The sequence below is a fragment of the Sceloporus undulatus genome, chromosome 3 (assembly GCF_019175285.1).
Source record: "Sceloporus undulatus isolate JIND9_A2432 ecotype Alabama chromosome 3, SceUnd_v1.1, whole genome shotgun sequence".
Classification (NCBI taxonomy): domain Eukaryota; kingdom Metazoa; phylum Chordata; class Lepidosauria; order Squamata; family Phrynosomatidae; genus Sceloporus; species Sceloporus undulatus.
The window spans coordinates 164,970,440-165,031,387 of NC_056524.1; the positions used below are offsets into that span (position 1 = coordinate 164,970,440).

At 39.7% G+C, this 60,948-nt stretch overlaps 2 long non-coding RNA genes across 2 annotated transcripts in view; both read left to right on the forward strand.

Annotated features, from left to right (window-relative positions):
* LOC121925733 overlaps positions 1-4,763 on the forward strand; it is a 79,455-nt gene extending 74,692 nt beyond the window's left edge. Inside the window, exon 6 of the long non-coding RNA XR_006102943.1 lies at positions 3,352-4,763. This is a non-coding gene — a long non-coding RNA (uncharacterized LOC121925733). The remainder of the gene's footprint in view (positions 1-3,351) is intronic.
* A 13,298-nt stretch (positions 4,764-18,061) lies between these two features.
* Positions 18,062-36,666, forward strand: LOC121925734. The gene is made up of 3 exons (XR_006102944.1): positions 18,062-18,181; positions 34,517-34,782; positions 35,925-36,666. It is a non-coding gene; the product is annotated as an uncharacterized LOC121925734 (long non-coding RNA).
* Positions 36,667-60,948: the final 24,282 nt, after the last annotated feature.

Sequence of the window (60,948 nt, forward strand, 5' to 3'; positions counted from 1 at the left end):
CCACATATAGCTGGACTGCAACCCCTATTACTCCCAGCAAGCATAGTAAATATCAGGGGGTGGTCAGTATGAGGTTCCCTCTCTTCTGATCTGGGCTTGAGCTGCAAGTGGCTTATGGGAAAGGATGATGGGAGTTGTAGTCCAATGACATCTGGAGGGCCAAAAGTTATCTGATCCTATTCTAGGATTTTCCCAATAAGTCTTGCTTCATCATGCACATTTATGTTATATATTCAGACTGGTTAAACAGTTATTTTCCTTTCCAAGGCAACTTTCCCAATTGTAGATATAAGAGATGAAGAAGGAGACTTCTACAGATAATCCTTGGCACTTCAGCAAACCACAACTCCCAGGATTCTTTGTATGGGGAGCCACATGTGTTAAACTGCATAAAGTAAAATAAGTTTAATACATACATGGGCTGGTTTTCATATCCTTAACATGTTAATATGTCTGTTGTATTATGTCTGTCAAATTGCCAACATCAGCAAATATAATGTTACTCCCTTCCCTTTTCACATGGGAGATAACTACATAAAAATACTGTAATTGAATATACAGATTTCTATGACAGAGGCCAAGATTTTTAGTATAAAACCTCCTTCTTGGATGTGTTTAAGATGAAATCGTTATCAACAATAACAACAAACCCCAAGAGTTCATTTTAAGAGCATTTATTGCAGCTACTTTTTATGTCTAGACTCTAGAGCATTCTTGTTTTATTATTATGAATTGTTCTTAGGGGTTGAGTATTTATGAGAGATTGTTAGGGACTGATTGCTAATGATTCATTTTTGTAACAGACTTGATTTGTTCTTCAATATCATTGTATTTAGTGAATCCATTTCGGGTGCAATAATTGCAGTTTTTGAAAAGTGCACTTTTTAAAACAACAACTTCTACCATCCTTTGTGAGTTACTGCTGAACATGGGTATACAGCTGTTTTGACATGACATATAATGGTCAATATCCTGTTGATTAGTTTCAACCAAAGTAGACCCACTGAATGAATTGTTGATGGTACTTCAAAACATAGGTAAATCTCACTGATTCAATAGGTCTATTCTAGTTGCAACTAGCAACAGGATTTAGGTCAATAGGTATGAGACGAATTGAAAACACACACCCTTATTTGCTAAAAAGGAAGAGTTTTATGGTTTTGATATGAATAACGACCAGATGGGCCCATTTACTCTGTGTGTGTGTGTGTGTGTGTGTGTGTGCGTGCATGTGTTGTGTGCCTTCAAGTCATTTCTGACTTCTGGCTACCAAAAGGCAAACTATCATGGGGTTTTCTTGGCAAGATTTGTTCATAAGAGGTTTGCCATTGCCTTCCCCTGAGATTGAGAGCATTGACTTGCCCAAGGTCACCCAGTGGGTTTCATGGCCAAGCGGGAATCCAGCCATATCAGACAAGGGGAATTGGAATTGGAAGCAATCCAAACGCAATCATGGCGTTTAATGTTATTGCGTGATAGACTACCACACGCAATTTTGGGGGATGGCAAGCTATTTTCGGGCAACAGGAAGTCAGTTCAAACGCAATTCAAATTCACGTAAATTTTCTGAACTAGCGTATTCACGTGAATGCGTTCTGGCCCCACTTTCTTTTCATTCGAAATTAAGAGAAATTCCTCCCCTGTGATAAACTCCATAGTCTCCAGATTCATGATCCAATTATTCACTGTATTTATTCACTAAATAAATGGTTTCATTAAACAATAATAAGGGTCTGACAGAACAAGTCTATTTTCTAGAATTAAAGTAACTAAGTTGTAACTATATTGCACTATACAGTGGTACCCCGGGATACGAATGCGCCGCCTTACGAAATTTCCGGGTTACGAAAAAAATCCATTTAAAAAAACTGTTCCGGGTTACGAAGGTTCTTTCGGGTTACGAAAAATTTTTTGGTGCTTTTCGGCGCTATTTCACACGAAATCGCGGCTTTTCCCCATTAGCGCCTATGGGTTTTTCGGCTTGCGAAGTATTTCGGGTTACGAAAGCGGCAGCGGAACGAATTAATTTCGTAACCCGGGGTACCCCTGTAGTTGTGATAAGACTGTAAATTTAGTGACTTTTGTAGTTAAGGGAATTCAGCCTCATAAATAAGACTAACACATTCCTCCTGTTCACTCTCATACTGCTGAAAGGAACACATTCAGATTCCTTTAAAACTGTAACCTAAAAGTAAGACTTCTAGCCATCTTTAAGAAATGAACTACTTTAGAAATATTATAACTATAATGATAAGTACATGGGAAGGGGGACTGCTGTGGCAAGAGCATTTGCAGCTAATTACTTTTTAAAGTTATGTTCTAAGCTCTGAGAGAGCTTCTAAAATCAAAAAGTACCTCTACTAGCCCTTATTATTATTTGAATCCATTTATTTAGTGAATAAATACAGTGAATAATTTAGGACAAGACAACTTTTGTTTTCTCTTATTGGTAGACAAACATGCCATTCAAAAAGTAAAAACTGCAGAGCATTATCATTTTGCATTTATCCCCCCCCCCCCCCCCCCCCCCCCCAGTTTTAGAAATATGAAGTTACCATTTCAAAGTGAATGTGACACTGGTGACACAATCTATTAGGTCTATGATTTCATTGACTTGAGTGTGGGATGCAGGACTGGCTTGTTCATTATTGTAAGTTGAGGGTAGGTCTCTGTCACATTTCAGCCTTCTCACAGGGAAGAGACTGACCTTGGCTAGGAGTAATCCATCCTAAGATGAGCTGGTTCTTTGTACACTGCTGCCGTGGATTCCTTTGGGGAAAGACAGGATTTATAATGTAATGAATAAGTCAATAAATTTAATTCTTGGAACTGCCAGAACTTGAGAACAGGGCCAGGTCTAGCAGCACAATGCTTTGAGCATGGGAACGTCTCTCATATATTTGCAGCATGAAACATTCAGGTGCGAGAGGTACGTGGTGATGGCATTTCCCCCCTTAGCTTCAGCCACCCACAAAGAGCAACATTTAGATGAAGAATAAACTTCAAAGGGAAAAAGCTGTGATGCTGCTCCAGCCCAGCTAACTGCCTGCCACAGTACTTCAGAAGCAGAAAGGCTGCTTTCATGTTTTATTTTTTTTTCACTTGAAAACCACCAAACTGGGAACAAGTCCCAATTTAGCTTTGTAAAGCGAAAATAAGGCTTCAGAGGGCCATTTGCCTCTGAAACACTGTCTAACACAGCTGGGGACCAGCAGGAAGCCCACAGTGAGAGAAAAAAATCCCATACCTTTCAGGGAATTTAAGTACAATTTGTTGCTAAATTTGACAGGCAAAGAAAAAGGTGTTTCTTTTTTTTAAAAAAACTTAACATCCTTCATTTAATTTCTGTAGTACAGACAACCACGCAGAAGGCTTTCTTGATGGAATCCAAAATCCAAAACGGAGTGATACCTTCATTGGCCAACCAAAATACAGATAATACATCATACAAGTTTTCGAAGCTTAACATCTTCATGAGGCAAAGATGTTAAAAATCAGAGGCAGTCTGCATCTCAAGGGAAGTTTCTTTTCTTTTGGTAATGGAGCTGACATGTTATTATCTGTCTTTTATTGTCCTTTGTTCATGGTCCTCAAATGGTGCCCAACCTTTGTTTCTTCAGATGATTTTAACATCAGCTCCCATAATTCCCGAGTGTTGGCCAAGTTGCCAGGGGCTTCTGGGAGCTGCAGTCCAAAACAGCCCAGGACAAAGGTTGGGAACTGCTCCAGACTGTTTTAACTGACAACAGAAGTAACATCTGGGACAAAACGTAGACTGTGACTTTAACATTGGCTTAAAACAAACAGGCCAAAACCATTGCCTTTGGGCCACTTGAGGGCATGGCATTTAGACATCACATGCCCTGGATGCAGCCTGAAGCTGGGCCGAGGCTGTACCAACAACAAAGAACCAGAACAAAACAGAGCAGATGTAATGTGCTTCTGCCAACAGCCTGGTTCGAGACCATGGTTTGAGACCACTGCACTGAGTGCAGGCCCATGCAGTCACTGCGGTCTTGGCACAATCAGTGCCAAAGCAGCCTTACGCTGCTCCTTTGGGCCAGTCTGTGTGACCCCAAAGTCACTTATCTCTTCTTGTATGCTTTTTAACATCTTTGTCTGATCTTGAGCATGTTTGGAGGTTCTGGCAGGAGGGCGCAGCTACTGTATACCCCCGACTGAAGAATGGTACACTCCTTCTTCTGGGATGGTCGTCCTCTTCCACCAAGCACGCACCTTCAGGAGGGATGCACATGGAGTGGTGAGGGAGGAAAGAGACACCTGCCTAGCCAGCAAGATCAGTCAAATCAACCCTGGTGATCAATGGGGTGACAGATGTCACAGCCCGATCGCCCTCACATCCAGACAAGCAAAATAACAGAAATATAATAATACCTTTGAGGTAACATATGTAAATTTCCTATGTAAATCAAATTAATGAGGAAAGAAGTCATATTATATCAACCTTTGGTTCCGTTTGGAAAGGATTGATCCAATAGAACAAATAATTTCAGGGAAATTTACTTTGTATTTCAAGATCAGGATAACATGACTCATGGCCTATGCTCTATGTAAGCATTTGTCGGTGTTTCTGTGCTGTTGATCTATATTTGTCATGTTAATTTCTGTTTTTTAATTAATAAATTTTATTAAAAATATCTGGACTTAAAAAAAAATATTTGACTGTTGAAGAAGCCAGTGAAGCTTTCAAAGGTTGCATCATGTATTTTTGGCATTTTGGATGGTCAATACAATTGCTGTTCTTTTGTGGATTTTGTATTGTGTTATATTTTGCTGCATGGCCAGCAGAGCTACCCTTGAATACAGTTGGCCCTCCATATCCATGGATTCTTTATCCACAGATTCAAGCATCCACAGCTTGTAGTTATTTTTAAAAATGTATAAATTCCAAAAAGAAAACCTTGATTTTGCTATTTTATATAAGGGACACCATTTTACTATGCCATTGTATTTAATTTAATGTATTTAACCGAGATAAGCATACACAGATTTTAGTATCCACGTGAGATCCTGGAACCAAACCCCAGCAGATACCAAGGGCCCACTATATATTTCTTTATGAAACAACACAATAGCTTCAGTATGAAAAGCAAAAATATTCTCTTCACATAAATAAAGACTTCAAGGCTCTACTGCAATAATCCTTAGGGCATGTGCCAGTCCTAAATTGGAGTATATGTTTCCCATTTGTAATGTAACTATCATGCTGAGGATGTCAGAGCAGAAATTCTGTAGAGAAATTGGTACTAATGTTCCCAATGCCTGAATGAGGAAGATGGCTGGTAATTTAGATACTTTCCAGGAAAAGAAACCAAGTAAAGAATTCATTATTAGTGACAATCATTTGGGAAAAAAATCAGGTAGGAACAGTTGTGGAGAGAGAGAGAGAGAGAGCGAGGGTGGGGAGACACCATCATATAGTGGTTTGGGCTAGGACTAGCACTCTGTGAGATTAGGACTGTGGGAGGCCAGGGTTCAAATCCTCACTAACCTATGGAAATCTACTGGCTGACCTTGTAAATCAATGCGATGGAACCTTGGCCAAGTCACAGTCTCTCAGCTTCAGAGGAAGTCTACTATGTGCCTTCAGGTCATTTCAGACTTATAGCAACCCAAAGGTGAACTGATTATAGGTTTTTCTGGACCAGAGAGTGTGTGAATTGCCCAAGATCACCAAGTGGGTTTTCATGTCCAAGTGGGAAATTCAAACCCAACCACTACACCATGCTAGCTTTCTAATGGCAAATACTTCTCTAATGGCAAATACTTATCTGAAAAAATCTTGCCATGAAAACTTGATACATACGTTTGCCTTAAGGTTGTCGTAAGTTGGAAGCAACTTGAAGGTGCACAAGAAAAAGTTGCAAGGAAGGGCGAGAATGAGGAAGAATAAGACTTAGTAAAAATGCCTGCCTCTCATTGAGGAAGAAAACTACCTAGGTTGCATCCACATTGCAGAAACAATCCAGTTTAACACTACTTTAATTTTTACGAATGCCTACAGAAGTATTTTTTTTCTCTAGGTCCTCCAGTATGACTCTATGGTCAACCTCTTGCAGAATCATGCTAGAAAATCTAAATATTCCCAGAGAGAGCATGTTAATTAAATCAGTGAATAATCAAATCTGTAAAGTCAAAACCGCAACTGTGGAGAGTCAGCTGTACAAACACTTCCCTAGTAACATAGCAGCCATAATCAGCCTCCACTGATTGTAAATTAATAGGACTTAATGCTGGGCCATTTGCAGTGCATGAATGGTGGATAGGTAGACTGGACCTATCCACCTGTCATAAGACCCCAGGACCCTGAATCTGGCACTATTCACAGCTTCATGTTGCTGCTGAGGTTCAATTTAAACTTTTTAAAAATAACAGCTTATTATAAATTTAACTATAATAGGCTAATTATGCTTCAAACCTCTTTGCTTTGACACCTATATAGGACAAGAGTGTTGGGCAATATATGTGTGGCCACAGTATTCTGCAGATGGAGAAGCACCTTTACCAAAAGTGTAAAGGTATGTGTATTAATGGGTGATGGATGCAAATCAGTGTGTAGTGATACAAGTGTATGCAAGGGTCTCCATTTTCACTTGTGTCATGTGGAAATATAGAAATAAATGCTTGACATCAATCAGTCCACAGCAGAATTCTAAGCTTAGGTAATATTTTCACCGAGAATTGCTTAACATGCAGTGTCTACACACTGCACTCTCAAGGCCTCTACACTGGTACCCCGGGATACGAATGCGCCGCGTTACGAAATTTCCGGGTTACGAAAAAAATCCATTAAAAAAAACTGTTCCGGGTTACGAAGGTTATTTCGGGTTACGAAAAAAATTTTGGTGCTTTTCGGCGCTTTTTCGCACCAAATCGCGGCTTTCGCTATTAGCGCCTATGGGGCTTCGGCTTGCGAATGCTTTTCGGGTTACGAATGGCGCCGCGGAACGAATTAATTTCGTAACCCGGGGGAGCCCTGTAATTCAGAGGAGTACGCTAAGGGCCTTTTCACACTGTAAAGTTATATGGCTATGATTCTACTTTGGCTGCCATGACAAAATTCTACAGAATCCTAGGGGTTTGTAGTTTAGAAAAGGGTGTTTAGAATTCCCAGCAAGAGAACTCTTAGTGCCTCACCAAACTACAAGCTCCAGGGTTTTATTAGATGCAGCCATGGAATTATAGTGGTGTAATTTTGTAGCATGAAAGTGCTTCTGGTCTCCAATATAGTAATATCATCATTGCAGTAACAATTGTGTGAGAAAGAAGGACTGTGTAGTGTGAAATGGCCTCAGAAATTTCCAGCAGAGAAGGATTTCCTCAGCTACAGATCCCAGGATTCTATGGGATGGAACCATTGAAATTAAAGTGGTATCAAACTGTTATAACCATGTAATGTGGATACACTCTGATTTTAAAAAGGTGCTCTCTCACAGTAAAAAACAAGAAAAACCCTGAACTCACCCAAAACAAAATAGTGCTTAAGACAGCTTCCTTTGTTCCTGGAACAAACATGTCACCTGGGAAGAAGCTCCCCAGAACTGCAGAGGACTGTCTTGCCGCTGTGGTGGCTTTTTACCAGGGGGGAGGGGTCAGTGAGAGAGGGGTGTTTTTATGTATTCTTAATTGTTTTATTGATATTTGCTGTGAACCGCCCTGATCTATGGAAGGGCGGTATAAAAATAATAAATTTATTTATTATTTATTATTATTGTTGAAAACTAAATACTAATACTAATACTAATACTAATAATAATAATAATAATAATAATACATCAACCTGGAAGAGAAGAGGAGGAGGAGGAGGATTTAAAAATCAAATAAAAAGCTTTAGTAAAAAAGGGGGCAATAAATCCAAGACTGCTGGATTTGACCCTGGAAGAATTAAGAATTAATTCTTTATTCTGATCTCCAAAAATCTGTCTGGAGAGCAGCCAAGTTGATGCTTTCAGTCGCCACAAACTAAAGAAGCTCCAACTTTGCAGTGTCCTCTGTGCTGAAATTGTCTAGAGGGCAAGGATGGCCCAAAACATTTAATGGCTTAAAGTGGAGCAGCGTTTGCCTTCTTTTGTACCCCATGTCAGGGCCTACCATATCCAAGGCCAGGCCAGCTACTTTTGGCACCTGAGGCAGTAAATCACACAAACACCTCTCCCCAATTTCCTAGCTTCACTTAGCTATAATAAACTAAATAGCTAGTAAGTTGTTGCCCTTTCAGTGGCACCCAAACCTTCCTGCCTAAGGCAGTTGTCTCAATGTCTGGAAGGAGGTCCAGCCCTGCTAGAGACCCATGGGCACTCAGAACTGCCAAATACCAACTCTGTGTCAAGATAATCCAAGTGATTTGCTCTGAATACCTTCACATTTTACTAGTTTTTATTTTTAGAGATTCTTTTTATGCAAGTGGCTTAAAGTGCAGTGGACGGAACTGATAGTCCATTAACACATACCTATCCAGTTTAGCAATTTCATTAACGCCTTACTCTTGGGGTTGGTTTTTCTCCTTTCCAATGCGTATTTTCTCTTGAAAAGCAAACGCTTGTGTATTTGTTGCTTTTCCATGATTTATTCTGTGCTATGAAATCTGAGATCACCCCCCTCAGCTCAGGCAACACAATTGATGATCATGGTTGTGGCTGGGTAATTTGCTGAACAATCCTATGCAGATTTATTAAGAAGTAAGTCCTCCTGAAAAATGAGCAGGCCAGGGTTTGAATCCCCACTCTGCCATAAAAATTCATCGAGTGACCTTCAGCATGTCACCGTCTCTCAGCCTCAGAGAAAGGCAAAAGCAAACTCTGTGAACAAATCTTGCCAAGAAAACCCCATGATAACATTGCCTTAGGATTGTCATATGTTGGGAACAACTTGGAGGCACACAATAAAGTCCTACTGTGTTTAGTGTGTAAGTGTGCATAGTGACTGTTGCCCTTTGTCATTCAGTTGCCTATTTTGCTGCTCCGAAAGCTATGTTTTGTCTTGCCTCCATTAAAAATTTCCTCTGAGGTGGACATGGTATAGTTAGCAAGAGTGTTGGATCAAGATCAGGAAGGCCTCAGCCTAAGTCTAATTGTTAGTTCCAGCTCACGTATAGTCAGTCAATCAAACACTGAATGAACACTGATGTGAATCCATTGATTCAATGGGTCTGTTTTAGCTGTAACAGCCAACTAGACTTAGGAGTTTATCACACGGGAGGCATTTCTCTTAATTTTGAATGAAAAGAAAGTGGGGCAAGAACGCATTCACGTGAATTTGCTAGTTAAGCGAATTTACATGATTTGAATTGCGTTCAAACTGGCTTTCCATTGCCCGAAAATAGCTTGCCATTGCCCCAAATTGTGTGTGATCACCTCTCATGCAATGTGAAAACCCATGACTGAGTTCGGACTGACTTCCCATTGCTGAAAATTGCATGTGGTAATCTATCACGCAATAACGTTAAACCCCATGATTGCATTCGGATTGACATTGGATTATACTTCCAATTTCCCTTGTCTGATAACGTCCTTAGGCACTGGGTTCAAGTCCCCATCCATGCATAAAGTGCATAGCATGATCATGGATCAGTGATTACTTCTCATAGGGCTATTGTGAGGGGAAAAACAGGGAGGAGGCTTGAACTCCTTGAAGGAAAGACAGCACCTAAACATAGCAATTAAATAGGTCTCACCCTACAGTCCAGGGGTAGGCAACCTGCAGCCCGCAGGCTGGATGCGGCCCGGCGAGGCCTTGGGACCGACCCCAGCCGGTCCTGCCGCCCGATTGCCGCCGGGGCCTTTGGCCTCTCGCGCCCGGGGCAAGGGGGGAATTGTCTATAGACGCCTCAGAAACATGCATTTATATTAACATTTTTAAAAAATCAGCAATTTTTTTTGCGTGTCCTCCACTTTTTTAAAAAAAGTGTCCACCATTTGAAAATGTTGTCCTACATTTGTCCCGGTTTATTTATTTATTTAATTTTTTTAAAAGAAAAATATTTAATTATTTATTTTTTGGCTTCGGCCCCCCAATTGTCTGAGGGACAGCAACCCAGCCCCCGGCTTAAAAAGGTTGCCTACCCCTGCTACAGTCAGTCCCATTGGGTGTAAAAGAGTGAAAAGCCTCTCCAGATTTCATTCAGGAGTGTTATACTTTCCCCAGCTCTGATTTACATGGGACATGCTGCCCAGGTTAGAGGTGTGTATCTGCACAAGGAAGGGGTGGGCTAAGACACTGACTGAGGCATTATTACTGAATCCAATTAATTCCATTGTAGGTATCGTTGCTGTGTTATCTATCACCCTTGACAATTTTGATGGACGCATTAGATCAGTCCTGTTGTATCAAAGCTTTGAGCACTAATGAACTCTGTCTCAGTTGGTAATAGTCCACTCCCCTCTCCACAAAGGATGATAAAGCACCAGTGCTAACTCAAACAGAGTTCAGTATAGTTTACATTGTCAATGGCTTTCTGCCAGCCAGCATAATACAGCAGTGCTGCAGTTATTAACCTAGAAATCTTTCCTTCAGAGTCTAAAATATCATCCAATCAGGAGACGCAGGGGAATGCCACGCGGTGTTATAAATGGCAAAGCTGCTTTCCAACTTAAAGGATAGCAGGGGGAAGCATTGCTTCAGCTTTGATATTTACCAGTGTGGAAGGGAACATGTTCCTGCACACGTAGCTTGCCCTTAAGCAAGTGATTTTTCCTCCAGATTAGACACTCCTTATCTTGTGTTTGTGTAGTTGGAGAAAAGCTTGCCATTGTTTGCATTCAAGTCCAAAGGATGTGAAATTCTCCCCCCACACTAAAAAAAAAAAAAAGCTCAGAGTTTTAGGATAATGAAAGGATTTTCAAGATTATAAAACAACATGTTTTTCTTCTGTCTCTCTTTTTCTTTCTCTTTTCCATTCGTGGATATTAATCTGTGAAACAAATGTGCACCATTCAGTTGCTGGCATTTAGAAGTAATAGCTGGCTGCTGTAAAGAATTGTGCAAACAGGCCATAGAAGGCAAAGGATTAATTTTGGATTAAAGTATATTTTTAACAATGCCAGAACATATAGCATTTTGAGATGGGGAAAGACGATCATGGCACCAGCATTTTGCTGCATCTTGGGCATATTTATAGATCTACATGTCTTCCTCTTATCAGTGGCAAACAAATACAAAGTACTTCCTTTTTCTTCTTCTATTATTGTTATTATTATTATTATTATTATTAAAACATTTATTACACACTAATAGGACTTCTAATGATATTCTATTCAGATTATAAATCAGAACTATACCTTCTTACCTTAAACTGTTGTTTCCTTATATTTGCAAGTAAACGAATTCGATTTCCTAAAAATTGTCAATATATGAAATCTAAGCATGGAGGTCTTGCTACCAACCTGGAATACTATTTTGCAGCATTTCAGTTAATCCAAGCTATCCAGCTCATTAAGAGATCTACCTCTACACTTTGGGTAGAACTAGAAATAAGCATAGGAAAACCTCAATCGGTCAGCTTTTCCCCCCCTAACATCTCAGCCAGAACTGTAAACAACATAGAAAACCCCTTTTTTCAGACATTACTTGCAGTTTGGAGGAAATGGTGCCATCTGATGGCTCTCAGCCCTTCCGTAATTAGACCATTCTTACTACACCCTTCCTTTTTTAGCTCAGATAAACTCACACAATTTAAAGGATGGGAAGATAAGGGCATTTATACCATACAGGACTTATTTCAGAATTCTAGACCTAAAAATACAGAAAATATTTTAAATGTGTTGTTGCCTCTTAGACCCTCTTGGCTCCAAATTCAACAAATTACCCCATTTGTGTCCCAGCTAGTATGGTCAGGAGAAACCCCTAGATCGTTGACCATACTTGAACAAATGTGTACAACCGCAGGCCCACCAGTGAAGGGAGGTTCAGCTGCATTGTATAACTGGATGATTGAAAACTCCTATGGGAGGGGTACTTTTTATAAAACAAGGTGGGAGTTGGATATACAGTCGGTTATTTCAGATGCAGAATGGCATCATATATGGTCATGTCCTCCTTATAAGTCTAAGTCACCTGCCCTACAGGAAAACACATTGAAAGTGGTATACAGTTGGTACCTGACCCCTGTCCAGCTAGCACGAACGACAAGGAAGACATCTTCTTTGTGCTGGAGGGGTTGTGGGGCAAGAGGTACATACCTTCACATGTGGTTGGAGTGCCCAATTGTCCAACAATTCTGGACACAGATTGTTCAATTGATGTCAGACATCACTAAGCAAAAGGTTCAACCCACCCCAGAATTGCTCCTCTTGTCAATATTTCAACTTGACAATAAATTTCTCCATCATAAAGAATTTATATCCTTTTCAGTTGCTATAGCTAGATTAATCATTGCCAGAAACTGGAAAACAGGTCATCTGTCCATGGATCAATGGTGGATGAAATTCTGGGAAGGATGGTTAATGGAGAAGCTTGCAGATGATGCCAGGAGAACCTCTGAGGCAAGGAACTGCAACCAGTTCAAGGAAAAGTGGTTACCTCTTATAGAATATGTTAACTCCAATTCTCATGCTCATGTTCCACCACAGCACCACAGGAGATTTTGGTTTGCAGTTTTGAATGAGACCTCAGTTCTGTAAATCTGTATTTTAGCTCATGTTTTTAAAGTAGAATGGTGATGTAATTGTGTTTTATCTTTTGTAAACAATAAAATATTTAAAAAAAAACTGTTGTTATTGTTGTGAGTCTTTAAGTTGTTTCTGACTTATGGCAATCCTAAGGCAAACCTGTCACGGGGTTTTCTTGGTAAGATTTATTAGAAGGTATTTGCCTTTGTATTCCTCTGAGGTTGAGAGAGTATGACTTTCCCAAGGTCACCCAGTGGGTTTCTATGGGTGCACAGGGATTTAAACCCTTTTCTCAAGACTCATAGTTCATCGCTCAAACCACAGCACCATGCTGGCTTGAGCTTGCTTTACTCCTTGTACAAGAGCACAAAATACCAACAACATTCCATATAGTGATGCTTGTAGCTATAGAATAGCCATATATCTATAGATATAAATATGGGTGTACAAATATAGATACAGACAAAAATATAGGGTAAGTCATCATGATAGTAATGGACAATCTGTTTTCCATAAATTTTTTTTCAAATACAAGTTGATTCATTCTATATCATTTCAACAAAGTTAGTGTGTGTTGCCTTAAAGCCTACAAGGAAAAAAAAGGGTGCATTTAATACATAATTTTATGCACACAAAAACTGTACACATTTCAACTTTCCTTAACATCTTAGGTGGGGTGGGTTTCCAAGTACTTTCTGCTAATAGATAGATAGATAGATAGATATAGTCTTCCTGAATACAGGTATTTTGCTATGCATTAAAAAATCCACCAGATAGCAATAACAATAGCAAGCACATCGCTATACCATTTATCAGTGCACTTAAGCACTCCCTACGTGGTTTACAATGTGTAAGCTATTTTCTCCCAACAAGCTGGGTACTCTTTTTAGCAACCTTGCAAGGATGCCAGACTGAGTCAACTATGGAGCCCCTGGCTGGTATCAAACTCACAACCTGACAACTGTGAGTGAGTGGCTGCAGCACCAGAATTTAACCACTGCACCACTGGGGTTCCCTTAACAACATTATAAAACTGGAGAAGTAAAAAACAATCAGAGTTTGAGTTTCTGTCTTTCAGGCCCTTGTTAAAAACACTTAGCCTCAGCATCACAGAAGAACTTTGATAAAACCCACACCCAATAAAATCAGCAAAAGAATGGAAGAATGTTAAAATCACATAATTCAGTTTTTACAGCAACGTAATTTTAATTGACATCTTTTTATTTATTTATTATTTATTTTGCTATTGATTTCGATTTGACTGAGTTCCAAGTCTTTTACATTTCCTTTGAATGAGCTGCTGTGGAATGTGAGATGTGGAATGTGAAAAGCATGAGCCAGGGGAAGCTAGACATAGTAAAAATGGAAATGGAACACATGAATTTAGCAATACTGGGGGTGAGTGAATTAAAATGGACAGGAATGGACAACTTTTTTTTCAGACAACTACACAGTTTTCTATTCAGGGAATGAAAAGACATGAAGAAATGGTGTGGCTTTCATACTAAGAAAAGATGTCGCAAAAGCGGTCAGATAATACAATGCAAAATCAGACTGAATCATTTCAATAGGGCTCCATGGAAAACCTATGAATATCACTATAATTCAAGAATATGCACCAACCACAGAAGCACAACAGGAAGAAATCAAGATTCTATGAAGGAGTACAGGAAGAAATCGATAACACACCAACACAGGATATCAAGCTGATTACTGGAGATTGGAACGCCAAAGTTGGAAGCAAAGAAGAATAAAAAACAGTAGGCAGATTTGAATTAGGTAAAAGAAATGAAGCAGGTGAGCTTAGATTATTGTGAAGCCAACAACCTATTCATTGCTAACACATTTCTCATACAGCCAGAAAGAAGGCTGTACACATGGACATCACCAGATGGTCAATACAAAAACCAAATAGATTATATAACTGGAAGTAAGAGATGGCAAAGCTCCATATTGGTAGCCAAGACTAGACCAGGTACTGACTGTGGTACAGATCATGAATTACTCATATCAAAAATAAAAGTAAAACTCAATAAGAAAGCAAAACCAGTAATCATATGATCTAAACCCTATGATGGGGTCGCCATAAGTTGGAAATGACTTGAAGGCATGCAACAACAACAACAACAACAACAAATGCAGCCTTGCTTGAAAATGTACCCCACTGAACACAATGGGACTTATTTATGACTAAACATATGCATTGAGTTAAGCTACATGGCTTCTAAACGTATATAGGAGCAGAGAGGCTTTTGAAAACTTTTCTGTATTAGTCCCAATCAAGCATTATAACATTACCAGCTCAAGATCTGAAAAATAAAGAGCATTGGAATTTGAGTGTTTGAAACAGCTATTGTGGAATAGAATGGTAATATTCACTGTATCTTTTTTAAAGGTCAGTCATTCTCAAAAAAGCATCTTTCCATAAAATACGGCCTGTCTCATAACCTTAGGTCAATAAATATCAAGCCAGATAGGAGAGTGCCACCTGCTGACTTGCTAGCACAATCTTCCTTTTGAAATCCTGACTAGCCTGATTTAAGCTTCTAAGGCTCAGCCACATGCCATGCTGCAAGATCTGTAATTTTCATACTTCACCCCTTCAGCAAGTGGAAAAAATAGTTGGGGATGAGTGTTTTTGATTTTTATTAAATGATATGTTCGAAAAGGTATAGGAAAGCCATTTACTAAGCTAGATGACTCTCATACTACAGCTTCTAAGACTTTGCTTTAGAGACAAAATCCAAATACCAACACTGAGATAAGATTAACTTCAGATATATGTCGAATATAGCCTGGCCCTACATTAAATAACATTTAGCCAGTCTTGTAAAAGCCCTACACATACGTTTTCAACAGCTGACCACAAAACAGAAACTGACAGAAAAGCATTGCCTGCTATATTGTTTCATGTCAGGTTAACGTTAAGGAGCAGGAGCATTAAATAATTGTTGGCCCTAAATATCATACTAGAAAATAAGCTGATCAAAAATGTTATATTCTTCTAAACAGGTTTGGATCATAGATTTCACTTCACACACACACACACACACACACACACACACACACCCCTTGCATGCAAGGACAAATCATTTCAAAAGTCTTGTTCCTCCTGGCCAAGTTTATGAGAGGCTTCCCCCCCTCTCTCTTTATATATCTATATATTGATAGCTATATTGTATTTCTGGATGCTTCTTGGAAAAAACTGCTTGCACAAAGACTTACTTTGCATACAGAAATCAATGTGCATAACTGTGTGACTCCCCATTTGTACTACAAATCAGTGTGCTCAGTACTACCCAGATCTCCAATTATAATTTGGGGCCAGATGTATGTTGTTGCCACAGTTTGTTTTGCATTTGAGGGAAGCCTTTGGCAGTCTCCATCGCCACTCAGCAAGGCCCAGGAATGGCCTCATGAATTCCTCATAGTACTCCTGAGTAACCATTCTTCCAGCGCATTATGGGACTTTTATTTGTTATATCCATCTCTTTTTTCAACTGGAAAGGGGAATCAAAGGCAGGCATTGGGCCCTGTTGGCACTGGGGCAGCTGCCTGAGGATGCTGAGCAGAGCTTAAAATTCAACTGTAGACCACACTGGTTGAGTGATTTCAGGAACTGCAGTCCAAAAAATAACTTTCTTCAAGCTCTGGTGCTGGGCCCAATGCCAGATCTCATTATGGCGCACAGTGGAGTCAGCATGGCATAGTGGTTTGAAGGTGGACTAAGACTGAAGATCAGGGTTCAAATTCTGATTTTGCCATATAAACCCATTGGGTGACCTTAGGCAAGTCACACTCTTTCAGCCACAGAGGATGGCAATGGCAAACCCCCTCTGAAGAAACTTGTCATGAAAACCCCATGATAGGGTCACCTTAGGTCACAATAAGTCCGAAACAACTTGAGGGTACACAACAAAATAGCTGGATGGAAACTTTAGACTGAAGTCTTCAAACTGCTTAATCCTGAGCAGCTTCCCTGAAGCGCACACATGTAAAAAAACCCACCAACAATAAAAAACACCTAAGTGTTTAACTATATATAGGTGCTCTGTAGTAAAAAAATATTTCTACACTGCTGGTTAAAAATTCCTGGTATCAACTAGTGTCATTTAATCTTTCCACAGCTTAATATATTTCAGGCTGCTGTCTTCTGCACACATTGCTCCCCTTTTATTGCTTTCAGTGTCGTTTGGAGTTCCTTGCATGTTTTCTTTTGCTACTAAGGTCAGTTTCCACTGTAACTGATGTATGTGTTTATTTAGCTCCCTCCGGTGACTTGAACAGCAAATAGAGTCAGCAAAATGCTGTAGTTTCAGATACTGCCGTACAAGTTACCGCAAAGAAAGAACAGCCTAGAAAGGGTGGGGTGGAGGGCTGAATTGTTTTGCAAGATGCTGACTAAGGAACATGTCACAGCAGCCAGCCATCATAACAGACAAGCAAATATCTCCACTACTATTTTTATCCTGTTTCTTGTATTGATTTGTTGAGGAGTCAAAGCCCAGTCTGTCAGATCAAGAAGTCTTAATCTGATTCAGCAAGGCATAACTTGTTTTCAGTTGCTAACCTCAGAAAATGTGTAACAATAAAAACAACCCCTTTGTCCAGTAACATTGATATCTATATATCAGAACTAATATATTAGTGTCAAAACATAAACATAAATAGATTATGTTAATTTGTTGAATTACTTTATTATTATTAATGCCTTAGTAACATTTAAGTTTTTAAAAATTTAATACAAATCACAATGGCTGAAAACAGCCAAAAATAGCCACAGCCTCCATTAACCTCCATGGAATCAACTACATTAATACAAAACATTACTTGATACACAAGAAAGTAATGTTGGTGAAATTTAATGGCTAAAATTATTTTTTTAATGGTTGTTTTATACTGTATACTGTTTTTTATATGATTGGTGTTTTAACATGTGTTTAAACCTTTCCATCATCCGGATTTTAGCTTTATCACACTCCATCTTAGCTATAAGATACCTTGGGTCTCATTTTGAGAGACAGGCAGCATATACATACATACATTTTGAAAGCATTATGGAAAAATTAACAAATTAAGGGTAACAAATTAATTTTTAACACATGCAAACTCTTGTCTTTGAATATGTACCAAATGTTTTCTCCTAAACGCTGGGAAAACATATCCACGTGTTGATTTAGCACTAATATTGGCTCAAGATATTTTTCAGCAGGAGCTGGAAAAGCAAATAACTCATTCAGGAATTTAGTACCCAGGATGTTGATGTTATTTTTGTTGGAAGTTAGGAGCTACAAATCAACTAGCACTGAAGATGCATGTAACGCATGGGAAACAATAGATAAAAAATATGATGTTTCCTAGAATGTTGCTTATGAGCTTTGAGTTTCCTTCCATTTCTGGACCATCACTGATCCCATTTCCTCCTTCTTCTCCAGACTGGATCCCCTTTCTTTAGAGAGAGAAGATATCTTTGCTTCTCCAAATATGCAGCAAACATCGCTCCCTGCATCCCTATCTTAGATAAAATTGAGTATTTCTATCTTTCCTATCACAAGGTATTTTCTATAACATTCTTATTTTGTTACAGGAAGAGTCTCAGTGTGGTTATCTTCCGGTGACACTACCCCAGGTATCCTGATATTTTAGAAAGCTGAATCCATTTACCGCTGCTGTATGTTCAAAATCAACAAGGTAGAAAACCACAAAGATATTTCTCCCTGTAAATAAAATCACCACGGTAATAAATAGAATAACAAATAGTTGACTGCTGTTTTGTGCTCAGTTGCTTCATGTGACCATCCATGAACAGACCATCTGGTTCTGTGAAAGGGCATGAACAAACTACATATGGGAAACATGGAAAGAGTAGATCAGTTCAGGGCCCAGAATGCACAGTCATCACATATCCACTATCAAGAAATGACCAAGGAAAAAAGTGTAATGGTACGAGGCGGAGTCTCAACCACACAGAAACAGTGGATGAAAAGGAAGATTCAGTTGAAGAACAAAAGAGGAACACAGATGTGGAGTCCACTACCCTCACATTTTAATTTCACCCGGTCCTCTTCTTGAATTTCATTCTTTCTTTCAGCTGGGCACATATGCAACATCATGAAAAGGAGCATTACTAGACAATCTAAGCAAGTAATTTGCAGTTGCCAGGCAACTTTTGCAGCCCTGCAGTTGTGGCTTCCATGGCTGCATCCAGGGATGTAGCCGGGGGGGGGTTCTTGGGGTCCGGACCCCCCCTTCCATTAGATAAAATTAATGGTGTGTGCTGCCGCGCTGCTGCACCCAAACCCATTATAATGGTGGCACTAGTCCGGACCCCCACTTCCCAAAATCCTGGCTATGTCCCTGTGCATCCGCATTGCAGAAATAATCCAGTTGATACCACTTTAACGGCGGGGCTTAATGCTATGGCATCTTGGGAATTGTAATTTGTTGTGGCACCAGAGCTCTCTCACAAGGAAGGTTTATAATCTCACAAAACTGCAGATCCCAGAATTCCATAGCATTTGAATCATGGCAGAAGTGGTGTCAAACTGGATTGTTTCTTCAGTTTGGATGTGGCCCATTTCAGTGGGACAGTGCAAATGTTGTGGTTTTTAATCAGAATTTTTAAATCTATAGCCAAGGTACTTTAACCTAACTCCAAATAGTTTCACCAATTTGAATAGCACCTTTAAAGAATAAAACCAGAGTGGCTCCATTTTCCGACTGACATTGCTGTTACCAGCCACCACTTCACACCCATGTCCATTTTATGCTGTTAAATCTGGATACCCCACCATTGCTTGAGACTGCAGAAGATCTGGATTGATATAAGTGGGCTTATATTTACAAATGTCTCATTCCATCTGGCCACAAAAGCAGTTGACTTGAAGATACAGTCTATACCCGATGCCATCAACAAATGTGTGTGTGTGTTTGTGTGTTGGGGAAAGAAATAATCACTCTTGTTTTTTCAAGTTCCTTAAAAACATCTAGCATGCTACCAGCCTAATGAATTATGTATCCGTTTTGGAGCAGTTTTGATTTGGAAAAAATCAGCACTTTCATTCAAGACATTAAATGTAAATACTACATCCTTTGCATCTGTTGTGAACAATTTGCACTAAGGTTATAAGCACCAATGAATAAATCTCAAGAATTTTTGCTCAGGAGAGTGGGTGAGCATGCACTTAAAAAACCAGGATGAAGAATTATATAAATCAACCCAGTTGCCACTATTTCATAGATGGAGATTGTGTGGCATGAAAAGGTGCATTGCAAACAGAAACTTTTAACTTGAAGTTTCAATTGTTTAAATACTGTGAATACTTTAATTCTGTTTTAATGTTAACTTTTTGTAAGTTGACTAAAAGTCAACATGGGTTTCTAAAAAAGAAGTCAAAACTAATCTTATCTTTTTTATGAAAGTGTTACAAAATTGGTAGATGAAGGGAATGCTGTGGATGGGGTTTTTTTGTAATTTATTTTATTCATAAAAACAGTACATGAATACACATATTTTAAAGAAATATAGGTGCTATACATTACAGACAATTATTTATATCATTACTGACAATTCTGTTCCACAACATTATTTCCAGCTCCCATCTAGTCTCAGGTCCATTTTAAATCTTTTCTTTATCTGGCGATATGTGAACCAATGACAAACGTAGCTGTCTTCTTCTAATTTCTGATTCGATTTCTGTCTTGGAATCTTTCCTTCTCAATTCAGTAGATCTTCATATTTTAAACATCCTTTTTGTTGTGTTTCTTGACCCATCTTCAATGCTTCTTGAGGTGACAACCAATTTGGTAATTTACTATAGATTTTTTGTTTGACTTTGTACCATACTCTTAACAGTGATCTTCTGATTATATGGTTATTAAATTCTTTATTGATGTTTGCCTTATTGTAGAATAAATATCTATGCCAACCATATATTTTGTTAAATCATTCCAGATTTAATGTTTTTTCATCTTATGTTATCCAATTTTGAATCCAATCTATGGCACAGGAATAAAGATATATCTTCAGATCTGGAATTCCTAACCTGTTTTGTTCTTTGGTATCCTTCATTATTTTCCACTTTAGTCAGGGCTTTTTTCCAGCCCATATGAATTTCGATAATATAGTCTCCCATAGCTTAAAGTATTTATCATTAATTAGGATCAGCAGATTTTGAAAAAGAAACATTATTTCTGGCAAGATGTTCATCTTAACCAATGAAATTCTGCTCATAAGTGATAATTTTAGACAGGTCCATCTGTCCAAATCTTTTTTTTTTTCCTTCCATAAGACTGCATAACTGTTGTCGAAGAGTTCAGAATTCTTTTTGGACAATGTTATACCAAGATATTTCACCTTTCTGCTTGTTTGGAATCCAGACTTTTCCTGTACTACTACTACTACTTCTTCTTCTTCTTCTTCTTCTTCTTCTTCTTCTTCTTCTTCGTCTTTTCTTCTTCTTCCATAGTCAGAGTTATTATAGTTGATTTGGTCTTATTAATTTTGAATCCTACATAAGTTCCAAAATTCTGGATTGTCTCCATTAATTTGTTAATATTTTCAATGGGCTCTTCTAAGTTGATCACCAAATCATTGGCATAAGCTCTTATTTTGTAATTTTTGGCCTTTAATTTGGGCCCCTTGGATTTGGTTGTCATTTCCTATTTGGTTAACTAGAGTTGCTAACATAAAAATAAACAATAAAGGGGAAAGCAGGCAACCCTGTCTAGTCCTTTGTGTTTTGACAATATTTAGGGTTTTTGTCATTTACTATAATTTGTGCTGATTGCGTCTTGTAGATAGTCTGTATCCAATTTATGAACGTATCACCAAAATCCATAATTTTTGTTATCTCAATAATAAAACCTTACTGATTTCAGTAAGGCATGATATTCTGGGTTTTTTTGCAGGAATATGATAGGCACAAGGTCCCCCATGATATTGTTGCAAACAAGGTAGTAAAGTGTGGACTAGTCAATGCAGCTGTTAGAATGATTTGTAACTGGTTGACCAACCAAACCCAAATGATGCTCCTCAATGGGTCCTCCTCATCCTGGAGAGCTGTGACTAGTAGGCTGCTACATGGCTCTGTCACTGCTCCAGTGCTATTCAATATATTTATTAATGACTTGGATGATGGAATAGAGGGTATGCTTATCAAATTTTCAGAGGACATCAAATTAGGAGGTATAGTTATACCTCAGAGGACAAGATCACTGACTTTAACAGATTAGAGAGCTAGGCCAAAACTAACAAAATTAATTTCAACACAGAGAAAGGTAAGGTACTACACTTGGGGGGGGGGGGGGATGAATGCACAGATACAGGATACACCTGGCTTGAAAACAGTACGTGTGAAAGAGAACTAGGAGTGTAGTAGATCACAAGCTGAAAACGAATCCACAATGTGACTGGCAGCTGAAAAAGCCAGTGCAATTCTAGGCTGCATCAATAGGAGTATAGTGTCTAGATCACAGGAATTAATAGTACCACTCTATTCTGCTTTAGTCAGGCCTCACCTGGAATTTTGTGTTCAATTTAAGAAGGATGTTGACAAACATGCCAGAGGAGGGTGACCAAAATGGTGAAAGGTTTGGAAACCTTGCCTCGTGAATGGCTTAGAGAACTGTGTATGTTTAGACTGGGGAAGTGAAGGCTAACAGATGATGTGATAGCCATGTTTAAATATTGGAAAGGATGTCATATTGGAGCAAGCTTGTTTTTTGCTGCTTCAGAGACTAAGACATGAAGCAATGGATTCAAAGTAGAGGAGAAGAGACTCTACCTAAACATTAGAAAGACCTTCCTGATGGTATGAACCATTTTGACAGTGGAACATGTTGCCTCAAAGCATACTGGAGTCTCCTTCTGTGGAGGTTTTTAAACAGAAGCTGGATTGCCATCTGTTGGGAGTGCTTTGATTGTGAGTTCCTGCATGGCAGGGGATGGCCCTTGCGGTCTCTTCCAACTCTATGATTCTACAGTTCTGTGATTCTGTCAGTCTACAGTGGTAGAATTAAAAATAATATAGGCATGTTAGTCTGTAGAATCAGTATGAGCTTTCCTAGACTTCCTCAGATGTATCTGAGGAAGTAGACTGAATTCTACAAAAGCTCATACTGCCAACTTCTTTCTTTCAGTTAGTCTCTAAGGTGCTACAAGATCTCTCTACATACTGTCAGTCTGTGTTTTTATTGTATTGTTCTTTTTAATTGTGGGCTACTTTGGTCACAATTTTTTGGGGAAAGCAGGATACAAATAAATAGGAGGAGGAGGAGAGAAGAAGAAGAAGAAGAAGAAGACGAAGAGTAGAGAGCAGCAAAGTGGAATAGTCCTTGATGGTTTGTTTTCCTGGCCTTTGCCCTGTGAAGGATCTATAGGTCTATGCTGCCATACCGTCAAACTGTCCTCATTTGGCAGTGATAGTTACAATTAATACTTTGTCACTTTCATCTGCTTCTAAAATGCTCTGTTTCTGTCTCCTCCTCCCACTTTCCCCCTTTATACAGTCATAGAGTCATAAATACCCCAAAGTCACCCGAACCCATATGACCTTGGAGGCTAAGCAGAGTCAGGCCTGATTAGTACTTGGATGGGAAACTGCCAACAAATGCCAGGTGTGGTCCACTATATTTCAGATGAAGGAATTAGCAAAACCATCTCTTGAGTATTTCTTGGCTGAGAAAACCTGATAAAGTTCATGGGGTCACCATAAGTCAATAGGCAACTTGAAGGCACATACCCCCCCCTAAAATAACTAAAACAACAATTTTTGCAGAGCAAAGAAGTGTTGTTTTAAATTTGTAACAATCATCACAACAAAACACTTGAGGGCATAGAAAGTATAACTGTAACTAATTACTTTTAAAACTAACCTTCCTAATCCTGTTAACTGCCTCTGCAACCTTAGCAGAGAAAGCTCCAGCCTTGCTTTGTCCTAGACATGTTATTTTTGTAACTGGCACAAACATTTCTTTGGGGGAGTGAATTCTAACATGGAGTCCTGCTCCAGCAGAATAAAGTAATACAGGCTCAGAAAACCTTTAGTGGTTGGTTCTGCTATGATTGTAAAATGACACAGTGCTATGCATTACATTGCCCAACAATTCCCCACTGCAAAGAATCATGGAGGAATGAAGGTGGAAAAGCAGCAGGGACAAGGCTATGCTTAACCCTGTGCCTCCTTGTCATTTTGCCCCATAACATCTGCTCCTATGACGTCCTAGGCAGGTGATTGTGAACACCACCTCGTTTATGATTTTGGCACTCACCTGAAACCAACTGCATTCGGCTAAATTTTGTGTGTATGTATATGTGTGCACATACACACACACAGTTGCCTTATGCAACTGCCAATTCACATCTCTATCTAGACATCCTTTTCTCCTGTGTGTAAAAGCTGTAATTGCTAGTAGTCCCATGGGGAAGGCATAATTCACTCGGACAGCATTTGAATATGAGTGGAAGAATCTTCCTATTATCTTTGGAGTAAGAGAATAGCAGAAAAGTGGGAAGAATACATCGCAACAGCTAGTTTTCCCTAGAGAATATAGACAAATGTTCATGCTGATTTTATATTGCATTTTTCACAAAACATTTTCAACCCTTGGGAAATCACAGCCATTTGTGGTTTCTATGGACTCATTTGCTCTATAGAGATGCTTAGTGGTGAACATTAAAGAACATGACAATAAGCAAGGATGTTCAGTGTAAACCTGGCAAATAGGCTTTAGATGATGGTGGTGTGGAGGTTTTTTTAAAGATTTGTTACAGTGTCCCTTGAGTTGGAAAGCTGCTCTGCTTTTTCATGGATCAGAGGTAGATAAACAACGGCTGTTAAGTCTGATAGCACCATTTATTTTGGCGAGTGGCTGATTTTCTAAACATTTATAAAAGCATTCCATCAGCTTAAGAAAAGTGCCCATTAATTTATACCAGTATAATATAGAACAGAAGTAAGACCCATGAAATTGTCATAAGAAGAGTAATTTCCAGGACTCATATTTTCTACCAACTCTGTAGGATTATCTATAGAGAAATACATCTGTATTTTGATAGGCGTCCAACACTTTGGACAGCTGTGATTGTCAGCTTAGGCTTCCATGTTTATATACACCTTCAGAATATTCTTTATTCTTTATTTGTTACATTTGATATCCCAGCTTTTCTTCCAGCAATTCATATAGTCTCTCTTTTTCCTCCCTATTTTATCCTCAGAATAACGTTTTAGAGCAGGCTAGGTGGAGAGAGTGACTAACTCTAAATCAGCCAGCAAGTTTCATGGGTAAATGAGGATCTGATCTCAGGTTTCCCTAGTCCTAGTCCAGGACTCAAAGCACTACACAATATGGGCTGCTATACAGTAAAATCCAGGCATTTGGAATTATCACACCAATATGTGATAACTGACATGTGTTTAGATCATACTGTGGGCAATGCGTGACTCTCCAGACACTGGAGAGTCCTTACAGTTGGCTACACTGGTTAAGGCTGATGGGAATTACTGTCAAACAATATCTAGAGGGCCACATATTTTTCCCTGCAACTTTAGATTTATCCTGAAGTGACTGAGGGTGCATCTATACTGTAGAAATAATGCAGTTTGACACTACTGTATGCCATTGGCAAGTTTCATTTTTATCGATTTTATTATTTGTATGTACAGCATTGTGCAAATCTACAGAGCTATATACATTAATAAATAATAATAATAATAATAATAATAATAATAATAATAATACTTTAATTGCTGTAGCTCAATTCCATAGACTTCTGGGATTTGAAGTTTTACAAGGTCTTTATCCTTCTCTGCCAAAGAGTGCTGGTGCCTCACAAAACTACAAATCTACAAAACTACAAGTTAAAGTGGTATCAAACTGCATCATTTCTACAGTGTAGATTCACCCTGAGATGCTAACTATCAAAAGAAGCCCAAACAACATATTAAGCTAAATGCATGATTTGCACATGTCCCTTGCAAAAGAAAGGACTGATGTGTGTTTGTTTGTTTGTTTGTGTGAAGAATACTGGTCATGACTCCAGTAGGAGTGTGAAAGAGATGTGTGCAAAAATGTGGTCCTTCCTCTTGCAGTGTGCCATAGATAAACTGTGTCTGTCCTGATGCTATATGTCAGAAAAAGAAAGTTTTTACAATTGACATCACTCGTAGTTTCCTTTGCAGATCAACCAGCATCTTAACAGGGCAAGGCCCGTCGTACTTCTAAGCAAAGTTGCAAGCTTACTATTTTATGAAGACAGGCTTTTGTTGAAACAAAAAATGGTCATCCTACTCAACACTTGTCCCTAGCTGCACAAGTCCTTATTACCTGAAAAGAAAGGAGAAGTCCAAAAACATTGGCCTAAATCCTATCATTAGTGCTGACTACAATAGACCCATTAAATCCATTTTATTTACCTTTGTCTTGACTTGTCATTCAACAATTTACCCAAATGGGTCTACTCTTGTTGGGACTAACCAATAGGCAATAGTGCATTTATGTGTGTAATTATTGGTATGAGAATCCACCAATTTTTGTTCAGGTCCTCAGAATCCTGCTGGGATTCTCATTCTATCCCAGTTTCATATCTTTTCCTCCCTTTTCTTGATACTTGAAAATTTGCGTTTCTGTTTGCAATTTTTCAAAATGTACACTTAGTTGTATGCATTTCCCCTAACATATGCATTTTTAATACAGCTTTTATGTTCATATTTTGTGTCTATTTTCACCATGTTTTTTGCCTTCATGTTTTTCCTACTCAAAAGAGCACTGCCTGCCTTGAAAATCTACAGATTTCCAGGCCCAGACTTTTTTTTGCTCTTGCCAATTTCATGAGCCCAAAGTAGGTATTTTCATAAGGAAATGAATTCCTTTCTTTTATCCCTACTGATAATAGATAATACTGATAATAGAGTGAACTCTAAAAGAAGCTTCTCTCAGGGTCCTCCAACTAGCCATGACTGGAACCAGATCCCAAGGGCTCTTCTTATATCTACAGCCGAGACAGAGAAATAAAGGTATTAAATTTTGTTTTAAAACTAGTTAGGTTCTTTATTTGCACTACTGGGAAAATATGCTGGAATTGCAGATCTCTAACTAATTAGACACCTAATTTATTAATAGTGAATGTCATTTTTAATCTGATCAATCTTTTCTTCTCCACTGTGAAAGAAACTAGCACAAAATGGATTGCTGTGATCTGTACTTAACTCGTACAAAGCAAAGCATTGAATTCTGATATTTTATCCTGCAGTGCTCTCATGCACACTTATGAATTCTATAAGTAACTAAGAGGTATAATGCTGTGTGAAGATATATTTCCTTTTATGAATTCTAAATCTGCAGCTATTTAATTCCAAATGAACTCTTGTTGGCAGATGTAGAAAAAAAAGTGGAATAAAAATGACAACACAAAATGTAACCTTACAGCAATCCAATTCCCAGTATAGATATTTTTTTTTGCCACAGAATACACACATGAGAGGAATACATAGGTTAATGAACATGAATATCAGAGCTTGGCAAAGTTGCTCTTTGGACCACTGCTCCCAGAATATTCATGCACAGTTGACTGGGGTATTCTGGGATTGGCAGTCCAAAATATAACTATGCCAAGCTCTTTGAGATACAGCAATGCCTGTCTGTCTGTCTGTCTGTCTATACCATCCCTCTCTTCCACATCTTTTCTCTCTTGTTGTTCTACATGGTCTCAGTTTGGTGCATGTTTGGGTAGATGGCAGGATCCCCATGTCCTGGCAGGGTCTACAAGCTAATGCTTCCCTGTTGCCCTCTTAGGAAAAGTAGTGTCTCAGGTCATGTCAGCATGGAGAAAAATAAACTCTCCTGTCCCATTGTTGCAAAATGGGCAATACACGGGTCCAATCCATGCTCTAGGATGAAAAAAGAGTCACCGTTTGCTCTGAATCAGGCCAGAATCTCTGGAGAATCTACTGAGTGTGCAGATTGCACCTTGGTGCAGGTATTGGGGGAGAAGTGTCGGTGGATGGACAGAAGGAGTCAGGAGGAGGTTCTTGGGCCAAACAATCCCCTGCCTCTGCTTGGAAAATCCAGCTCCCGTCACACTACTGTCACTTTCAAGTTCTTACAGTTTTTCCAGCCCATACTATGTTTTAATGGAACCAGGGCCAGGATGGGAGGAGGGAGTGTGCAGACAGTGCTGCTGATATTGGCCCACAATATTCCCACAATATTCTGATGTAGCATGGCTCTGCACCATTTTGGAAAATTAAAAGGATGTCTCCTCAATGCCCAGTGCTATTGATGCTGCTTGACTGACCACAGGAAGCCTTCTGGTGTGGTTTTGGGTGATGGTGTTGACTTGGTCTGGAGACCCAGATCTGGTACACATTGCTGTATGATTGGAGCATCATCAGGTTTTCTTTCAAGTCACCATGCTAAAAAGAATGGTAATGGGTGCCTGAAGGGCAAGCAATATACTTTTTATGAACTCACTGGTTTGATGGATACCTGCAACTGAAAGTCAATCCATGCAGAGGTCATTACTGTTGGACTAGTTCCTCTACAGCAGGAACAGGCAATTTAAAGCAAACATTCCCCACTGCACATTTTTATGTGGCATATAGTTAGAATATGGAAACACCACAATGTAAGTTAAAATGCTTTCAGCCTTCATGGTTTGAGAAACAGAATACAGGAGGCCCTTGGCATCTGCTGTGTTTTGGTTCCATGATCCCCCATGGATTCCAAAATCCATGGAAGCTCAAGTCTCATTGAATACAATGACACAATAAAATGGTAAAAAATATATAACAAGATTTGGTATGCATATGTGTGGCAGTCATTTGGGGGCGAATGTAGAATCAGGATTCACTCCTATATCCCACCACATACAGATCTGGTTACAGAGATGTAAATGGCATACTTAAATCTTAAGTTGGGTTTTTCAATACAGATTCCTTGTTTATTCCTGGAAAATAAGACTCAAGGTAGAAGTAAAGTGCTATTGGAAAAGGGAAGAAAGAAGAAACTAATTACAAATAACAAGTTAATTGCAATTCGTTTTCTAATAATGAAGGAATAATTAATTATATTACAATCATACTGTAAGAAAATGTAATTTCACTCTTTTTGCGTTGTAAGATTTAGGTTGGGTTTTTTGGGGGTTTTTTTGGTCACCTCACTATTAGGTATGTTTTGTTCCACAGGGCAATATCCTTTAGCATTATGGTGTGTTTTGTAAAACAAGTAACTAAATGTATCTGTAAGGTATATGTGAGTAGAGATAATGAGATTTGTTCAAATATTTTAACCATAATGAGAACTAACTACAGTACTTTGGGACTTTGGGACTGCAACTTTAGTTCATTTTAGAAGTAACCTCCTAAAGGTATAAAGGACGGGTTAATACTCTGGAAGAAGCAGAAAGATGATAAAAGTGAGATGGAATATATTTATTGATTTTGATACTGTTTGATGTTGGGGCGTCTGATAATATAAAATGGAATATTTGTTGTTTGATGTGATAAGTGAGGATGATATTTGATTCATAGTTTTTTGTGGATTTTTCGGGCTACGTGGCCATGTTCTAGCAGAGTTTCTTCCTTACTATGTGGCCATGCTAGAACATGGCCACATAGCCCAAAAAACTCACAAAAAACTATGGATGCCATCCATGAAAGTCTTCGACTTTACATATTTGATTCATGTTTTAATGTTGTAAAATCTAAATAAAGATATTTTTTTAAAAAAAATAACCCCTAAACAGATGTTACAGCTCTATTGACTTTTTGTTGTTGTGTCGACTAAGCAAATGCAAAAAGAAAACTGGCCAATCCAGAAGCTTTATTTGCCAATCTTGCCCATCACAGAGACTAACACTGTTCATCCCAATTTTCTTCCAGTCCTGATGAGTACTCTGAAGCCTGAGCCACAGAAGATTATCACATGGGGGACAGGACAGCATTGTCCCGTCTCTGTCCCGTCCTTTCCATGTGATCGCGGGAAGGACTTTCATATGATGTCAAGCTTATCCAGGCATTGATCCTCTCATTATCCCATTATTGAACTGGCATTACCCTGACATTTTGCATTAACAGGAGTTTATGTTAATGCAATGTCACTTCAATGACAAGATAATGACAGGATCAGCACTACAATATGAAAAGCTTTCGATGTTCTCCCCTATAGACGGAATAAGGATGGGAGAGCTATCCTGTCTGATAAGCTCCACAGCCCAACCCTCAGATCATATGGTCCTAATCTGGACCCCAAAGCCTCTGACAAAGTGTCAGTGTCTGTTATCAGGCTTTAATAGATGCATGTCTAGGTCCTGTATTTTAGTGCTCCAGTGCACATCCCTCTACATAGAGAAAGGACCCCAAAATAAAAGCCATGAGAATCTCAGCAAGGGATGTTTTCCTTTCCATCTGCACCTTGTTTAATCCTGGCATCTATTGTTGATTTTGTTTTACTTTATTTTATTCCTCTCTCAGCCAATCCTTTAATGATATGGGCCTTTGTTTGCTTTGGACTGTAATCAGACAGTTTCTGTAAACATCTGTTCCTGCTTTAAATGGTTTTAAGAGCATCTCATATATAGGCTATTAGTGGATATTATGAGAAGGGTTCATTGTTTCTCCAAATGTAAGCAGTGAATACCTTCAACATTATCTCAAGCCTGGAGAGCTGAGCTGGTAAAAAGAAAATGAAATCTAGCAAGGACAAATATAAACCCAAGACCCACAAGTCTAAAATGGGGGTTAGGGAATAGTATTTCCAAGACAGACTGAGTGGTTATAATACATGACAATGGTATGTAATAACAATTCCCAGAGAACAAGTTTGGCAATGAGACCTCTGAGGATTCTTTGTTGAATGTATACCCCATATTTGGTAATAAGCTTTCATACCAAGTATCTTTTCCCAGCCTGGCCCTTCCAAATATTTTGGCTCACAATCCTCATCATCCTTATCTATGTGCCATTTTACTGGGGATGATAGGAAATGTAGTTAAAGCATCTGGAGGAAACCAGGTGAGGAACTTTTTCAAACTTCTTTCTTTCGGTTAGTCTCAAAAGTGCTACAAGATCTCTCTACATACTGACTCTACAGACTAACACGGCTATATCTTTGAATTCTAAAAATACCATAATATTTTAGCTGCAAAAAAGTGAACTCAAGACAGGATGCATGGCTTTCTTCTTCCTTACTTCTTTAATACAACATCCGTGTGAAGCAGGGCACCATGCCTTCCAACATTTCACAGAAGAAAACTGGGACACATTTGACCAAGCAACATCAGAATGGCAAATGTCATATATGAGGAAGAAAAGAATAGATAGGAGGGCTGCAGCAGTTTGCTTTTGCGGGAATCTACTGGGAATTGTAAGATTCCACCCCCTCTTTTCCTCTCTCCCTGATAAGTTGAGTGCAAACTACTTTTGCACTTTGGAAACAGTCTGTATCAACTGAAGTAAGATGAGAAGAAAGTGAGAAAATGGGAGGAGAGAAAGAAGCTGGAACATTTTAAAAGCTGTTGAAAATGTGGTATGATTGGGAACTGTCTCTGCCAGATTGGGATAGTTGGAGGGTATGGGGCAGGCTGATGGGGTTTAAGGTCAGCCAATGAGTTTCAGAACTCCATGGGGACTAAAACATCAATCTCTCCAATCCCAGTCCAGTTCTTTAACCACTGTATCTCATACACAGGCTACAATTAAAAAATTTTAGGCCTACCATAGGCCAAAATAACATTGCTCCATGCAGTTTGCAGGTTGCCAGTTGGCCTTTCCTATCTCACACCAGTCATGGCTGAACTGTCCTTTCCATAACAATATTCATCTGTTAGAGAGGTTTTGCCAGATGGAGTACAAGGCAGCCTCCAGATTTGTGTTGGATGATGCAGAGTCTGAAGGCCCACATTTACAGAATAGCTCGAGTCTGATCTGCACTTTATCTTTCCAGTACAAAAAGCATCAATCTCTTCGAAAATGTTGCTTAAGTCACAAACGCCCCATCACCTTTCCAGAGAGATAATTAAGTGCCAGCGCATAATTTGTCAGAGTGATAAAAGAGAAGAAGAGGAAGAAAACAGTTATAATGCTTGGTTTTGTTGTTGTTGTTGTAATATAGTATGTGCGTGTGAGTAATAGAAAGAAATAATCATAAATAAAAAATAGAAGAGAAGAGAATTACGGTACTTCAAAGTAATATAATTAGAAGGATGAATGTTGACAGATTTCTTTTTAAAAAAAACTGTTGGTATTTTAATTAATTAAATTAATTGGAAATTATGATACATTTCTGCATTACCAAAATTGAACATAGATGTTTTCTAAGGGTGTAGAACATCTTTTTTTAATTCCAATTACAGTAATGCACCAGAATCAAAGTAGCTTCAGGAATCAGTCCCTATGTTTTAATTGTGTTGCTTTGGGGTCTTATTTGGGTTGAAAAGTGATTTAGAAATTCATAAATAAGAGAAATAATTCCACAAGTCCATCAGTCAGGTTTGTTTTCAGTAATTAGAATTGTCCTCTGCCTATTAATCAACTAAAGCTTTAAGCTGATTACTGATGAAAGCTTCAGCTCTAATTAGAAGTCGAGCTTTTGAAAGGATATATTCAGTATGTTCATAGAGTTCACATGCATAGGAGAATTCTATTTTCTACAAATGATATACAGTATAACTTACAGGTTCCACAACACATATTTTAAAGAGTTTTAAAACTGTTTTAATCTTTGCATTATTTTAAGTGGTCTTTATTTGTTCATTGCCTTAGATGGTGATATATATGTACAATAATAATAAATAATAAATAAATACACAGCTACAAGACTGTTGTAAAGTTCTTGAGGGGTTTTAAGAAATAACACTCTAATCTGAGATTGGAAGTATTACGTTTTTGGACTACAACTCCTAGAATGTGGTTTTGATTCCTGTAGTACAAATGTTTTAACTTTTCTGAGTTCTGTTTTTAACCTTCTGGGAAAAAAAAACAGCATTGTTATAAAACTAGCAAGATGTGTTTTTCACAGTTCTAATTTCTCACCTCTTGGTTTACATCCAGTCTCTGCCAACATCATCCAATGATATTAATTGGGGAGCAGAAAAAGACTCCAAACTGTGATATCAGAATGTGACTAAGTTTTAGATGCTGTTAGGGAGTATTAAACATATGGCTGGTGTTTTTGGTGGCAGCTGTGTACTGTCTATTTTCCCCCCTCAAACAAATTTTCTTTTGGCTACTATATAATCTGGCAGATTTCTGTTTTGATTTCTGCTTTCACTCCCCTCAAATGCAGGGAATTAGCCACCCATATAATTCCAGAATTATTTACATAAGAAGTTGTCTCATACTGAATCAAATCATTGGTCCATTGAGGACTATGTCTACACCAGGTTGTGGCTTTCCAGATGTTGTTGGATAATAACCTCAGACTGGCTATGCTGGTGAGGGCTTATGGGAACTGTCTCCTAAAATCATGTAGCATAGCCATCCTCGGACCACTTCATACTACACACATATTGCCATGACAACATTGCATGAAATCCTGGGATTTGTAGTTTAGGGAGGGATATTTAGAATTATCAGCCAGAGTCTAGTACCTCACCAAACTACAAAGGCCCAGTATTCCACAGAAGCCAAGACAAATAAAGCTGCTTGAAGTCACTTTGGAGGTATGCTGTTTAAATGACACTCATATCTTAAGAGGCCAGAAGGTACACCAAAGCTGTGCTCAAGTCCTTAGGACTGGAGCGTGCCTTTGGCATAGCTTTCGGACTCTTAGGACGCATGCATCATTTAAACGGCATACCTTCAAAGTGACCCGAAGCAGCTTTATTTTGGCCTGTCTGTTCAAACCCATAGTTTACTGAAACTAAATCAAAGGTAATAATAATTTTGTAGTGTAATTTTATAATTTCAACAGTGATATTTCAGGGATTCACACTATAGGGTTTCCCAGCCCTGCTTGAAGATTCCAGAGACTGAACCTAGGGGACCTTGAGTATACAAAGTGTATACCATAGAGCATAAGTCCTTTTCCACTTTCATGTTCGCTTTCATTTTCACCACTCTTCCAGGCCCAAATAAAGGTGTTGATTCTACCCATTAAGAGTCAGAAATAGCCTGGCATAAGGGATGGTTTTTTAAAAATAAAATAAAGGGGCTTCTTTCTCCTATATAGATCTGTTTTGTTTTTATCTTCTTCTAATGTGTTGGAGCCAAAGCTTGGAAAAAGTTACATTCATGGATCACAATACTTAGAATCCCATAACCAGCATGGCCACCAGTCCCAAAAAGTAACTATTTCTATGCGCTGTTTCCTATCGATATGAGTGAATACACGGGGCTAAATGTAGTTGTTACTGCTCACAAGCTCGGAAACCTGCCCTGAGGCAGACATGGCTTCCTTGTTCTATATCTTCTAGTGGTTTCTAAACCATTTTAATTTTTTAAAAATTAAATTTTAGAAGAGATGGTGCTATAGCCTGAATTACTGCTATGCATGTCTTTTATTATAATTTTGTAAGCACGGTTTCAGCTTTATCATGCCATGTAGTTTTTTTTCAACTGGTGACCTTCCTATGAGCTTTAAAACAAACATGAAAGCAGTTCTTTGGCCTCTTGCCTGTGCACAGCCTAGAAGCTGCCCTTGTTTACCCAGGGAAAAAAGGGCATTTCCCCCATCACTGGCACATTTATGTGTGCAGAAATGTATTCTCCTCCTGTGACCCAATTGGTTCCTGACCAAATACAAGAGTAATGTTATCATCAATAACAATCTCACCTCTGAATCTTGATCCCAAGACTTTTGCAGTAGTAACACTGGCAGTAATTATATTGTTTCAGATAATCCCCTGCAAACTTCCATTGTTCTTCTGAACAGTTCCACTCCATTTTTTCTAGACCTCCTGAGCTCTGACCCAGTACTTGATTTGGGAGCAACTGCACAACATCTTCTACTCCCCAATTGTGACGGTGATGATGACATCACAAGGCTCCATCTTATAAGTCATCAGGATGCTGCAACATTAGGATTCTGCTAACATACATAGCAACCCCAGCTGGCCACTGGACCCATTGCAGATGCAAGGAAAGGCACCACCAATTGGGAATAAGCTTTGTTATTGTTGTTAACTGCCATCAAGTTAATCTCAATCCGTGGTGACCCTGTGAGTAAGATATCTCCAAGACCCCCTGTCCTCCACTGCTTTGCTTAGGTTTTGCAAATTCATGCCTGTGGCTTTCCTGATTGAGTCTAGCCATCTGGTGTAAGATCTTCCTCTCTTTCTGCTACCTTCTACTTTTTCTAGCATTATTGTCTGTTCTAATGAGTCTTGCCTTCTCATGATATGTTCGAAGTACAACAGCCTTATCATTTTGGCTTCCAGGGAGAGTTCAGGCTTGATCTATTCAGGAATCTGAAGTCGAAAGCTTTCATGACCGGCTGGAATTGTGATGTTGGGTATCGTTTCCTACAGGGAGGCCTTTTCTCCTGCTATTCCTATGACAATTTTAACTTGGGATCTGGACTAGGGTTGCTGTGCTGAGGAATATTATGAAGAGCCAATGTACTTGTTGACAATTCATTCATTCATTCATTCATTTATAGTACTGTACAATCTGTGGCAATCTGCTGTAGTGACTAGTAGAAGTATATCAGAACAGAAGGTACTTGAGCAGTGTGTGTATCTTGTCAAATTTTTATTGTTGATTCACAATCTATTCAGGTTTTAGATTTCAATTCTGGGGGTTTAAAATATTTCCTGTCACAATAAAGTTCTTCAGATACAATTTGGTAGCATATTGCTTTCAAAAGAAGGTTTGTGGTAGGCTTTGTGAAACCTATTACCCTTGACAAAGACATTTAATGCTTACAGCCATCCATTTTTCAAGAATATTGCAAACTTTTATCTACTATAGAATACCTGTTTTTATTGGCACTTAAAAAGCAATCCTGTTCACATCTACCTAGAAGTAACTTGTACTGAACTCAGTGGAGCTTACATCTGAGTAAGATTGAGCCCAAATAATCTCTTCACTTTTATGCTCATTTTCCCCCTTCCCATGACCCCTTGTGGGAAAAAAGGGCCAGTTTCCTCCTGTATTTTGCTTTTGAGGTTAGATGTTCTGCTGATTTTTTTGGTGCAGGTGAGCATGTTTGCTAACTACTGGGCTTAATTTTTAGCAGTGGTCAGGTTTAAAAAGCAAAGAAGAAAAAGTAGAAATTTCAGCTACGTGATAAAACTGATAAATGAATTAAGTGGCAACCACATTTTTTTCCTTTCTACAATCTCTCTCTCTCTTTTGCAAGAAATAGCATTCATTTGACACCCAATGAACAGTAAGAAGAAAGAAGAGGAAGAGGAATTTGTTGAGATTTTCATCCCAGATTTATTTGGATGTTGACATAACACTCAAGATCCTGCACTGCGCTGTCAGATAATAAAGTTTCATCTTCTCTCCCTTCCCTGTACCTGTGCTCTGTCTAAATATCCCTTCCACAACCATTCAATAGAGAGGAGAGAACTGGGCAGACAAGCAGCCAGCCAGTTGTATTCCTGAAACTGACTGGGAGAAGATAATGTCAAATACCTGGACTTCCAGAGGACCCGCAGAAACATTTGGCATAGAAGGCCCAGCCAGAAAACAGCTAAGTGCTTTGGGAAGGGTGTCTTAGCAGAAGGTGGTGTTGGATGCCTCCATCCACCATAACCAAAAATGTTACATATGAGAGACATATGTCAGTAATAGAATGCCAGGACTGGTAGCCATATATAGGATCACACTGCTAAGGCATTATTTGGAATGCCACTTAAACTACTCCATTTTCCTGTACATGCTGCTCCAGGTACAGAATGCTCTCCTGCCACCTCTTGTCTTTCTTACTGTGAATTTCATCACCATCATTATCCAAAATGATGAAGAGCTTTGGCAAAAACAGTATACCATATCCATGTGGCTGTGTACTTGCATTTCTCTGCACCTGGTCCAAGTTCAAACATGTACTGATGATGGCATGTATCTGAGAATAGCTGCGATGCATGAGGTGGAGATACACCATACCAACTATGTGTAAGGGTCCAGAATACCCAGTACTGATTTTACTTCTGGGTATTCTGGACCCTTACACTTAGTTGGTATGGTGCATCTCCACCTCATGCATCACAGCTATTCTCAGATATATGCCTTGTGACCTAATTTGTTTGTTGTGATTTGTTTCAAACCACGGTGGCTTGAAAAAAGTGACACTACAGTTATAAACATTTCTTTCAAATTGCTGTGGCTATAGCCAATGACAGGAGGGGTGAAATGTTATGTCCTCCTTGTACTCATAGTCTACATATTGATCAAGGGTGACTTGGAGCACATCACCTATTAGCCATCTTACCATTAACATCCACAAGCATTTTTGAGTCACAGAATCAATATACCAGTAAAATCTCTCAGTGCTTGGAAGGTGCCTTATCAACTTTAAGTAGTCATACTTAATTAAACAGAAGCTGGAGCTCAAATTACCTAAGAAGGTGAAGCAATTGCCAATTTTTATGTTGTGTAAAAACTTTAAAAAGAATTTCCTTTCACCCTTCTGCTCCCTTACAAACAGCAGATGTTCTTCACTTGATAGTCCATCTTACATCCCATGTGAAGTGACTGTGGTATGTTAATGAATATGGATTCTCTTTTTACCCTCATACAGGAACACCATAACTGCTTACATTTCACAGATGAAAACTGGGACATATGTGGCCAAGCAACATCAGAGTATGGTCAAGAAGAAGTTAGGAGAGGCAGTCTATTGGGAAAGGCAAGATTCTTTTTCCTCCACTTTTCTCCCTCCTGTTGAGTTAACTGAGTGTCAAAATACTTTTGCACTTTGAACTGAGTTTGAGCAATTGAGGACAAAGGGGGAAAGTGGGAGGAGGAGAGAGAAACTGGGACATTTAAAAGTAGCTGGAAAGGTGGATTAATTGGGACTGTCAAGGGGAATTAAACACATTGGGGGAATGGTGACACCAGTTGTTTCAATCTCCCTAATGATAGGGTTGTCCCTGATCCCAACCATTTGCAACTTTCAATGTCAAGCCCATCCTAATAACAGCTAAATCTTATGCTGCAGAATTCTTGATAGATGTCACTCCTCCCACTTTGTTACGTCTAGGGCTAGAGTTATGCCATTTTGAACAATAGGTGAGGGAATCTCAGTATTGAACTTTTCTTAAACAACTCCTCCTGCACTTAGAAAATCAGCATGCATGGGGAAGAACTCTTTATTAATCTTAATGATATGTTTACATTCTACATGCAGGAGTCTTTTGCTGTGGGATTATTCAGACACACTATCTCTAATGCAGGATGATATGGTACATCTAGGAAAAGTTATATCTCCGGGGTCTCTAGATGGTTTAGGAGATAACCTCCATTACCCCATATCCTTGGGCACTGTGAGGGAAATGATAGGGTGAAAGGCCAAACATGTCCAGTGGAGAGAGTTCCTCAGGTGTGCTGCATGCTGCTGCATATGTGAGTGGCTGTCATTCCAAAGTCATGGTCTTTTGATTACTCTCACATTTTTCATTGGCACACCTGTAATTTTGTTGTTCAGTGGTTTGAAGACAGAATGCTATTGTTGCCGTATAGTATTTTTATCTAATAACCACCTTTTTACAATCAAATATAAAAGAAGCAGAAAACAAGCAGTGCCCCTTCGATCTTGCCCTGAAAACTACATGAAGGCAAGGTAGGTCTAAAGAGAAATGAGGTTATTTTCCAGTCATCTAGATTTGTAGCGACAGATGAATCTGCTAGAATAAATGCAGGTGAAACAATGATGTCATTCAGTCCTTTTCACAACACTACTCTGCCAATAAACTGCCTAAACTGTAAGAACACCAAGACCTTCCTGCTGTGATAAAAATAACCGAACAGGGCCATCTGTACTTTGCTCTTTTCAGGGAGGAGCAGGAGACACAATTGCCTGCTCTTTTAATATCATGAAATGGTGCATTTCTTCTCTCCGAACCAAAATGACAACCACCCCAAAGACCTCCTCTATGCTTTGGAGTTTTGAAAGATTTCATCACAAGATTTAAAGATATTGCAAATGACCACGTGATTATTTATTTATTTAAAAGGAGCATCATGTATATGTAGAACTTGTTATATATGCATTCACGACATTGGAAGCTCTTCAGTGAAAGAATGGGAAAAATGTGGGACGAAGTCACCAAGGCAGTGCAAATTATTTTCAATGAGCTGTGTGATTTCTGAATGTTCCTTTCGGTGGGATGCTTCCCCAGGTGTGCTCTGGAGGTGGCACCTCCCACATAGCACAGAGAAGGTGCAAGCACCAGCAGAGATCTTGTGTCTGCACAGTGCCAGCAGTTTCTTTTCCTTCAGAATTACGCAGAAGTGTTAGGTGTAACAGCATGTGGTGTCAGAGATGTGTGGCCTTAGCCTGAAACTACATAAAGTACAAAGAGAGGCTCTCTTGGATCAGATCCCCCTACTTTTCTAGCGCAGCATTCTCTCCCCACAGTAGGAAACCAGTGGGAATGGAGTGCCTTTGCAAGACAAGAGGGCAGTATACACCCTCCACTCATGTTCTCCAGCAATTGGTATAGAGAAGAATACTTTAATGCAGATCATGGAGGGAATTATATCCATTATGACAAGCAGCCAGTGATTGGTCCATCCATGAATTTCTCCAGTCCCCTTTTAAGGATCACACCTATTTTGTGATAAAGAATTCTACAATGTAACTATATGCTATGTGAAGAAGTCATTTTAAAACTATCTTTCCTGACTGTCCCAATTCGTTCAGCTCTTTTGGATGACCCTGGTTCTAGAATTTAGAGAAAGGAATAAAAATGCCTCTCCCTCTCATTTTGCCATGCTGTTTGTTGTGTGCCTTCAAGTCATTTCTGACTTATGGTGAATTATCACAAGGTTTTCTTGGCATGATTGTTCCGAGGGGATTTGTCTTTACCTTTCTCTGAGACCAAGAGAGTGAGATTTGCCTAAGGTTACTCAGTGGGTTTCCATAGATGAGCGTGGATTTGAATACTGGTCTCCAGAGTCAAAGTCCAACTCTCAAATGACTACACCCATGCTGGCCCTTGCTTTTCCCAGACTGTATATATTTTGTAAGAGCCAGCCTGGTGTGTAGAGTTGAACATTGGACTATGGACTTATACACCAGGAAAATTGAGGGTTGAAACAGCAATCATCCCATGAAAATCACACAATCACAATTAACATTTCACATATCACGATTAAAGTGCCATTATCCCAGAAATAACAGGTAATAAACAGCAACAAATCATTCACAGGGAAATCCCATGAATGATTTGTTGCTTTATTGGCTGTTTATTGCATATTTATTCCTGAGATATGGCTCTTAATCACATGTGTGTGAAAATGTTAATTGGGACTTTATTTTCATTGGATAATTGCTGTTTAAACCCCTGATTTTTCCTGTGTGTGAAAAATCCTATGACTCTGAAGATAAGAGTTTGAATCCCACCTCAGCCATGGAAAACCACTGCATGACCTTGGGTATGTCACAACTCTCAGTCTCTGAAGATGGCAAAGCCAAATTCCTTCTGAACAAATCTTGCCAAAATAACCCCCCAAATCCATGATAGGTTTGCCCTAGTGTACTATAAGTTAGAAATCACTTGAAGGCACACAATATTCAAACATTATTTTATACACATCTGTCATGTCCCACCATCATTTGCCCTTTTCCTACAGAAAAGCCTATTCCTCATACAGTAACCTTTCCTCATAAGGGAGTCCCCCCCCCCATGGCACTTTATATTTATCTTCTGTACGTTTTCTAGCTACAGTCTTCCCTCCCCAATTTTTGAGCAGCCCAAAATCACAGATTGCTCTCTAGGTCTGATCTCAGCTTGTGACCATATTGAGGACCTTTAGGGAAGGAATCGCAAACAAAACTGCCAATGGTATACACTATTGGCAGTTTTGTTTTCGATTCCTTCCCTAAAGGTCCTCAATATGGTCACAAGCTGAGATCAAACCTAGAGAGCAATCTGTGACTTTGGGCTGCTCAAAAATCAAAAGCTTCTCCAGGCACAGCAGAGAATAGGGTCTATGACACCCGTTCTTGTAACAAGCACCTTACCCTTCTTCTTGTGCTTGGAGAATAGAGAAGTATTTTCTCCACTTTCAGACTTCAGTTCCTTGCTCTTTAGAATTGCTTCCGGTTTCTAGCACCATCCACTACTCCATGTCTTCTAGGCCAATCTTTTTCATCCTTATACACCCCAGAAGCCTATTCACCCTGAACAATTATAGTACTACAGTACTAGAACTGCCATGGCAGCATCCTATGGTGAGGCATCAGAGAGCCCCCTGGTTGAGAATTCTACATCCTCTTCCCTAAAATGCAAATCCTAAAATTACATGTGATGTTGCCATGGCAGTTAAAGTGGAACACAGGGCTACAATTGTGTAATGTGAAAGGCTGGATTGCAGCTCCCAGAACTCTGAGCTACCATCTTCCCAGCTGGATTACTGTACTGTGATGTTTCATGAGCTGCCAGTGAAACTGGTTCAGAAGCTTCAACGAATACCAGATGCAATTGCCATCCAGTTAGTGCCCTATTCATTTCCGGAATTTTTGGAATTCATTATTTTTGGGATGAGGTAAAAGCTGAGGTGAGAGCCAGTGTGGTATAGTGATTTAAGCATTAGACTGGGACTCTAGGAAATCTAGAGTCTGGATTCTAGACCACTGGGTGACCAAGGGAAAGTATCAATCTCTCAGTCTAAGAATAAGCAATGATAAATCCACTCTGAACAACTCTTGTCAAGAAAACCCTATGATAAGGTTGCCATAGGGTTGCTACAAGTCAGAAACAATTTGAAGGCACAAACTGCAGCAAAAGCTGAAGCAATTAGACATTGACAAAATTGGCCTACCCACTGATCTCCCTGGAAATTAGTAAAGTTCCTCCAAACCAAGGGGTGAGCAAATGCAGGTCTCTATCAGCACAAGACATCCTAGCCAATATTTAAGAATGCTGGGATCAAAAATATCTCAAGGGCCACATGTTGGCCACCCATGTTTTAAAGAGACCCAGAGACATCACACTGTCTATATACAAACTCCATACACACATGACTTTGATTTTGCTGTGCTTCTTTCCTATCTCTTCTCTCTGCCACAAGATTTCCCCCCTGCTATCTGGCCTTTGCATGTCTCCCTTTAGCATCAAGTTCTCTGATCATGAATTAGTCCTTCATGGTTCCTAAGAATTAGTAGACCATTATAGTGCTAAAAGTTATGTCACTTTCATTTGCTGCTGCTCCTTCTTCCCCTCAGATATGCTGTTCTACAGTTTGTCACCAAGCATCTTGTGGTTCCAGGAATGGCTCTGCTGAATGACCTTACTGGTGTGGAACACACTTGCAGAAATCTCCCCTCATCTTCCTAATTTTTTAAGGGTCAATTCACCTGAACTAAGCTGGCCCTCGGCACATGAAAAACAAAAGGAATTGGGGCTGGCTGTGTGATCAAGAAGACAACCATATTTTGCCATCAGATTACAACGTGCAGTGAAGTGGAGAACATTAGTTTCTGGCACTAATTTTTGGAGACATGATGGACTAAGAAGAAACAACTTCAAAATATAGCTATGTTGGATTTCCCAAGAAATCTTTTCACTCCTTCATTCTCTGCAGTTGTGCCCCTGGTACCATCCACAAGTGGCATTTCAGGAAAGCAGAAGGCACTTCCAGCAAGATGGGATGTCCTTTTTTTGTCTGTCTCACAGTAGGTACTCCAAACAACATTCAGTGAGCAAAAATGGGCCCCCTGACATTAACTGGAATTAATTTTCAGCCCCCAAAGTGATTTTTCTAGCTGAGTTCTTTTTCTCTGTTTTTTTTGGGGGGAGGGGAGGGAGGGGTTTTTCCCAGGCAATCCAGGATGGCATGAATATGGCCTACAAGTTACAAAATTCCACCCCTTGGTTATTAGAACCTAGCCTACCATCTTTTTCTGTGCTCTTCTTCAAAGCACAGACTGTAGCTGTTTTCCAAATTCAGTTAGAAAAAGGAACATGCAGAAATATGATAATAATAATAATAATAATAATAATAATAATAATAATAATAAATATTTATTTATATCCCGCCTCTTCCGACTGAGGATCGAGGCGGGTACATATTTGATGGCATGTAATTAATAATTTACTAAGTACCTGCCTTTTACAGGTTTCTTTCCCTAATGTGATCACACATACAAAATGAAGGCAGAACATGAATCTTCCAAAATTGCAATGGTAAGATTATAGTTTCAAAATTTTCTTGGCATCCTTTATTTTTTACCAATATCTATTGACAACAACACAACATCAATTACATAGATACATGACATACTTTTGTGTAATGTACAGGCTAACTCCGCTCCAGGAACACAAACCTTCAGCAGAGTTGATCACAGTACATAACTGTTGTCAGGACTGCAGAGGTTTTTTTCCAGTTACACAGTATAGTTATGAGTCCAAATAATTCACCCATTGCAAAAGCCTTCATCCCATTTGTCAGCAACTCAAAACATACTATTTTCCCTGGTGTCAACCCTTGTTATTTTCCCACACCAAGCTACAGCTTCTCACAAGAGCAACCTTGGTAATTTGTAGCTCATACTTCATACCCACACATCTGCTCCTTACTCCATGCCATAAATTATACACTTTTCCCTCCCAGCATCACCAATAGGATAACATACTCCATTTCTCCACATTAACACACATATGCTCAAGCACAGCAATTAAGCATGGCAGGACTATGTCTGGACCATGATCCTGACATCTTGTCTACTATGTGATCACCCATGGCCAATTCAGAGTATTCAGAAAAGCAATAACTAGGAAAATCAATTGTGAGTGTGAATAGCCACGCTCTGTGAGCAGTGCAGAAATCTCCAGCTTGAGTTCTCAAATGGAAATGAGCAACTAGTTTGATACAGCCCTTACTTAGTTCCATTTCTTATAACGATACGTTGTTTGTAGATTTGCATACAAAAGCAATCCCTTTGAATGCAAGTCAAGGTGGTAGTGGCAAGTAATCACAGGACAATAATATAAGTGCCTTCTATATATCCAGCCATGGACTTTACTGCATGAACCCCACTCTTGCCATTATCACATTAGGGAAAGGAAACACATATGCACTAGTTCAGAAGCAGTCTTTATCGCATGCATATTCAGTTGTGGGACTACAGTTGCTGCAGCCATGGATGGTCCTCCACTCTCTTTCCCAGACTGCTCCTTAACTCTGCCTCTGTGCCTACATGCGCTGTTATCAGCACTTGTTATCAGCTTCGGCTGATATGCCAGCTGCGCCCTTTACTGGAAGTAAGGGACCTTGAGACTGTAGTACATACACTCGATTTCTGTAATGCACTCTACATGGTGCTACCCTTGTGCTTAGTTTGGAAGCTTCAATTAGTACAGAATATGGCAGCCAGGCTGGTCACTGGAAAATCTAAGAGTCACCACATAACACCCATCTTAAAGTCACTCCTCTGGCTGCCTTTTAGCTTTCAGGCACAGTACGAGGTGTTGGTTATTACCTGTAAAGCCCTACATGGCTAGGATCCAACCTATCTAAGGAATCGCCTACCTCCGTATAATCCACCCCACACTCTCAGGTCTTCTGGGAGGAATTTATTGCAGCGAAAAAAGACCAGATTGGCTGCAACCTCCCAGAGGACATTCTCCACAACTGCTCCCAGATTGTGGAATGACTTGCCAGAAGAGATCCGTCAAATCACCAACCTGGATAGCTTCAAAAAAGCAATTAAGATGGATCTTTTCCGGCAGGCCTTTATGGAATAGTTTCCACCCAGCATGCTGCATATTTTATATTATGGTACTTTCGCTTGTTGTTTTTGATTTTAATAGTTTATTTAATAGATTGATTTTAATAGTAATATGTTTAATTCTTTTCTAAGGGGGGGGGGGTTATGATATATTGTATTGCGTATCGGATGGTTTTATACTGTAAGCCATTCTGATGGCCTTATGGTAGAAGAGCGGGATATAAAGAAAAGTTTTATTTATTTATTTATTATGCTCTACCGAGCATGCTTTTCACTTTTTTATTTCTCTTTTTAACACAATTTAGCAACTATGGCAATGTGATTTAGTGGGTGGGGGAAAGAAAAGGAAAGAAAGTGTAAAAAGGAGAAAACCAGCCTAGATTGGGACTAGCAAAGAGCAGGGAGGAGAGGGAAAGAGGAGTAGACTGAGAATATATGGCTGTCCATCCCAGAATTGCAGCTTGAAACTTATTGCACAGGAGGGCTAATGCAACAACAGCATGATCAGCAACTACTGATGTGCTTTGCCTGACAATTAAAATGTGTGCCACAGCCATGAGTGGACTACAGACCAGCCACATATCAGTCACACTATCATCCAATAAAGTTCCACCATAGACACTACTATCTTGCTTCAAATGCACTTTTCTGCCCTCATGCGATAATCTATCTGCAGTTTTGCCCACCTTTGATTACCAAGAAGAAACTAGGATGGGATTCAAAGGAACAGCAGCAATGAGAATGCACCACAGCAGCAATGAGGATGCCATAGATAGACCATATGAATCACCCAACTATTTCTGAAGAGCCTGGGAAAGAGGATTCAGCACTTGGCAGGGTCAGTGCCTCCTGGCTAGAGCCTGTAAAATGCTTTTTGTTTTGTTTTTTAAATTAAAAGCTTCAAGACTAGCTTATAATGCTTAAAGCCATTATTACTCTAATTGAAACATCATTCCATTCTGGGAGCAACATCAAACACTTCCTTTTATCAGGCTGCCTTTAGATATTATGAAGGCTAAACCAAGATAGTGTCATCTTTGGGGTAAGAAACACCAAAAATTTGTTGGCTCCAAAGAATACATGCATGTGTGGGATTCTTTCCACCCCTTTTGATACAGGTCAGTGATTCCATTAATGTCACATGATAAGAAAGTCAGAGCCTTAATAATGGAAAGATCACATGTCCTGGGAAAATTAATTCACATTTTAATTTAAAACATGAGTTCTTTTTCCTTCTTCTTTATGAGGGGATAAAAAATTCTCTTCACTTTAAAGCAACACACAATGTAGTGTATGGAATAGTAGCTCAGTTCCTGAATATACAGTGGGGCAAAAAAGTATTTAGTCAGCCACCAACTGTGCAAGTTCTCCCACTTAAAAAGATGAGAGGGGCCTGTAACTGACATCATAGGTAGACCTCAACTATGAGAGACAAAATGAGAAAACAAATCCAGACAATCACTTTGTCTTGATTTGGAAAGAATTTATTTGCAAATTATGGTGGAAAATAAGTATTTGGTCAATATCAAAAGTTCATCTCAATACTTTGTTATATATTTTTTGTTGACCATGACAGAGGTCAGATGTTTCCTATAAGTCTTCACAAGGTTGCCACACACTGTTGCTGGTATATTGGCCCATTCCTCCATGCAGATCTCCTCTAGAGTAGTGATGTTTTGGGGCTGTTGCTGGGCGACACGGACTTTCAACTCTCGCCTAAGGTTTTCTATGGGGTTGAGATCTGGAGACTGGCTAGGCCACTCCAGGACCTTGAAATGCATCTTACAAAGCCACTCCTTCATTGCCTGGTGTGCTTGGAATCATTGTCATGCTGAAAGTCCCAGCCACATTTCATCTTCAGTGCCCTTGCTGATGGAAGGAGGTTTGCACTCTAAATCTCACAATACATGGCCCCGTTCATTCTTTCCTGTACACGGATCAGTTGTCCTTGTCCCTTTGCAGAGAAACAGCCCCAAAGCACAATGTTGCCACTCCCATGCTTCACAGTAGCTATGGTGTTCTTTGGATGCAACTCAGCATTCTGTGTCCTCCAAACACGACGAGGTCATTCACTAGGTCCGCAGGTCATTCACTAGGTCCTCCCGTGTGGTTCTGGGATTTTTGCTCACCATTCTTGTGATCATTTTGACCCCACGGGGTGGTGAGATCTTGCGTGGAGCCCCAGATTGAGGGCGTTCATCAGTGGTCTTGTATGTCTTCCATTTTCTAATTATTGCTCCCACAGTTGATTTCTTCACACCAAGCTGCTCATCTATTGCAGATTCAGTCTTCCCAGCCTGGTGCAGGTCTACAATTTTGTTTCTGGTGTCCTTTGACAGCTCTTTGGTCTTCACCATAATGGAGTTTGGAGTGTGACTGTTTGAGGTTGTGGACGGGGTCTTTTATACTGATAAAGGGTTCAAACGGGTGCCATTAATACAGGTAATGAGTGGAGGACAGAGGAGCCTCTTAAAGAAGAAGTTACAGGTCTGCGAGAGCCAGAAATCTTGCTTGTTTGTCGGTGACCAAATACTTATTTTCCACCATAATTTGCAAATAAATTCTTTCCAAATCAAGATAGGATTGGATGTCTTGATTTGTTTTCTCATTTTGTCTCTCATAGTTGAGGTCTACCTATGATGTCAATTACAGGCCCCTCTCATCTTTTTAAGTGGGAGAACTTGCACAATTGGTGGCTGACTAAATACTTTTTTGCTCCACTGTATTTTAGAAAAGATAAAAGAGCTCTGAAAATTGGTATATATAACTTATTCAGTAATTTTGTTGCAATGTACTGAATAAATATAAATTTGGGAAGAATTTCCCAAATGTAATATTACATAACACAATAGGCTAAAATTAAGCATCAAAGGCTGTAACCCTATACACCCTTACATAGAAGTAAGCTCTACTGAACTCAGTGGGACATTTTTTGGTGGATGTATATAGAAATGCATTATAAATCTCTGTTAATATTAAACATTGCAAGTCAGATCTCACCCATCCATCCATAACCTTGGTTAGACTGTGTCCATTGAACTGTAAGGAATGAATGTCTGCATATTTCTAAGCTGAAAATGCTAACAAAACTTAACAACATATCCTGCCATGGCAACTGCATTTAATAATAATAATAATAATAATAATAATAATAATAATAATAATAATAATAATAGGATTTATTTATATGCCGCCCAATCACTGGGAATACGGGCGGCTTACAACAGAGAGGATAATAGACGGTTCCCTGCCCTCAGGCTTACAATCTAAAAAGACACGACACAAAAGGAGAAGGGAATGGTGGTGGGAAAGGGGATGAGGTCCAGTGCTTATTCTCTCTCTGAGGCCTGGACCAAGGCAGATGGACTGGAGGGAGGGCTCCTCTTCTTCAAGCTAGCCCTGGTGGAGCTGGGCCTGCCTGGTCAACTTCCTCATAGGCCAGAAGATGACAGTTATGGAGGGAGGAGTCTCTTCTTCCAGGCTAGCCCTGATGGAGCTGGGCCTGCCTGGTCAACTCCCTCATAGGCCGGAAGATGACAGTTATGGATGTAATTTGTGATGGTCCTATAGACAATAAATATCACCATCCCATTGATATCAGGGAGAGCAGTCATGGCTGGTGCTCACATCCCTGATGCGTCCCCAACCTGATGGCTGCATGTTTGGTACTGGTTTGAGCAGACCCTATACATGCATAACTGATAGGCTTAGGCTTCCTAATGAAATGAAATGAGACTTACTCATGTGTTGCTGGATACATAATATGGAGCTGGCATACTAGTCCTGAATGCACTGCTGCTGGGATGTATACAATCCTGCTCACCCTGATCACTCCTCAAGACCAGCCCTACCATCAGGTAGAGAGAGCTAGTTCTGGACAGCATAAAAGGATATCATATTAGTTTAGTATGAATGTTTTTACTGCCAGAGACAATGGAGAGAGAGTCGTGCAGGTCTTGTAGGTTCATGTGAAAAAATAACTTGGCTGGCTTTGTCAACTGTGCACTTCAGTTTGGGAGAGGGGTTTTTGCCATTTGCTGTTCCATCTTAGGCATTTAAATGTCATAGGCTATCCCATCACCCATGCAAAAAGGTGGGAAAACCATTTTTAAGGTAATTTCCCTGGGGCTATCAATATTCATGCATGATGATCAACCTTTTGCCTGATTTTGGGCATATGTTGTACTATAACTAGATGGAGACAATGGGCCAGAAAAAGGAAGCTACTAAATGACTACTTTTAAATAGACTCAAAATAAAGTATCTGTGTGCACCCCGTGTGGTAATATGCAGTGTGTGACATTTCAATTGACCACAGGAACAAGCAGTTCACATTATGTTTAATAAGTCCCCTGACAAACAGTAAAAAGGACTTCAGTGCCTCATTGATGCTGTGCGACTGGTACACGCTTTCAAAGGTTTAAAGACCTTTTGCTTTTTTGGCTGCGCTCCTTATTTAAATTAATGAAAATGGGCTCAACTTACAAGAATAAAAAGGCTTTTAAATGCTGATTAAAAATTAAATCAGCTGTCTGTTATCCCCAGGGGGTCTTGTTTTAAGAGCTGTAATTCAGCTGAAAGTCAAACAAGTAATCTTTTTAACACAGATAATTCTTGTGCTGGAAAGAATTTATTGAAATTGTTTCTTAGCTCTAAAATGAACAAACTTCAAATACAGAGGTAATAATGAGAATGCAGATTTCTTCTCCCAAAAATGTTTGTAGGGTGAAAGAACTTTAGACATATTTGAAAAGGGCTTGGCACTCTATGGTCCATTCTTAAACAGAAATTGTTGCAAGGATTTAATGAACTAATATACTGTGATTTGCAATGTCCCTCTTCCTATTTGGCAGTGCACAATTTATTTACTTCCATGGAAAGATTCTGTAATTCACCATATTTTAGGAACAGAGGGCAATATTGCTATCTATAGAAGGTGGTGGTGGAAGTATAACAAATTCTAGTTTTAGTTGGGAAGCAAGGTAAAAAAGAGAGAAAGGAAATGTGACTGGCACAAGAAAACAAAATTTGGCCATGAGATGGATGTGTTGCAAGAGTCTCTTGGTTGTTTATACCGTCACAGTCAAGTGCCTATGTCTTGTGACTCAGTAATAATGGTACTTTTGGAGTGGCCACATGACCCTAGGAAATGGCTGTCATTATCTGTGTGTCAGCGTTAAATGGGCATTCATCTTTAAGCCAGGCATGTGACTTGGCTTGAAACATGTTCTGGCTATAGCCAATGAGATTGAGCACAGTTCCCCTTTTCAGACTCAGAAATGCTTACTCCTAGAGTTTACAAATGAAAGGAATTAAGAATAACCATTTCACTTCGGCCTGAGAGTTCATCCCACTCAGCCATGCTGAACGGACTCTTTCTCTCCCAAGCAAAAGTAAATTTCACAACACCATTTCACTTGTCAGCATTGCAAACTTTGAGAGTCTGAGAATGGGCCTAGCAAAACATCTGCCTGGGATCCTTCACAGAGGACAGAACCACTTTCAACCAGTTTGATTTAAATGGCAGTGCCAGGTCCCATCTGAACTACATTTATGAATGGGAAGGGCAGATTATGATCTACGGAAAAGCAAAGTTGTACATTGATACACTGTGTTGTATTTTATCATTGAGGGAATAAATGTTGGCCTGCTCCAAAAAGGGAATTTAGCCAAGCTCAGGCTTTACAATGCACTGCTATACAAATATTGTATCTGCCTTTCTGTTGTTATCTGCCCTTGAATCGACCTCAACTCATGGCGACCCTGTCAATGACACATCTCCAAGATCCCCTATCTTCCACTTTTCTGCCTAGATTCTACTAGCCCATGCTTGTGTCCCCGCTGATTGAAATATAAAAATTTTAGGAAAGAGTTACCTACTGGTGTGGAGTGATGGCTGGCTGCTCTGCCCCTGTGCAATATTTTAGCTTTCTAGTTAGAAGGAAGTAACTTTAAGAGACTCGTCAAAACTGTAGTCTAATTCCAATAAATGCTTCTGCATTCCACTTCACACTAACTTTCCATCAGGGGTCATTATTATCAAGAGAAGTAGATTGTGTCTATGATAAATTTAGACCCCTGAATAATATGTGCCTTCAGGAGTGACATTTTAAATTGATTTTTTCCAGACTGGCACAGGTCACTGTTTTATACCAGTTTACTCACCCTAAACAAAATTTAAACAAATAGAAATGAACTGGAACAGAGTTTAGTTATGAGTACTTGCTGCAGTGTCTTTTGACAGTTTGGGGGCACTGTTGTGCTTGCTTCTTATCTTGAAAAGCTCTTTTGCTAGATTTAATGTAAAGGATCACAGAGTTAAAGAGAAAACAAAAAGATGGCAATGGTTAAGATTTGTGATCCAGCAGTAAAGCCACTGAAGGACAGTCACAATTTAATTCAGGGAATGTTCAGAAGCAAATCATGTGTTGCAGAGAAGTTTGAAGCACCTTAGATACTTTTCTAAGGTAGAAATGCCTAAAATTTTTTATTTTGTTTATATTATTTCACTGAACCAATCTGATGGTTCCTGTGACTCTCCTGGACTAATACATTGATATGAATGCAGCTTTATTTTTTAATATGCACATATCTCACAATTTTGTGATCTAGTACTGAGCTGTATAAAATAATAATTAAAGATGCATGATCAAATGTGTATTTTGGTTTAAGCACTGTCTTGCTTTAACCTAGGTGTAAACTGTCTTTGGTCCCATGTCAGGAGAAAGGCAGGATGTTAATTAAAAATGAAATGAAATCCATACACACACACACATATATATGTATATATGTATGTTAGGTCAATGGTGTACTAGAAATTCTTAATTTAGGAGAATTATGTGGTATGATTTTTCTTTTTCTTTAAAAAAATATATATATACAGATGTAGAAATGGGACTGAACAGACTTATAAATGGTCACTTGTAAGACTGAAATGCATTACAAAGTTTGGCCTTCCAAATGTTTTGACTCTGTCTCCCAGAAGCCCCAGCCAGTTTGGTCAACAGTGAGGAATTCTGGAAGCTGATGTCCAAAATATTGGGAGGACCAAAATTTGGGTATCACTGTCCTAGATTCTAGGACTTGAGTATGCTCCAAAGTCCTTTGCAAATTGCAATAACCCCATGACACCCAGAGGTGATGGAATTAACAAATGCAACAGCATTGAAAATGTTACTAGAAGAGAGGAAGCTTGAAAAATCACAGATCTAAAGTCACTGATATTTTTATAATCAGTTTCTAAATCTTCTCAGTAGCTAAATGGGGAAATGGTTGGTAAGTCCACACACCACACTATGGCGAAAATATGGGGCTACAAATGTAACAAAGTGTGGTTAAGAGACAGTATACTACAGTGGATTTAAGAAGGTTGCACCAGGACTTGGGAGATCCAGGTCCTAGTCTGCTCCAGTGATGGACTTTCAACAAGTCACATCCTCTCAATCTCACCTGCCTCAAAGTTCTGTTATGGGGATAATGTAAGGAGAAAGAGAGCCATCTGTCTTTCCTTGAGCTAATTGGAAGAATGGCTAGATACACATGAAATAAAAAAATAAATACAAAAAAACCTTTTTATGCTGTACTTCCTATGCTGCTGTGGAACCCTGTTCTCCAATCTACAGTTCCCATGCAGGTGAAGAGTTGATGCATGTGGGTTCTGTATATGTGAATGGCAGGTCTCAAAAAACCATCTACTTCTGTAAATATACATGGACTATGCTGACCATGATGGAGGATGGGGATATCAGTAGCTACTAGCCATGATAGATAACTTTTCTCTTGAGTGACATAGCATTATGCCTTTGTATAACAAATGATGGGGAAAGGAAGCAAAAGGGTCCAATTGCAATCATACACTCCTTATAGTAATCTCAGAGGCACCTGCTTTGGACCCTATGGGAAAGAATTCTAGAGTAGATCAGATGTCGGTTTGATCCAATATGGTTCTTATGTTCTTATAAGAGTCTAATGAAAAACATGTCTTCTTTCCTTCTGTATAGCTGGGAGATTTTTTTTTTAAATAGCAACATCAGTATTGGGAGGATGGAGATAGGCTGTAGGAACACAAACATTTGGTGTCAAGTTGTAGCAATGTGTCTGCTGTAAACAATGCAATAAAACTTTGTTGGGAAAGGATGGGATGCTGCTCTAGGCAATGGCTGCCTCCCCACAACAGGCAAGTTAAGCATCAGCTGCTTCCAGGATACCTTACTGAACAGCAAGAGACAAAGGGAAAGCAGATAAGCCCTGCCTCAAGCATGTTTAAAAAGTATAGATCTAGATGTTTGACCATCAAATTGAAAATCTTAAGAAGAGATTTGACAGCTGAATATGCTATTCAAATCTAAACCAGCCTTAAAGATGAGTCTCTTCTAGCAGACCTATCCAGATGATTTTTACATTGTAAATTTGAAATTATGAGTTTTTAAATATGGATTGTTTTAATATGTATGGGGCTCAATAGACCACCCCAAAAGGGTGGGCTGGAGCCACTAGTTTTTTCTCCTGAGGAACATTGTAGCAACCAAACCATGCAGTGTCCCTCCGCACAAAAAAGAACCTGCTAAAAGCACGCGCCGGGTGTCATGGCTGTGCCATTGGTGCACTGGTGTGTGTCCATGATGCAAGTGTGGTGCTGCAACATGCAGATGCTATGCCGCGCTTGCGTCATCATGGCACCCCCCATGTGGATGGGAGGCCACCATTATGGCGCCGCCGTCACTTTAGGATTCGAGAGTGTGCGGACACTGCATGCTCCTGAACCCTTGAATTGGCACCAGGACGGCACTTCCCGCAGTCTGTACTGGGCCTTCGTGTCTTGTTTGCTCTTTTAAACTGATATGTGTTTTTAACTGAGGTGCATTTGTTGGTTTGTTGTTATTCCCCACCTTGATCCATATGAACAGGCAGGTAAGAAATAACAACCACAACAACAACATGGAGGCTAATGACAGGAAAAAATTATCCTTGGGTGCATTTTGGAAGAACCTTCAAAGTGGTCTCTAGCACGTTCAAAATGTTTTTGTTCTGTCCCACCAGTATCACAGGTTCCTCTGGGGGGAACACAGGAGAGGACCTCCTCAGTGGCTGCACCCAAGCTCAGGAGCTCCCTTCCTAGAGAAGTTAGATGGGCACCCTCCCTACTTTATTTTCACAGAGAAGTAAAAAAAATCTCTTTAGACAGGGATTTGATGGTTGACTATATAAGGCCCGTCCCACCAAAATAATGTGCTAGATTGCTAATTGTGTGTGTGTGTGTTTTAATGATATATGTTTTTAAATCTGGTTTTAATTGTTTGATTATTTAATCTTGTTTTAACTTCTATATCTGGCGAACTTTAAGCAATGTGATTTTTAATCTGTTGTAAACTGCTTTGAATTCTGAACTGAAGGAAAAGGCAGGAGATAGATAGATAGATAGATAGATAGATAGATAGATAGATGATAGATAGGTAGATAGATATTGCAAGTCTTAACTGGTTGTTTTAATTCATATGTGCATATTGTTACTTTTGAATACAAAGTCTACTGAAACATGTTGATCTGCTTTTCTTTTTGGCAGCATAGAGTATCCCTATTCCTGACATAATAATTATGCCTCTGGTACCAAATTTTCTGTCATAGAATTAATGTCTGTGAAGAGCCCTACTTTGTTAACTGAGGCACCTATATTATTCTTATATCTATATTATTCTTATTCTTATTCATGACAAATTTAGAATCTCCCTATCACCATGGTCACTGGCAGTGCTAGCTAGTGAATTCTGGGAATTGTAGTTCACAAAAGTAAACTTCCCAAGGTTTGCATTTTAAAAAACATTTTCTTCCTAATAAATTTGTTACTCAGACAGTTGGGAGGCTTCACTGTTATAGCACAACAACACACAGATTGATTTTCCTGATAACCTTTAAGATTGCTTTTCTGAATTATAAATAAACCTAGAAGTGCTTTGTTTTCTTTGTAAAGATGCCCTTGTCTTTGAGTGTTCAAAATCAGCTCTGGGAACATTTCCTAGAACAAGATTAGAAGAACACTGTGCAAGTATACTTAGTTTGACATGATGAACATGCAGTGAATTCAGAACAGAGTCTCCTGAATATAATTTCAAAATATAAAGAGTTCTCATTATATAATGTAGGCATAAGATGTGCCAGAGAGAGGAATAATCTGTTAGGAAGAACAAGCCAAATCAATTAATTCTGTACACATGCTTGGTAAAGAGAGCTGATCTCTGCCAGACACCCTTGTGCAAAACTGATCCTCTAGACACATTTCAATCAGGTTTCAGGCTTGGCTTTGGAACAGAAACTTCTTAAGTAGGAAGACCTTAGCTGGCAAAGGGACAAAAGTCTCAGACTTTTTGAACGTTTTATGTAACATCTAAGATAGTGTTCTTCTGGAGAGGTGGCCTGGGTTGTGGGCTGGAGGTACCATGTTGTAGTGCTTCCACTCCTATTTTGATCATAAATTTTAAGTGAATTACCACTTAACTCCTTTGAAAGTTATGCTCTGGGATTCCATGGGGCTCTGTTTTAGTCTCCATGCTGTTTAACATCTATATATGCTCTCCCAAGCCAACGTTTGCAACTACAAATACCATGATCCCAGCCATGCCAGATGCAGGGGAATCCCAAAACTGATTGAGGTAATGATATCCTGCAACATTTAACAGATGAGAATGGGGGCACATGGGGTCAAGCAACATCAGAATGTGGTCAAGACAGCAAATGGGATTAATGAGAAAAAAAAACGCACAAGTTGGGAGAGGCTGCAGCAGATTGCTTTTGCTTGGGTTTACAGCAAAGGGCAAGATTTCGCCCCTTTTCTCCTTTCCCACAATAAATTGAGTGCAAACAATTTTTGCACTTTGAACTCGGTTTCCAGCAATGGGAGGTAGCTAAGAAAAAAAGAGGGGGGGGGGGGAAGGAGAGATAATTTTTTAAAAGCACCTGAAAAGGTGAGGTGACAGAGATTAATCAGGACTCTGGGATAATTGGAGCGTATGGGAATAAAAATACAAACAAATTTTATCCAAAAGAACCATGATATGTGTGTGCTTTGGAAGATTTTCAAACTGAAAACAGCACAGTAATTTTTAGAGAAAGGTGAAATGTGAAGAATAATTGCAATTAGCAGGTTAATTTAGGGCAGTTTGGTTCACTTTGAAACAGTTAGGGAAAAAAAAAGAATTCCTACTTGCAATATCTTATATATGCCTCTACCCAAGAATTCAAATAAGCCTGAAATGAGAGCTTTGGAAAGTTACTTTCTGGACTACTATTCATAAACCAGTGTGGTCACCCAACATGTTATCTACAAAACTCCAGTAATCCTAAAAGTATCTTTTCTAACTTGATCTGAAATATATACCTACCGAATCTAGCACATTGAATCTATCAGAAATATCAGCATATTCAAACACTCCAGCAAAAACTAAATTGGACCATAGGATGAAAACCAATCTGAAATTGTTTTTTTTTTAAAAATGATGTCTTAGCTTCTGCAAAATGGAGCTTATATACTGTATCAGAAGTTTGTCATGAGAAATGGATGATATAAAGAATGAAGCATTATAAACACAGAGCTTTAGGGAAATTCAGGATTGTAAAATTAAATTTTAAAGCCCAGCATGGAGAGATGAATATCTATTAAAATTGTACAGAAAAAGCATTTTTCCAGGGCACATGTATAAAATGCTTCTCTTGCTAGACCCCATGAGAGTAACTATCATAAAACAGAATAGAACTTTATTTTAAGCAGCTACATGTAAAATGTCATAAAGAGGGATTCTAATTCCACATTCTTCTTTTTTTTCACTCATTGCTTTATATATCTTCAGCACTCCAGGGAGCGTGACAAATCCACATAATGTCTCAGAGTGTTGAAATTTGCATTTGCAGCTCCAGTATAGTTGAGAGAAGTTTAAACACACACACACACACACACCAAACCACATAGCCACAATATACACATCTAAGAAGACTTAATTTTTTCCCCAAGGTGAATTTTAAGTTAATCACTAGGAATGACTTCAGAGCATCCATTTCTCCTCATTTCCTAATGCACCTGCAAGTGAGGAGAAATAATCTGAGGAAAAGCCTATAAGCCCCTTGCTCTATTATCCTGGCTCCAAGTTTCATCACAACCTCTGGCTGGTGTCAGAGGGCAGGAGGGTCAAGAACAAGCAACCTTAAGGCAAGGTAAAGGGAAAGGTTTCTCCTTTGACAAGGTTGTCAAGTCATGTCCAACTGAAGAGCCAGCGCTGTCAAAGATAACTGTGATCATGTGGCCACTGTTACCTTCCCACCAAAGTGGTACCTATTTCTCTACTTACACTTTTACATGCTTTGGAACTGCTAGGTTGACAGAAGCTGGGACTAGTGATGAGAGCTCACTCTGTCATGTGGAACTTGGGCTTCAAACTGCTGACCTCCTGATCTTGCAGTCGTTAGAGTCAGCATCCGCCCCCCATATTATTTTATTTGTTTTAGTAATACTATTTAAACAGAGCAAAGAAGAAACAAAAACAAGTAAACAAACAAACAAAAACACATTCGTACGACATTCATTTTATACTACTTGAGTTACATAGAACACAAACCATAAACTAACATTTGTGAAGACATATACATTCATTCCACATTCGTTACTTCCTTGTCTTTATCAGTATTTATTTTCTATAATAAAGGTTATCTCTAAATGAAATTTTCCTGTTTACTTTCCTATCTTTTTTTTAAAAAAACATAAATTTCTTTAATGTCTATAAATACATATTTTTTCTTTATATAGTTGAAACTACATTTTAATCCCCTTTCAATCTTGTTCTTACTCTATTTATCCTTTAGTCCGCTTTTAATCCCATAGTAGCTATTTCATCCCATTTCTGGGTAAAGTACTCAAGAACTTTTTTTCCAGCCGTCAATGTGTTTCCCAGATTGTACATTTTAAAGGCCATTTGTTAGTTTGTTCATTTCCAATATATCCATTAACTTTTAATAGCCGCTTGTCCATCGTTGGAATATCTTCTTGTTTCCACTGTGGGGCATGAACAATCCTTGCAGCAGATACCATATAAAATAATATCCTTCCATGCTCCCCCCAAATTTACATGTAGCATATTTAACAAAAATATTTTTGGCTTAAGCTTTATATTTTCTTTTAAGATCTTTGTTATTTCATAATGTATCTGTACTTAAAATTTCTTCGCTCTTTCACATGTCCACCACATGTGAAAGAGCGATCCTTTTTCTTTGGACCACTTCCAACATTTGTTGGATGAAGTAAGAAGTACAAACAACAACAACAACAACAACTAGCTAATATGTCATTTCTGTTATGAGTAAATTCTGATTTGATGTTTCCTCACTTTGCCTCTCCTACAGTCCTTAGAGGAGGAAGCAGTAAGAGACAACTAACATTCTGGAGACCATTTTTGTTCTACATCATCTGTTTGTGCTTCTAGGTTGCTGAAATGTTTTTACCTAGCCAAGCTGGGATGATCCCATGTCAAAATAAATAGTACTGTCAGATTGCCGTTCCTGAAAGTCTCTTTCCCCAGCAGTGCCACCCAAAGAAGGGGCAGCCCTTTCCCCAGGCCACAGCAACGAGGGAGGAGACTCTCAGCAGCCTCTGAGCAGGACAGCTCTTCCTCTGCCCAGAGGGGAAAGAAAGGGCAAGGAGGACCAACCCACTGTTCTCCTGGTCTTGCGCCTGGGCAAATGCTTCCTCCATTCCTCCCCAACCAGGGTGTCTCTGGGGCTCTCAGGGCTCTTCTCCACAAGGATGTTTGGGAACCTCTCTGGCTGCCAGCTTCTTCTGCTTTCCTCAGGATCCTCTGACCATCCAGGGAAAGCGGGCTCCTTCCGGCTCTGGGAGCCCAGACCAGGCCCAGCCTTGGGAACCTGGAGTTCGTTGGTGGACTGATCCAGCCACACAGGCAGAAGCCGGCCGCCCGGAGCCAGCACACGTGAGTGGAATCCACTGAAGGTCTCTGCCCAGCAGTGCCACCTGAACAAGGGGCAGCCTCTTCCCTTGGCCATGGCCACATGAGAGGAAACCCCTGGCTGCCTCTGAGACGGATGGGCTTTTCCTCCATTCAAAGGGAAAAGAAAGGCCTCATTCCTATTATCTTTTAAACCGGATTGTGATTTGGTATGAACTGGTTTAAAAGAGCATGGTTCCCACTTAATTCAAATTGCTGAAGCGATTCCAAAAAAAAAAAAAGGGGGGGGGCATGCTTTTGACTCATTTAACCCGCTTCAAAAAGATGCAGTTTTTCTGGTTCTTTTGGGCTGAATCGATTTATTCAGCCCAAGTGGGAACCATGCCAATTTGAATCCGGCCAGGCAGTCCCATGCTTCCCCAGCCTCTCCATCCCAGCCTTCCCTTGCCTCCTTCACGCCTTCTTCCATCCCAGCCTTCCCTGGCCTCCTTGCCTCCTTCCGTCCTCCGGGCTTCTCCATGTCCCCAGCCTCCTTCACACTGCCTTCTGTCCCCGAGCCTCCTTTCCCCCTTCCTCCCCCTGGCCTTCTCCATGTCCCCAGCCTCCTTGCTTCTTTCCATCCCAGCCTTCATGCTCCCGGCCTCTCCTGCCGCAAATGCGCTCTGCTGCTGAACTGATTCATCAATTTGGATTGGTTTACCGAAATCAGTGGAAACCAAATCAAGTGGGAATGAGGCCAAAGAAAACCTTGTGAGGCAGGACAAGGAGGTGCAACCTGCTGTTTCCACAGTGGGCACATGGGAAATTCCTTTTTCCATTTCCTCCCAAACAGACTGTCTCCCATGCTTTCAGAAGCATTTTTGGGAATCTCTGAGATTGCCAGCTCCTCTTGGTTTCCTGGAGATCTTCTGGCCACATGAAGACTCCTCTGGGAGCCAAGACCAGGCCCAGCCAGGGGTACAGCAGGCTGCAGCTCCTTCCTCTTCCTTGAAAGACATTGTTTTGGGGTGGAGGAAGAATTCATCCTCCTCAGAGGTCACTGGGGACCTCCTTCCTTGTGGTTGTGGCCATGGGAAGGGGCTGTCCCTTGTTCAGGTGGCATTGATGGGCACAGAGACCTCTGGGTACAGCAGGTCCCATTCATGTGTACTAGCTATGAGCAGCTGGTTTTTGCCTGTGTGGGTGGATTAGTCCACTGGGTCCCCAAGGCTGACTGTGTCCGATGAGCGGAGGTGATCATGATACCTCCACTGCCAGGTAAGGGAGATGGGGCTTCTGCTGAGAGGAAGTAAGTCTTGGTGGAGTTAGCATCCACTAGTTGCAGACTCAGACCCTGGAGCTTGGTGACAGAGCTTGGCAAACAGGTTTAGCTAACATGGTTGTTTTGTCTATGTGTGGTGAAAGAAGCAGTAAAAGATGAGTTTGGGATTCTGTGGGGTTAAAACTCTCCAGACTAAGAGAGTCTTTTGGTGAGAGTCAGTTGGGGAAAAGCTGGTTTCTTTGTTTGAGCTCAAGGGAGGCTTGCTTGTGTGTTCTTTAGTGTCTGTTGTTCTATTGCAGTTTGGGGACTTTTTGTCTGTTGCGTCAAGGCTGATTGTTTCTGTGAGCTGTGAGGAGGTGTGATAGCACTCTATTGGGTGTGTTCGCAGGTCTCACGGAGGCAGGGCTTCTGCTGAGAGGAAGTGAGGCAGAGACTTGGTGGACAGAGGAGCTAGCAGCTACTCTCTCTCTCTCTCAATCTCTCTGCACCTACAGCCCCAGTCCATGGAGCTTGTGGGGGTGGTCCAGAGTTCTCTTCAGTGCGTTCTTAAGACTACTGAGCATGATTAAAATGAGAAATAATATATATTTTTAAAATTTGTTTCCCGCCTCTCTATCAGAGATAATCGAAGTGGCTTACATATTAATACTCCGTACAAATCCCAGTATCCCCTACTCTCCCTCCCCTAAAACAAAATTAAACAATGAGACATTTAAATAATCCAACATAAGATAGTCCAATTAAAATAAACAATGAGGGATTAGGCACAGGGCAGTCGATGGGGTAAACATATTAGGTGTGTGTGTGGCCAGGATTGCTATTCGGGGAAGGCCTGCCAGAAGAGATCCATCTTTTTAAAGATGTCTAAGCTAGTAATAAGATGGATCTCCTCCAGTAGGCCATTCCATAGTCTGGGAGCGGCAGAAGAAAAGGTCCTCTGGGTGGTTGCAGCCAATCTGGTCTTTATAGGTTGCAATACTTGGGGGTGCAGGGTGGATTGTATGGAAGGAGGCAGTCCCTTAAATAGGTTGGAGTCAAGCCATGTAGGGTTTTAAAGGTCATAACCAACACCTTGTATTGCACCCAGAAACCAATAGGCAGCCAGTGGAGTGATTTTAAGACTGGCATAATGTGGTCACTTCTAGATTTTCCCATGACCAGCCTGGCTGCCATATTCTGCACTAGCTGAAGTTTTCGAAGTTAGCACAAGGGTAGCCCTATGTAGAGCACATTGCAGAAGTCGAGTCATGAGGTTCCCAGAGTGTTTACCACAGTTGCC